Genomic DNA, 55,050 nt, shown 5'->3' with positions numbered 1-55,050 from the left:
TATTTGATATTTTTTATTCTATTTTATATTATTAATCATTATTTTTATCAAAGATTATTTTAATTTCAAGTGATCGGATGTTATGCTTTGTGAACATGGATACACATAGTCTCATGTGTCTTAGAAGATTAGGAGAGAAAAAGTTATGCTAAAAGGGCTATAGAAATTATAACGTACATAATAATAATATATCTGATAATTTAATTATATTTTTTAAAATATTCAAAAATAAATAAAATCAGACAAGTCGGTAGGGCACGAACCGCTACGTACAGTGCGATATGGGTCGGTACAAGTCGGCAAGGCATCAGTATGATATGGTGCTTTTACCAACCGCTCGGTGCGATGCGGTTTGGATCGGTATAAGTCAGTACAGTACTGGTACTGATCGGTATGGGGATGATACGGATTAGTTTTTTGATCGGTACTGATCGGTACGGAGATGACACTGATCGGTGTGATGTAGTTTAGATTAGTACATTTCCACTTGGTGCTTCGTGTTTTTTCTCTTCCTTAAAGTATTTTTCACGTAAAAGTTTATTGTTCCTATTCTCTTAGTTGTTTGATTTTTTATATTTATTGGGTTGTTGTTTGCCATTGTACATTGTGCTTGTGAAATATTATCAATACCTTACCTAAGAGGGGAAGAAAGCACTCACTCCTTCCCAATAAGTAGTATCAGAGCTATAGTTGGTGCGTATAAGGTATTTTATAAAATTCCTAAGTTAGTAATGGAGGTAAATATAAATAGAATGGTGAGCCTAAATGGTGATAATTGGAGACATGAAAGGGCAAGATGTTAGACTTACTTTATTGTAAGGAGATGCATGCTCCCTTAGAAGATGATGATGCCAAGCCTAAAGATACGACCAATGAGAAGTAAAAATTTTTGCACCGATAATGTGTTGGCTTTATTCGATAATGGTTGGATGACAATATTTACCATCATGTAGACAATGAAATATTTGCTATTATACTTTGGAGGAAGCTTAAAGATTTGTACGAGAGAAAAACCACTAATAATAAAATTTATATGTTTAAAAAGCTTGTTAATATTATTATAATATAATATAATATAATATTATATTGATATATTATTATATTATAATATATTATATTATTTTATTAAATATATTATATTATATTAATATTTTATTTTAATATAATATATATTTTATAATATGATTATATATTAATATAATATATTATATTATATTAGTATATATTATTATATATAAAATCTTATATTATTATATTATTATAGTATTATACAAATATTATGATATAATTATATTGTTATATATTATTATAATAATATATTATATTATATTAATATCTTATATTTTATAATAAAATATATATTATATTATTATTATTATTATATTTTAATATCTTATAATAATTTTTTATAATATTATAATATAATATTCTTTTTTATTTTATAATATATAATATTAAAATATAGTATAGTAATTATATTATATTATAATATACTATATTAAAATATAATATAGTACATTATATTGTAATAATGTATTATAATATCTAATATAAATATTATTATATATTATATTATATTATTATTATGATATATTATATTATACTTTATATATTATTATATTATATTATTATTAAATGATGACTTTAATTTTTAATTTTTTATTTTTTTTGTGGTGGTCGCCCCAGGTATATTTTTTTGTTATTTTTTTAGATATTTAATAAATAAAAATACTAAAAGAAATTATATTTTTGAATGACGTTTTCAAAGACGCAATTTTTTATAGCATTTTTTTTTGAGATCTTTTTTTTGAGATATTTTTTATTAAGAAAAATTAAAAATATCGTTCCAAATGGTATTTTCATCGTATGAATTTTTTTTTTATATCTGTGATAGGTGATGTGACATTATAAAATACCATTTGAAATAATGTTTTACATATTTACATTAGTTTGATAAATAAATTAGATAATATATTAATTTTGTAAGTAAATTTTTTTTTTATATTATTTAGATAATAAATTTTTGAATTGGATGACGCACCATACTTCTCATTTACTCCAACCATAAAACGCCACTACACCATCGACACGTGACCCAACTCATAAAAAATACACGGAAAAGCAGATGGACGGTCTCGCGTGCCACTGCGGCATTTGCTTGGAGATAAAGGAAGGCTCATCCGATGTCCTCACATGTCACCGCGTTAACAGAGCGCATCGCCTCCAAACAATCTCCTCCTATATATAAACATCCACGGGAGAAAGGCGCTCCCCGTTGTGATCTCTGTCGCTTTCGTCTTCATCGTTCCGGAATCGTGAACGATTAATCTCCGAGAAACGGTGTGGTTTTTGCGCCTCTATATTGTGTGTATTTCCCCTTATATTGATCTGTTGGTTTATTTGGATTTTTGGGACCGATTGCATGATGAATCCAATCGTTACTTTGTTGTTTTCCATGTATTTGAGCATCATGTGGCGATTCTTTAATAGGAAAAATGTGAATCATCTGAAATTTTGTGTATTGTCGTTCTATTTGGTTCTAGTATGTTGGAGTTTGTTGTCGATGAGGAAAAAATTGGGATTTTTGTTTTGGATAGGGTATTAGAAATTCTGAATAATTTCTAATCAAAGACCTATATCAAAAAAATTAAAAGTAAAAGAGTTACCTCGTAACGAGGTGATGGTTGCAGTGTTCTTTTATTTTGTTGATCCAATATTAATTTAAAATAAAAAAAAATGATTGAGATTAGTCGTTATATTTCGATATTTGCTTTGCATTAGGTGAATCGGGCCTCAAAATTATTGAGTAGAGGAATCTTGACGTTTTTCAAAATTATTTGGGTTGTATCGGGGTGAAGTATGTTTATAAATGCTGATGGGCTGATTATTCTTGGATTTGGTGTGCTGATGATATAGACATGGTTTCTTGAATCGGCGATGGTAGTGGTGAGTACAAGTTATTCGTCACTTGTTGGATTTGGAGAAATGCTCTCCCTTTTCTTGTGTTTGAGGGGGTTAGAGTGAGTGTAAGAGGACCCCATTGTCAGAAACTTGGTTAAGACTTTTTTTTTTTTTTTTTTCCTTTTTAGGGAACTTGGTTAAGACTTGAGAAAGTGTTATCTAAATGAAAACAAGCGTCGCAGAGTCAGCATCCCATGATGTACACTAAAGTGATATTATATGGGCTTGGTTATGACTTCAGCATTCTGCACCTTTGATGCCGAGGCAGCTAAGATGCATGACTCCTAATCATGCATGCATGGACATACTCCTGCATTCATTCTTGCACACTCCCCCCCCCCCCCACCAGATTGCCCGCTTCAACAACCTCCAAAGTATCATGACCCTCCTCTCCTTCCTTCTTCTCCCCCTCTTAGATCTTCGTCTCTTGATCTCCTCCTCGTATGCTCTTAAATATTTTTTTTAAAATAATTTAAAATTTAAGTATTACTCTTCCGAGAAGCTTCCGTTTATATATATATATATTAGATTACTTCTATATTTGATAGAAAAGTAAATCTTCGGCTGTAAATCAAGAAGAATACATGCAGTGAGCTATTTCTGCATAAATTAATATGTAAATAAAATATTAAAGAATTAGAAAGAAATCAAAAAATATTAAATAACTAATAAATAAAAATCTATTATCCTGAATGCAAAGGCCCCATAGAAAAATAAGGTGGGATAGGATGGTGTTGGATAGACGAAGGGAATGAGCCTATGTGAGTTAAACATAGATAATAATGGAAGAATGATGCAACCACTCATAGGTGAAGATGAAGTTAATAAAAATGCTATTTATTTGTTCTTATTTAAATATTGTATAACTGATAAATTTCAAAATTTTTATTTTTTTGTGCTAAGTTAGGAAGCCTTTTAAATGCCAATTGCACTTCATATAGCAGATGTTTGAAAAATGCATATAGATGCTTGGTTTAATCTTAAATTACTAACAGACTAAATGGCAAACTTTGTATCAATTTGTGAAAGTTAACGAATTCATATGCCCATGAGAAAAAATATTATGGATTGTTGATCGAATCTAAAATAGCTTGTATATCCACGAGGCACAAGCATATATAGAATTTTTTTTTATTTTTTTTTTAGTCAAATATGAATCCTTTAGTTACTTGTAGTTCCTTGGTGAGATTACGTGAAAGAAAGTGGCGGGGGAAATGGCTTGAAGTGAGAAACGGTTCGTTTGCTTTGGGTTGTAGGCTCGTAGCCCATCCATATTAGCCGCCGCACTCTTGCGTTCTTGTCGCTCGAAGGGTTCAATACAAACCCTCTACCTTGCTAGCCGTGGTGACAGACGATGGTCCTCTTCTTCGATCTCAGCGTCCCCTATCTCGAGAGGGAGGACGCCGCCGCACCGAAGAACAAGGCCCGACGGGACGCGCGGCTGAAGGCGGTGGTGAAGCCCATGGAGCTTGGCTACACCGCCGTCGCCTACGACCGCCCCTTCCGCGATGTCATGTCCGACGCCGACCACTGTAAGATCCCCCCTTTCCCCTCTCCTCTCTCCTCGGCGCTGCGCCCGCCCTTGCCTCCACCGTCGCCTTCCACCGCGACATCCTCGGCGTCCCCCTCTCCGCCCCCTTCCGCCAGTACTCCCGCCTCACCGTCTCCATTAGCGCCAAGTCCGCCGCCGCGGCCCTCCACCCCGGGAACCCTGTGCTTAGGACCTATGACATCACAGCCGTCCGGCCTTTCAACCAGGTGGCCTTCGACGAGGCCTGCAAGTTCTCTGAGATACAATGCTTATTGCTTGTTTATATTCCTTTACTTTCGCATATAGTACTAGATTATCTTAAAACGCAATTGCTTGGTGGTTTCCTTCTTTCATTCTTCTTTGTAATGCACTGATACTAAGTCCTAAGGATACGTTTTAGTTACCACCATTTTTCAATATGAATTTTCCGGACACGACAGTTATGATATTGAAAAAATGATTAAAGTGTAAATATACATCAAAATCGAATCTTAGTAACGTGCTTTAGTCCTGATATTATGACTTTCACGAGATGGAACAAGAAGGGTCGATGGTCATTGAGATATCTGTACCGACTAGCTTCCTTCCTCTATCAAATCAGCATCTTACCTTCTCTTGGGGTGGGGCACTTGTTTTCATTGATACTTGAAAGAGTAGATTCGCCTAAAGCCCTTAGGCAAGAGTTCGAAAGTTTTCTTTTCGACTTAAGCTTTTTATTTTTTTTTTTATTTTTATTTTTTTGAGTATGCGCAATCCATAATATTAGACCAAAAAATGTACCCAACAAACCCCTCCTCTATTCTTCCTGACATTTACTAACCCAATCAGTTTCTCGCTGTTTTACTTGACCCGTCATTTTATTCGCCATCCATGAAGACCCCAATCTTCCTCAATCAATGGTTTCCTAAATTATTTTTTCTAATTTTATTAAATCACAACACCTAATAACAGGTTCTTCAAAAAAAAAAAAAAAAAAATGCTGTGCTCTTGTCTTGTCCTGATGTTATTTTCTTTCTGTATTAAGAACAATGCGTTTGAGACTCTACTTTATTCATGAGCACACATATAAACATATTTAATGGAGCATACATGCCAAATTATGTGTTGATCAAGGCTTTTATCTTTTCTTGTATCAGTCCGTTTTTGAGAATTCATCATGTATTAGCTTGAAATCTTGCAGCCATATGATCATCAAAGACCAACAAGTAAAAGAAAACAGTAATAAAGCTCTAGTTGCTGATGTATCAACAGATGTGCACCAATTACTTGGAATCAATGGAACATCTGTGGTAACTTGTAGTAGTGATGAGAAAGCAAAATCCTACAAGTGATGACAGAGCAAAATCCCATAAAAAAGCTGACTTACGACCTTTTCCTAGAGGAGGGAAAAAAGTCAAAGGACATACAGAATTACTTTAAATCATCTCAGGAACGAGCCATCTAACTAAACATTCTAGGAAGAACCAAAAGAGCATGCTATCACCAATAACAGATAACCACAAAAATTGGGGCAAAATACGTCAATGTTAAACAGGTTCTGTATTCTCATCACTATATGAACTCCATCTACAATCATCTGAAAAGGAAAATAACATTCCATACCCTCTTACTTTGCTTTATGGTTTTAAATTCCAATTGCGTTCCCACATTAGATGGAATATTAAATAGAACTCGCGCTTTCTAATACTCAATGGACATGTCTGTCTATAGGTGATAGAAAAATGAATAATGAATATGAGACCAAGATTAATAAATTATTTATGCTGTGCTTATTTGTGTGTGCTTTGTGCTATGTGTGCAAGAATGCATGCAGGAGTATGTCCATGCATGCATGATTAGGAGTCATGCATCTTAGCTGCCTCGGCATCAAAGGTGCAGAATGCTGAAGTCATAACCAAGCCCATATAATATCACTTTAGTGTACATCATGGGATGCTGACTCTGCGACGCTTGTTTTCATTTAGATAACACTTTCGAATGCAAGGTTACTCATTCTGCCCTCTGACAGCCCTTTTCATGGTAATTTTACTTGAACACTTTCTCAAGTCTTAACCAAGTTTCTAACAATGGGGTCCTCTTACACTCACTCTCACCCCCTCAAACACAAGAAAAGGGAGAGCATTTCTCCAAATCCAACAAGTGATGAATAACTTGTACTCACCACTACCATCGCCGATTCAAGAAACCATGTCTATATCATCAGCACACCAAATCCAAGAATAATCAGCCCATCTGCATTTATAAACATGATACTATTATTTTTATTTGCTCTATGGTTTCTTGAATAATTTGCTCTATGGTTTGATCAGAGTTCTCCTCAATCTCCATCTGAGACTGACCGTACTCAACTTTAAGTGCCTTCAGCATCTGCTTGGCATCCTTAATTCTTTCCGACTCTATTCTTGCCTCCTCTGTCGATTTCTTTTGCTGCTTGTGCAAGTTCACTAAGGTATCCTCGCAGGACTTAATGGCTTTTGCTGCGATCAAAGCTCGGGCGTCATCATCTTCAATGACTGCACTGGTATTGAAAGTATCTTGTAATGAAGAAACTTCCTCTTGCAACTCGGTCATCTGCCTTTCTATGTCCCAATATTTTTTCAGCCCACTCTCATAAGAGCTCTTGACAAATTCCTTCTCAGTTTGTAGTACTAAGATTTCCTTCTGAAGCCTGTCTATCTCTTCCTGTGCCTTCTCTTTACTAATTTGAGAGCTAATCCTCTTATGGTTTGTCTTCTTCAAGACGGGCTGGTTTTCCTTGTGTATTCTTCTCAAACTAAATGGTGGGATTTCTGCAGGTGGCTTGGGAAGTTTAATGTTATCGACAGAAGGGATTTGCTTTGTAGAGCTATCATCATCATCATCATCCACATCAAACTGGACTTGATCAGGGAAAGCAGTTGCAATTGTGTGGTTGGCCTTGTGCAATTCTCCTGATATTCGATCATACCTATCGGCCAATGCTTTGTATGCTTTGTAGGTTTCATCAACAAAGTTCAAGAGCTCTGGTCTCCTTCTAAAGTACAGCTCTGCCTTCTTAGCAAAGGAATCAGCATCCGCCTCTATGAGCTTGATCATGGATTTTACCTTCTCCTCCATCTCTGCAGACCAAAAAGTCCTGAACTTTACATTATCAACTACAAAAACACAAATATGTAGCATTCTCTTGGGTGGGGGAGGACATAGTGAGTATATACAATATCAAATGCAACTTTGTTAAATATTATTTTGATCATTTGCAATTAGTTAAGCAACAATGCAACTTATAATCCCTTTTCTCAAAAAGATATAGGAGATCACAAAAAAAAAAAAAAAAAAAAAAAAAAAAAACGTCAAAGCTGTGGGGGTGGGGGGTGGAGAGAGAGAGAGTATCAGAAGGGTTGTTCACTCTGTGCAAAGGACAAGAAGATAAAAGTACAGACTTCCTCGTTCCTAGTTTCATAAAACTCATGAAAAGTATTGTTTACCTTCCTTCTCAAAAGGTCATTTTGAGTGACAGATAAGATATCAGTTAATTTTGGAATTGAGCCTACCGATAGACACATATACTACAACAATGACGATATCATTTAAGAGAATGGCTTACCTTGATTAAGGGGATACAAATTCTGAAATATTTTGCCGAATGATTTGTAGCCTTCAATAGAATAGATATATATATTCATACATTACTTAATAAGTTCAACACATTGTCAAGATTAAAGTGTCAAACAATTGCTATAGTAGAATGAATCAAATAAAGAAATTATGTTGTCATTTTTTTATCAAAAATAAATGAATATAGATGCCATAGAAAAAATAATCTACTCCACTATGTATTCTAATATAAAAGCCAAACTTTCAGAATGTTGAGTCTATAGGACGTGGTGTTCTCTATCTCTATGTGCTAAACCAAGTCTAATTATAAGTTACCAACCCCATGGTGTTCAGTTTTGAGGCAAAGGAACAAGAAAAGTGCATCTTAGAAAGTTGGAAGCATATTTATCAAAATACATAAAAAATATAAAATAATTTTCAGATTGCAGGATCATAACTATTCATAGCATCTGATGTGTACATTTTGAGGTCTCTCAACACTATAATTTCTCTAATATCACATAACCATACTTTGCTTGTTTTACCTATTGCTTTGATCACTTTGGAGATATCTAATAAGAATTTACTTATTGCTATGAATGGGAGAAACAAAAAGATGCACCTCCTAAAATTCATCAAACTATACAGGTAATGAAAAGATGTCAATGAGCAACCTTCTGTACTACCTCTTGAATTCATGGGGTTATATGCCAGTCTTTAATGAAGAAATGAGCCAAAATAATTGCTTGGTGAAATTACAGAAACTCACTTCTGTTGGAATGGATATTGTTGGAAAATTATGATGAAGTCCAAATTGTAAAAAAAATTAGGGGAAGAGAGAGAAAGAGGGTTCTCTTTTTTTATTCAGTCAGACAATTTTTTGTCCCCTCAATTATCCTTCCAAAGATCCTTTCCTATGTTCAAGCAGACCAAATAACATGAAAATACTTTCACATGAAAATACTATTTATGAATCCAACATAAAGAAAACAATGGAGATCTCCTTCTTACATATATATTTTCATCAAAATATTTCACTGATCTCACATGTGGTATATGAAAATGTTCTTCAAAGGGGGAAAAAACTAATCACTGTATGAAAATGTTCTCAATGTTATTTTTATAAAGCAGCTAGATAAATAAAGTTATTTTCGAGATGGAGTCCAAATCCTCCGTATAGACCATGCAACAAAGTGATCAATTACTACTATACCATAGGCAATGCATTAAGCAAGCTCATTGGAGAACTATCCATCAATTTTGTTCCATATGAATCAATACCATTCATTCAATCATGGGTGTAGTGCACCCACTAATTCATGATTAATTTTTAGTTGGATCAAATCTATTACCGTGATAGTGGAATAGTTGACCATAAAAGCAACATGCATAAACACCATGTATTGCACCCTTTCCTGTTTTCTCAGTCTCTCTGCATGCTGCTTCGTAGCTGGACTCGTCCATTGGACCTGCCAACAATAATTACTCCTAATCCACCCTCTAATAAAAACGTACCAAAAAATAAAAATAACAATTTTTCATCCTAATTACTCACCTACGCATACAGCTTTCAGCATGTGCAAGAGCTACACACAAGAAACGCAGGCAGTAGTTGATCCGGTCAAGACCGTCTGAGCCGGCCGTTCAAATACCTGGTCCTATAATACTTATCGCGAAGTCCCTTCCGGCCTGCCTGCGAGGCGTCCTCTCGAGCGGCTCGGGTTTTCCGTTCTCGCAGACATCTCTCAGGTGCGGTTCTCTTCTCGATTCGGGATTCCAGGGTTTCTTGTCCAAATTTTCGTTCTAATCTATTGTTTCGTCGTTCGATTGGTTCGAAATTACGTCTCGCTTCTACCCTCAAGGAAGATTTTTGTGGATTTGAGATGTTTCTCCCACTCTTTGATCCTGTTAGATCTGATCTGGTTTCCTGCAGTGATCACGCACGAATGGTCTTTGTTTTTGTCTTTACAAAAGCAACACTTTTTCCTTTGTTTTGATCGAATAGGTATTAGTATTGAAATCAAATAGTATCGATGTCTGCTATATTATTTTTATGTGAGCGAGCTGTAATAGACTAGGGTTTGGAGAGATATAAAAGGGGGGAGGGATGGAGCGTTATATGTGGTCTGAAGTTTCTGATTTTTTTCAGCGTTTCCGCATTTCTTTGCCGCTTGTTATTTCCCAACCTTCTAGCTTAATTCTTGAGTCTAGTTGTTACTTTAGATAAATCTAGAGATCTGCTGAGCATTGGGGCGATCCATTCTTTTCCGCATGACTCGAGCTTTTGACATGCTCTTGGTATCAGTCTTTGATCTAAGGTTTTCTCCTAATGAAAAATTTAGCCAAGATCGGTAAGATATCGGGGTTGAGATGAGCGTCCACACGCCTAGGGTTGAAGGTTGTGCTCGGAGTCTTTCAAAGTTATGATTCTTTTCTTTTCTTTTTTTTTAAAAAAATTCAAGATTGTATGTTTGGTTTTTGAAAAGGAGATTTTTTTTTTTTATATTTTTTTATTTTTTTTGAGGAGGTTTTTGGTTGTTGAAAAGAAAACAGGGATGGTGAGGAAAGCAAGAATGTAATCACATAATTATACTCAAAAAGTTGAAATTTCCAATTTCCAATGGTTTTAGTGCTTTTGAGAAATTCGATGCAACAAGAAACACACCTAAAATGTGCACTTCTTATTGTGCCTCCAAAAAAGCAGTCCCGAACTATATTTTCTACTACCTTGATACTGTTAGTAACAAAGCTGTAACGAAAAGAACATTGCATATAGAAGTAAGCCTGACAGACAAATATGTTACATATATTTAATATCACTAGTTAGGTTTAGAAAAGGGCTGGGCTGGGTCAGGCCACACCCCTATCTGAGTCCAGCCTAAAATAATTTTTTGAACTTTGGGTTGGACTTAGGATCGAAAATATTTTAACATTTAAGGCTCGAGCCTGAGTCTGGCCCAAACCTAATCGGGTTGGCCCGAGCTCGAGCCTGAGCCTTGACCCAAACCCCCTCCCTCGCCTTCTGTTTCTCTCCTTCTTTTCTCTCTCTCTCTCGAAACTTCCACACCTCTAAGTGACTTCCTGCTTCAGCGCGAGTGCTCCCACTCCCTCTCCCTTTCGTGTAGCTGTCGTGGTTGGTGATGGCGTCGGCCACCTCCTGCTTGGGCTTCTGCTTCATGTTTCCTCGGCTAAGCTCCAAGTATCGCTTCCCTCACATGTCAATCAGGGTCAAGGTGATGCCTTCCCTCAAGTAGTCTTTGCTGCCGCCGCCAAAGCATCTCTAGATGGGGAGGGCCAGGATTAGGGTGTTCTGGGGAGGGGTGGCAAATATCGAAATATAACGACTAATCTCAATCATTTTTTTTTTCTTTAGTTTTAAATTAATATTGGATCAACAAAATAAAAGAACACCGCAACCATCACCTCGTTACGAGGAAACTCTTTTACTTTTAATTTTTTTGATATAGGTCTTTGATTAGAAATTATTCAGAATTTCTAATACCCTATCCAAAACAAAAATCCCAGCTTTTTCCTCACCGACAACAAACTCCAACATACTAGAATCAAATGGAAGGATAATACACAAAATTTCAGATGATTCACGTTTTTCCTATTAAAGAATCGCCACATGATGCTCAAATACATGGAAAACAACAAAGTAACGATTGGATTCATCATGCAATCGGTCTAAAAAATCCAAATAAACCAACAGATCAATATAAGGGGAAAAACACACAATATAGAGGCGCAAAAATCGCATCGTTTCTCGGAGATCAATCATTCACGATTCTGGAACGACGAAGACGAAAGCGACAGAGATCACAACGGGGAGCGCCTTTCTCCCGTGGATGTTAATATATAGAAGGGGATTGTTTGGAGGCGACGCGCTGTGTTAACGCGATGACGTATGAGGAGATCGGATGAGCCTTCCTTTATCTCCAAGCAAACGCCGTATTTTTTTTTTTCTGAATTGGGACGACGGGCGGGATAAACGTGAACGAACGATAAAACTAAAAGCTTGGTGGGAAGTGGGCGGGGTCCTAATCGGGGGGCGGGGGCGGGGGGGGTGGGGGGGGCGGGATCCGACAAGAACTCACGGAGGCGAATGGCCTGATCGTGGCGGTCGTCCTTGAGGAGCTTTTGGAGGAGCTCGAACGTGATGAGCAGATACTTCTCCTCCAGCAGGAAATTCACCATCCAGTTGCACAGCGACGAGCGAGGGTGCGGAGAGGCGGTCGAAACCGTGGTTGGGGCAGTTAGCGACGGTGAGGAACTCGAGGTGGGAGTAGCAGAGGTGGGGGGGAGAGGAGAGGGCAGCGACGACGATGGCGGAGACGATGGCCTGGTCGCGAATGGTGGCGACGTCAGAAGAGGGGGGTTGGAGGAGGGCATCAAGGACTGGGGCGAGGGCGGCGGCGGGTGATGGGAGGGAGGAGGGATGGTGGTGGTCGTGGGCTAACTGGGGCGGAGAAGAAGGCCGAGGAGGAGAGTAGCTGGCGATGGGAGACGGAGGGGTGGTGGTGGTTGTGGGTGTGGGGCGGGGAACAATGCCAGGCTAAATTCAGGCCTAACATGAACAGGGAAGCGTAGACAATAGCTGGGGTTTTGTGTTGCGTGTTTTTTTTTTTTAATGTTAAAAATTTTGCATTAATTGAGCTGAGGAGAGGGGTACCAACTGGCGAACCCAATTCCCAATAACAAACTTCTAGGAAAACTAGTTTGAGTCAGCAGTAGAACATGAGGCCACTATAAAATGAGGTGACAATAGTAGAATCAGAAAACAATAACCTTATTAACACACATACCAAATTATTCATCCTTTTTTTCTCTAAGCATTCAAGAGAAGGCATATTCCAATTATAATTCAGAATAAGCTTACAACAGTCATGATTATTCAGCAAAGGTGCTCCCCTGGGACCAACCATATATACCTTTGTTTGTTGCAAATTAAATTGACCAAAGGAAAACAATATATATAGCTATGAAGTAATTCTCACACACAAGCACAGTTAATTATGGCTAACCACTAACAGATAGGAGAATGATTGTTGTTTATGCATTTGGTACTAACTTGATTTATCTAAGGTTATTCACACTACACCAAGAGGACATAGTAATTGTGGATGATAAATAAAAAAACATAGCATAATTATGAAACATTGACGAATTCAGAGTAATCTACATAATGGAAGAATTGCAGACCTGCCAAGATTCTTTGCCCTTGAAAGTATAGAGGAAGTGTTTTTCCTTCACATCTGGCAGGATTATCTTGTTCTCTCCTTTACAATAAAAATAAATGGTTGGTTTTCGAGCCAGAAATTCATGCGTTTTAAAAATCTGGATTGACCCAAGTGTAACAGTCTCTGTTGAGAAACTTCCTGCAAAGAAAGTCTTCAAAACCTCCACCACATAATGATAGAAACCAATACAAATACATAATTGACAACTTGATAGCATTTTCCAGCAAGGCATCATATCACACCAATCATCATGCTTCATTGTGTTTATGAATTTTAATCTTTTCAATAAATCAATATACACGTATGCAAAGAAAACCATATCTTCTTTTCAGTTTGCACTGAAATATTGTCTATTCTATCAACTGCTGCAAACTCCACTATAGCTCAATTTCCAAATTTTCCTATTCTTCCTAAACACCTTTAGGCTTGGATGTATATTCCATATCTTTCATGGTAGATATAGTAAGCCACAAATTTATATGGGCAAAGGCTACACATGCAACAATCAAGCACTGTATGTCAACCTGCACCCTCAAGCTCATATTAAGTATTTTTGGGGAAAAAGGGAAAAAAATTAATGAACAATGAAGAATCTGATGAACAATAATAATTTCACACCTACCCTAAACAAAACTTGTATTTTCACCATGTGATGCTTAAATAAATTAATCTCCAAACTCACTGCCAACTCTTGGTTTCGTCATTTTACTTGTAAATCCCAAAAATCATATCTAAAATTTAAGTAGAATTTAGCATCAGTTCAAACTTTATTCTTTATCTTCCTCTTTCTCACCACGTGAATGGGAAGCCTATGAAATCTCCCAACATTTCCCAGAAAATTCTAATAACAACGTATGCAGACAATCAATTTTCTCTCTTTTCCCTTTTCAAATAAGAGGGAAATCCACACAAAGTTTCTGCAAATACATACATATACATACATACATATACATACATACATATATATATATATATATATATATATATATATATATATATATATATATATCAAGAAAAAGGTAGAGAAATTGATTTCTTTACCGGGAACAGAGCTCGAAATGATGTAAAAAATGAGCAGGAGACGAGAAAATGGGGTCTGGGGAAGAAGAATACATCTGGGCCTCTTCATATAGATCGAATGTTGGACCAACGAGAGAAAGGGGAGGAGGCAGGAGGGAGGAGACGCCAGAGAGCAGAGAGGTCTCGAGGAGGAGGAGAGTGGAGAGAAGGGCGGGAATTGGGTTCTCCTCCAATGCCTAAGAAGGCGTCGCGGGAGAATGGCAACGGCCACAAAGGGCAGGGATTTTGCTACGCATGGGAATGGAAAGGGAAACGAGTTCAATTCGCGAAAATGACAAAAATACACTTTGATCCTTCACATTTTCATGAATAGTACTTGGGTCCAAAATTAAAAAAATTTTAAGTAGCACTATCAAATTAATTTATCACAGCGATGTGGTCCGATTGCTGCCTAAATTTGTAAGGCAAAGTTTATCATAAATTATCATGTGATCGTTATATGATAACTAATAGATGATGTTGTTCCTCGAGTATCTCTTTCTTTTAATTAGACTATGAGAGAGTAATCTAAGAAATCCTATCACAGTTGGTGGAGAGGTTTGGAGTTCTTGTGGCAAAGAGGAATCTAATCCTCCACCATGCCAACCACGAAAGATAGCTCCCAATCCTCCTTATCCACTCCCTCCATTCTTTTTGTCAACGTTGATGAGACTCTCTCTCTCCTCTCTATACCTAACAGCTTTCAAGCATGAAGATAATGCCCACATGGAGGGTTGATCAAGCAGCTTAGAGGTTGCATAGAGGAGCCTACATTCATTTTGAGGTGGAAGCCCTTTTACTTCAATAATTAAGAGTCTAGCTCTAGCAACTTAGGCTCTAAGAGCTCTAAGATTAGGACTTGTTCGAACTAAGTCTTCACCCACTTCATGATATCCTCCTTGCTTGTGAACATTCTCGGTTGTGGCCTACTCAGTGACTCTGGCAACACTATCCTAAATCAATACACACCTCCTTCCCTCATCATGCACTATGCTATCATGGTTTCTGATGCTGCATATCTCAATAACTCCACTGGCATCAATGACATCAACACCATTACTGGCTCCTTTGCCATTATTGCTATCACCACCGGTTGCTCTAGCTAAAAGTTTGATAGATGTATCTCGAAATCTATATCGATTAGTATGCTAAGGGACTTGATGTCCTTATGGATGATATTGCTAAGAAAACTAGATCACCGACCATATTGAACACAATGAGGTGGTGCATGGGTGACTTAAGGACGTGGCCATCCTAGCAAGATGCTTAACGATGTTATCAGCTTATTGCTAGACATATAATTATCAATTAACAATAAAAAATCTAGCTATGGACTGGTATAGTATCTTGTGTATCCCCTTAACACCATGAAGTTCGGATACTTCACCTTACTCAATGATGTTATCACTTTCAAAATGTCACCCTCTTGATCATGATCGCCTCGTTGGCCAATATCAGTGACAATGATGAGGCCTAGCGTGAACTAGTCCAGGTGTTGGAGGCAGCAATGCTAGTTGGGAAATGTGGGTATTTGTATAGATGAGAGGATTGCGTGGCCTTCGCAAGGATGGACTAAAGGAAAGGATAGACAACGACCATGATCTTGTCGCATCTCTATAATAAAGAAGATAAAAAAGAATAGATAAAATAGATAAGAAGAATTATCGAGCTTGAATTCTAAATTTTAAGATTCATAATTTTTGATAAGAATTTGGAGAAATTTTCTTTAAAATTACTTGATTTCCACTTCTATTTAGATCAAGTAATACAAAAAATGATTTTTTGTTTAATTCATCAAGAATTCAATTTTCTTGAAGGAATCTTTTAGAATTTTAGTTTAGAGGGATATAAGAAGAAATAAATTTGGGTATAAATAAAGAAAAAAATCTCATGAATCTTGTTTTGCCGCTATGAAGTAGAGGACTTTGACCATCTTGTTGATTCCCATAAGCATGAAGAAGTTTTGTAAGTTTAGAAGAGATATTAGAGGGGAGAGTTTGGGCTCTGAGATGGGAAAGAGATCTCAACTAAGGCCATGGTGGGGTCAATGAGAAAAGAGGTGAGAGGAACATGGAGATAAAGGATGAAAACTTCATTTTGGCTTCGATCTTGGGATAAAGAGCCCTTCCAACATTGGCCCTTTCTCAGGGAGATGGGATTAGAAGGAAAGTTAAAGCTTGAAAAAGTGTGGAACTATTGCACCTATAATAGTATCCAATTTAGTCTTGAAGATTTCTTCTTGGTATTATTGATAAGTAATTTAGTCTTTTGAACTTATTTGTTAATGGTGTTGGGGGTAGATAATAGGGTGGATCACATTATGATAATAAATTAATTAGGCGGTGTTTATTGTTACTTTTAAAATTTTGGAGTCTATGTATCTTTGTGAAAATTTGGAGGGCTTAAAGTGTCTTTCCTCCTTTTTAAGAAGGTAATTGCTTTTATAATTTTCTTGATTCATCCCATATATAATTGCATATTAGTTAAGGATTTTCTCTCCATCTTTATTAAAAGAATAATATAGATCATCTGTTAGAATTATATACTAGCTTAGAACTCCGTGCGATGCACGGCATGTATTTTTTTTTAAATAACATTTTTGTAAATTAAAAATTTAATATAATATAAAAGATATCATGGATGATATCAAATGTTTTAAATAAAAATATAAATATTTAAAAAATATTTTATTTTATTTTATTTTATTATATATATATATTTTAAATCTATATCAATTGAGATATAAAAAAGTTATGTTTTTTAAGGTTATATTTCGTAAGTCATCTGCCCTGACTTTCATTAGGGTACTTTCATCTTCACCAGAAAGACAAGGTATGTGACAAAATATTTTTATTAGTTATAGTGATTTTTTGGATCGAAAACGGGACGTTCTTCTTATAGCATTCTAACTAAAATCAATTTATCTCATCACCACATCTCATAAAAATTTTTTAATGCATAGGCCATCCAATCCAAATAAATTTACAGCATATCAATTTAATTCAAATAAATTATAATAAATATTCTTAGCAAAATTTTTAATACAAACTTAAAAAGAAGAAGAAGAAGAAGAAGAAGAAGAAGAAAGGAAATACGCAATGCAAAACCTCAGCTATTGTCTACGCTTCCCTGTTCATGTTAGGCCTGGATTTGGCCTGGCCTTGTTCCCCGCCCCACGCCCTCAACCACCACCACCCCTCCGTCTCCCATGGCCACCTGCTCTCCTCCTCGGCTTTCTTCTCTGCACCAGTTAGCCCACGACCACCACCATCCCTCCTCCCTCCCGTCACCCGCCGCCGCCCTCACACCATTCCTTGATGCCCTTCGTGCCCTCCTCCAACCCTCCTATTCTGACCCCGCCACCGTTTGCGATCAGGTCATCCTCTCCGCCATCGCCATCGCTGCCCTCCCCTCTTCCCCCCACCTCCACTGCTCCCATCTCGAGTCCCTCATCGTCGCTAACTGCCCCAACCATGGTTCCGATCACCTCTCCGCACCCTCGCTCGTCGCTGTGCAATGGGTGGTGAATTTTTCGCTGGAGGAGAAGTATCTGCTCACCGTGTTTGAGCTCCTCCAAGAACTCCTCGAGGACAGCCGCCACGATCAGGCCATCCGCCTCCGTGAGTTCTTCTCAGATCTTGCCCACTTCCCCCCGATCAGGACCCCGCCCACTTTCCCCCGATCAGATTGTCCGCTTCAACACCCTCCGAGGTATCATGACCCCCCTCCCCTTCCTCTTTCTTCCCCTCCTAGATCTCCGTCTCTTGGTCTCCTCCCCGTATGCCTTTGAATAATTAAAAAAAAATAATTTAAAATTTAAGTATTACTCCTTCCCGAGGCTTCCGTTTATATATATATATATTAGATTATTTTTTTATTTGATAGAAAAGTAAATCTTCGGCTGTAAATAAAAAAAAAATACATGCAATGAACTATTTCAGTATAAATTAATATGCAAATAAAATATTAAAGAATTAGAAAGAAATCAAAAGATATTAAATGATTAATAAATGAAAATCTATTATCCTGAATGCAACGGCCCCGTAGAAGAATAAGGTGGGATAAGATGGTGTTGGATAGATGAAGGGAATGGGCCTACAGGAGTTAAACATAGATAATAATGGAAGAATGATGCAACCACTCATAGGCGAAGATGAAGTTAATAAAAATGCTATTTATTTGTTTTTATTTAAATATTGTATAACTGATAAATTTCAAGATTTTTCTTTTTTTGTGTTAAGTTAGGAAGCCTTTTAAATGCCAATTGCACTTCATATAGCAGATGCTTGAAAATGCATATAGATGCTTGGTTTAATCTTAAAATACTAACAGACTAAATGGCAAACTTTGTATCAATTTGTGAAAGTTAACGAATTCATATGCCCATGAGAAAAAATATTATGGATTGTTGATCGAATCTAAAATAGCTTGTATATCCACGAGGCACAAGCATATATAGAAATTTTTTTTTTTTTTTTTTTTTGAGTCAAATATTGATCCTTTAGTTACTTGTAGTTCCTTGGTGAGATTACGTGACAGAAAGAGGAGAAAGTAAGTGGCGGGGGAAACGGCTTGAAGTGAGAAACGGTTTGTTTGCTTTGGGTTGTAGGCTCGTAGCCCATCTATATTAGCCGCCGCACTCTTGCGTTCTCGCCGCTCGAAGGGTTCAATACAAACCCTCTACCTTGCTAGCCGTGGTGACAGATGATGGTCCTCTTCTTCGATCTCAGCATCTCCTATCTCGAGAGGGAGGACGCCGCCGCACCGGAGAACAAGGCCCGACGGGACGCGCGGCTGAAGGCGGTGGTGAAGGCCATGGAGCTCGGCTACACCGCCGTCGCCTACGACCGCCCCTTCCGCGGTGTCATGTCCGACGCTGACCGTTGTAAGATCCCCCCCTTTCCCCTCTCCTCTCTCCTCGGCGCCGCCCCCGCCCTTGCCTCCACCGTCGCCTTCCACCGCGACATCCTCGGCGTCGCCCTCTCCGCCCCCTTCCGTCAGTACTCCCGCCTCACCGTCTCCATTAGCGCCAAGTCCGCCGCCGCGGCCCTCCACCCCGGGAACCCTGTTCTTAGGACCTACGACATCGCCGCCGTCCGGCCTTTCAACCAGGTGGCCTTCGACGAGGCCTGCAAGTTCTCTGAGGTACTATGCTTGTTGCTTGTTTATATTCCTTTACTTTCGCATATACTACTAGATCATCTTAAAACGCAATTGCTTGGTGGTTTCCTTCTTTCATTCTTCTTTGTAATGCACTGATACTAAATCCTAAGGATACGTTTTAGTTACCACTATTTTTCAATATGAATTTTCTGGACACGGCAATTATGATATTGAAAAAGTGAATAAAGTGTAAATATACATCAAAAACGAATCCTAGTAACGTGCTTTAGTCCTGATATTATGACTTTCACGAGATGGAACAGGAAGGGTCGATGGTCATTGAGGTATCTGTACTGGCTAGCTTCCTTCCTCTATCAAATCAGCATCTTACCTTCCCTTGGGGTGGGGCACTTGCTTTCATTGATGCTTGAAAGATTAGATTCACCTAAAGCCCTTAGGCAAGAGTTCGAAGGTTTCCTTTCCGACTTAAGCTTTTTCCTTCAACCATGCTACATTCACCGAATTGGTAATAAAGCTATCCGCTTTTGGGCTTTACGTATCTTTCCATCCTCCACTGGGGAACAGGTGTTAGGGATTTATTTTATGACTGTCCGTCTTTTGATTTGATTTATGTCCCTTAAACGATAATGAGGTATGATAAGGCTTACAGGAAAGATAGCTGACTTGAGGATATGAATTGGTATGAGAAAGTGAAGTTGGATTTAGCCAATTTTTCAAATATGAAAGGTAATAAGAAACAAACACTCCAACAATCTTGTTGAAGAAATTATGGAGTTACCCACTTTTCAGGGTAAGTGCTGAAGCAAAAAATGGAGATAAGTTTTGTAGTTTAATAAGAAACATAGGCATAGAGTTACATAAAGTTTCCAACACTCCAATAACCTTCTTGAAGTCATTCCTTTCTATGTGAACATAGCTCCACAGCTCATAAGGAATGGTCTTGTAGCTGTTCTTCCAATTGCAGTGGAGTATATGGTGTTTCCCAGCCTAAAGCCAATCTCAGTTGGCTATGGGATGGTGCAAGGAATGCAAATGTCATCTGAACTTTTCATCAGATAATAGATGAGATGCAAATTTCTCCTCAAGTCTATGAAGAAGAATTATATCAATGCTCTCTAAAAGAAAGTTGCTGATTTGGACTTCAGCAAAAGAAACTGCAGATTGCTTTGGATATCTTTAGGTTAAACTGAACCAAATGCCCTGGACCTAAATCAGTCCTGACCCCCCACCTGTACCAAATAAAAAATCCAATTGTTATTACTCTTTCTTATTCTACCGGTTCCAAAAAATCATTGATGCAGTGGGATTAGACCTAGAACCTCAATCACGGGTGCAATCAGTACTCTGGAAGTCAGGGTCAATTCGATGCTTGTTGATTTGTTTTTATTCATCTTCTTCTTAAGCAAGTGAGAAGATGAGTTTCAATCTGTTATATGTGTGATGTTAGTAATTTTATCTGTCTGTAGTTGTAATTAAGATGAAAAAGATAATGTGTAATGAGTAGAAGAGAGGGTAATTGTATTGTATGACCGAATGGATAGTGGACTTCAAGTGTGGAAGTGATGCTGGTTTATGATGCACCTGCTTATAGTCAACTGTTATATGTATTTTGATGGTGTATTTTCTTTTCTTCTAGATAATGGACATGAACTGTGATAAAGCAAGTTTAATAGAAAAAAAGGATTGTTTCCCCTGAACAATCATGTTTTTTTAGCCAGAAAAAAAAGAAGAAAAAAATAAAACATAGTTTATGGTCATTGATATAGTGTATTTGTTTATGTCTTAAAACCAAGATCGAAATCTTCCGTAAACTGATAATTGTCAAACATTATGCCAGCTTTTGTGATAAACCATATGGATCTTCTGTTGCTGACTACTCCTATAAAGGGTGGATGGGTCCATTGCAACAAAGTTTCGGCCTCCTTGATGTGTCATTGTAGTGTGATCTACCATGTATTGTAGAATTGTTATATGTTTATATTTTTCAGGTTTTGTTTGTTATAGCATTCCTTGATTTTTATTTACCTTTAAATTCAAATTTATGGTTTGTTGACTATTCTCAACAAGAGATATTTTTCTACAGGTTGATATAATTTCGATAGACTTCTCTCAGAGACTTCCTTTCCGTTTAAAGCTTCCAATGGTAGAAGTTGCAATTAAGGTGCTGTATGAGTTTGCTCTTTAATTTTCTTAATGAAGTTATGCTCTGTGATTGCATTAATATAATAAATGAAAATTGTGACATAATTTCCTGTGGACTTAATCTATACCTGATTTCATTGCAGCGTGGGTTATATTTTGAGATAACCTACTCTCACCTTATTGCTGATGTTCATGTCAGGAGACAAATGCTATCAGATGCCAAGGTAAATAGTCACTCATTACAATTAATAAATTTGCTTCACCATCTTACTTTAGTTAATAAATTAAGTTAAACCATTTTTAGCATATAGCTGCCTCATTCCAAAGATTGTGAGCATTTGATAAGGGCCATGATTCATGGTGCTTGTATATTGAAGCCAAAGTCATATTCCTGAAATCAACCCAATAAATTTTATTGTAGGTTTGGACTATTTAGTTGCTTGCTTTCTCCCCCCTTGTTGCAATCTTATAGTTTTAACTATAATAGAGGCAGGACATCTATGCCACAACTAGTCTTTGACAGGAATAAGTCATTTTTATGTTAAGAGTCTATCTTGACAGGAATATGTCACTTCTATGTTAAGGGTCCGTCTTGTCTCCACTCATTAATTGCAAGCCAGAAAGTCGTTACAGTTCATAGGAGGGTTGATGAAATGTTGATTATGAAAATAATAGCCTTTAAATTTTAAAGCTACACTCTAGTTTGTCCTATTTCAGGAAAAAGTTTGGTTCTTGTTGGTTTATTTCTTTTGGAAAATGATTGTTAGTTCTGTTTGCAATAATAATTGCATTTGGCTATAAGTTGATAAGATGGGCCCATTCTGTAGGATATAATTTTCTGCCATTTTGGATTTGTGCTTATTTTCTTCCTTTGTGTCATTTTAAGCATGTAAGTACAATATATACACATGCACACAAAGGAGGGAGTTGACTAGAACTTCTCTTTTTGGAGCACTTAAAATAAGGAAATGTCGCCTAACCAGTTAAAGGTTTTCCTTTATCGCGTGATGTGTAAAGGGTTTGTAATGGGGATTAGGGAAGGAGGCTTTGTATAGGGAAAGAACAATATTAGCTTTCAAAAATAGAACAAATGGGTCTGCATTTCAGCATTTGAGGTGAACCATAGCCAACTTAGATCCAATTTGAAGCAAAATACTATATATTTATGCTTGATCTTACACCAGGCTGTCTACTCAGGTTTTATCTAGGGTGGCAAATCTGGATTCACCTTGATTCTATCTGCATAGTTACACTTAATTCTACTATAAACGGTATAATACTTAACCTCTGGGCCTAAATACTAGTATGGGATTTATACAGATACCCCCCCCCAAAAAAAAAATCTTCAGAAAATACCCGTAGTGCTTTTGTTTTGCTATTATTGGAAGGCTCATAATGCTTTGAGGTTATAGTTGTTATCTACTTTTGGTGACAACACTGGAGCCATACCCTGTTCGTATAATATTTGCTTGACATCTCATTTAACTGCCATGTCTAACAGGTCTCCAGACAATCTAGCCCCACCCATATTGAGTTTGTGGGGGGATAAGGTTGGTCATATTGGGTTAGTGAGCTTGGCCACATTTTACCACACCACTTTCACTCTTTATTAATCCGATAGACCTTCCAAGCTAATTCTCACTTCACCTATCAATCCGTTTGCAATTAGTGAGGTAAGCATCATGCCTAGACAATTCATGTATAAGCTTGAGCAACAACTCAATGTACTGTAGATTTTGGTTGGAATTTCAGGTCAGTGAGAAACTATGACTGCTAAGAGTGGTTGCTTTGTCCAAGAAGATATTGCTGGAGGATCATTCAACAATGCTTAAATAGAACTTATCAAGGCTTGTTTTTTTCCTTTTCGTGGATTGTTGGTAGATAACTTGAGAGATTATACAAAACTAAAGATCAAGGAAATACAGGGAGCAATCCTATGCTTGTGTATGAGTATTTTGTGATACTCTTTTCTCAATCAACAGAACTGGGCTTCTTTTTATTACCTGAGTCTGAGTGTTCACAACATCAGTCTTTCCTGTACTGCATGTTTCAGATGCCTTATCATGCCAGCTAGCTATTAGTTAATGGTTAGATATGAACTCACTCATCTAAATATTCACTTCTTCAACTGACAGCTACTAGTGGATTGGACACGAGGGAAGAATCTCATCATCTCAAGTGCTGCTTCCACTGCAAATGAAATTAGAGGACCATGTGATGTTGCAAATTTATCTGCATTTTTGCTTGGCCTCTCCATTGAGAGAGCAAAAGCAAATATTTCCGAGAACTGCAGGTTTTGTATATTTTGTTCTTCTAATATTACTGCAATCAATCTTATGCATTTTTTTTATTTTCCCTTTTTTAAGTCTGAGAATTCATATTAGCTTGTTTCATTGGTATGCAGATCACTGGTAGCTAATGCCTTAAAAAAGAAGCATTGCTATAAGGAAGCTATCAGAATTGAAAGAATTTTGCCTGAGGAACAATTGGATTCTGAAAGGGTTTGGTTTGGTGACTGTAACAATTGGGATCCTATCTCTAGTGGCCAAGGTGATTTGCCATCATTGGATGATATGACAAAGTTTTTCTCTTGTGCCAGCAAACAGTCTAAAAGTTCAAATGCAATTGATTTCACATCAATAGCTGATGGAATGCCATTCTCATTCAGTCAGCATCAAACACAGGTCTCCTCTCCTAAGATAGTGGGGTCATCTGCTGCTGTAGATGGCACCCCTCTTGCTGCAACCAGTGATGTCACCCAGCAAGAGGTGTCTAATGAGCTTCTAGTTGAGAATCGGATGCTGATGGATACAACACCATCAGAACAGCAAAAGACTGTCATGTCATTCTCATTTGGTCAACATCAAACACATATCTCCTCTCCTAAGAAACTAGGGTCATCTGCTGCTGCAGAAGGCACCCCTCTTGCTGCAACTGGTGATGTCACACAGCAAGAGATGTCTAATGAGCTTCCGGTTGAGAATAGAACACCAATGGATACAACACCATTAGAATGGCAAGAGTCTGTCACAAGTGTTTTGGCTTCGTCATTTGACATGGAAACATCATTTGCTAATGCTGAAGAACCTGACCCAGATGTTGTGGTGGATAACGACCTCAAAAGTTCCAATAGACATACTATGATTTCTGATGCAGCTGATGTGCCTATATGTAGTGCAGTGTTGGAGGATTGTAAGTTCACAGGTGAGGAAAATCTTTTGCCATCTAATGCTAATCCAGTTTGTTCGACTCTTTTTGAGGTCTGTGGGCCATCCGATAGATGTTTGGAGGATCATACAAGTCCAGACCAGTCTGATAATGTTCCAGTTGCAATTCAGACTCCTACTGATGTCTCGGAAGATATGTACTCCATCAATGTTGCAAGCAGTCAGATCTCATCAAGGGATAATGAGTCATTTTTCACCATTTCCATTGAGAAAGATATGCCAAAAGAGAAAGAAACAGAGAAAAATGTTGAGGAAGGGCTGAAGGATGAAAATATTAATGCCTGTGGCTTATATTTGCAAAGCGATATTGATAAGCCTTCAGAAAGTGATGAAAGAGAGGATCTGAGCTCATTGGCAGATGACATACCTTTAGAGGACACTCTCATGGACAGAAAAGAACAAGGGCTAGGAGAAATTGTTTTGACTGAAAGTGATGAAGTATTGAAGGAGTTTACATCTGGCAAAAATGAACAAATAGAAAATAGTTCAGCAGCTGCTAACAGGGGCACATCCTGCAAGATTAAGTCAGGTAGCACATTCATTGAACTTGAAGCTTATTTTAGAACTAGTTGTATCTTCATGATGTTTCCAAAAGAGCTTCTAATAATACTATTTTTGCCTTTTATTCTTGATTGTTTACATTACTCTTTGATATATCCAGTGAAACGAGGAAGCAGGCAAAGGCCGGTCTATCCAGCTTTCCCATTGCCTTTCAAGGGTTTGTTTAAGCCAATGCTTTTCAAGAAGAAAATATGTCAGTTCCAAAGACCAAGAAAACATTTGTAAGGATGACTAGTGATTATTGACTTTTAACAAACATTTTTTTTTAAAGAACATCCTTTCCAACCATTTTCATTAATATCATTACTTCTTCCCATTTCTGCAGTTCTGCTTTATCACTTGGTACTTGTTGTCAGTAAGTCTCATTTAAGAAAAAAAAAGAAAAGAAAAAGAAAGAAAGATCAATTGCATGAGCATTTTTGCAAGAATGATTCCTTGCTGCTAGCTGCAGTAAATGTTTTGTTTTAATTTAATATATTATTTATAAATTTTATACACATATATATAGATGCATAGAGGTAGGAAGAATGCCGACTTTTCTATAGTCCATTATCATTGTTATTATCAAGTTATATAATAGATGGCTACTGTTGTCCTTGGTATGATCTAGCCAGTGACTTGAAAAATTGCTGGCTGGATTATTAACCAAACCTTTTATGCATAAATAAAGGGATTCTGCAACTGTTCGATCTTGGAAAAGTTTGCACTGGATTTTAATTGCATAATGTCATTGTTGTATTTCTTAGTTTTTAATTATCATCACAGTTATTATTTTGATATTATCTAGAGATGAAGGAGTTTATTTAGATTACTATGAAGAATTGTCACCATAAGAATATTGTGGTAATGATACCATTTTTTGTTTACTGTAGTATACAGACATAACCGGACTAGCTCTCTTGACTTCGTGTTCTCAGGAAGCTCATGCAATTAGGTTGACTAAATGAAGATAAAGTATGTTGATTACACCCTTACTGACATTTAACAATATTGGAAAACTCACGTCATTTAAGCATCTTCCTGAGATGTTTTATACTCTTTTTCATAAGCATTTATCAAGGTAAAAGAGGGAATCTTGGAAGTTGAGGTTGGAAGAAAGGACCTTTTGCTGTAGCTTGTAAATTCTATCAAAACAATGAAGATTTTGAATTTTAAAATGATATTAACTAACATACTTACAAAACAAAAATTGTTAGCCTACCAAAACTTAACAAGTAAACTAATTAGAATTACCATAATCTCTCCAGTCCTTGTGGAAGCTCGGTAGGTGGAGCCATCAACGTAGGGTGACAAACTTGCTTTAGAAACTCCCTAGAATTTCGAACATGCGCCTGCTTCCTGAGTCATTCCTTATTATAACTTCTCAAATGCTTGCTTTCCTGAAGCGGCACCCATGCCTTGCTCCTAATTCTGGCAACCAAGAGTTGAACTCTAGGGTAGCAATTTATGACCTAGCCCACCAATCTGACCCTCAACCAACCTGAGATAAGCGGATAATGGTTTTGCATGAATAATTCCAGTCATATATGGATTCACCCAACTTAATCCATTTATTAAATATGGTGGGTCTGGGTTTAGAGTTCTGACCTGTTTAACCTACTTCAACCCATTTATTAAATGGGTTGGGTCAGCATGGTTACGGCACCACCCATTAAACCATTTGGTACCATCTAACATGTTATCACAATCTTAACCTGATCTCACCTTTTTATTGAATAGGTAAGGCGGGTTGGTTCAGGTTCCTTGTTTCGTAAAACATTATGTTTGGTTTTGGATTTATGACTTGTTAATAAACGGATAATGTTCAGGTTGACAGTTTTTCCTTAATACCTATGTGGCTATGTCTCAACCTGACCTGATCCAATCCAGACTAATTGCCACCCTATTGAGCTCAAACTTAGCCAATGATAAGAAATTAAGAATAGGACTCTAGAAAATTTTAGTTAAAAAGGACTCCTCAAAGGCCAAACTCTAGAAAATATTAGTAAAGAGTGAGGACTGAGAAACAAGGGAAATAATTTCAACAAAATCCCATACTTTTACACCATTTGCTGAAATTTCATGAATATCTCCCCCCCTCAGCCATTGTTGTGCAACCTTCATCATTCATTACCCGAGTATTTTTGCAATTCATTGGCTTAAATTCTTGAAATATGCCATCTTTGGCAAACTGCCACTTCCAGTCATCTTCCAGACGGTATCCTGAAAATAAGTCAACTTTGTGAGGCTCATTAACAGCCCATCAACAGTGGAGCCAAATAAACTGTACTAAGCCACCATATATGGGAAAACTTCTATCAGTGGAGATCTATCCTTGTTGTTTTACCATGCAATTAGTAAGTTTTCACCAGTTATGCTTATGACTTTATTCTGTCCTGCACTAGATTTTAAAGCAACTTTTTTTTATGAATGCAGAGTTTTGTGAGCTGGGTTAACTAATTCTGAATTGTTAGAGCCTTGATGAGTGTAATAAATTTGGAGAATTACACTAAGCCAGGCCTGATAGTCATCCCTTGATGTGGTCATCAATTATATTATTGGAGTTATGAGTTGTAGTGGCATATTTTATTTTGCTGTTTGGGTGTCAAAAAATTTTTTGCTGATGGAAGTGATACTCTCTTGCCACCTTAAGAATGTCATTTTAACCTTTTATATTACATGTCAACAGTATATTTTTAGTAAAGAACAATATCTTTCATTCTGACCTATATGCTGCTTCCCACTGGCTTGCATAAATTTTCTATTTTAAGATCGCATTCAACCAAGCATTTTTGCACCAACTATTGTAAACCCAATTATGATCGTAGAGATAAAACATTATTTTTCTTGTTAATCTATTAACAACCTCTTGAAAACTGAGCCCTGCTTATCTTGTGTGCCTGAAGGTAAGATGTATATTTGAGAAAGGGGAAAACCATGCTTCTTGGGATGCACAGGGCGGTAGTGAATACTATTCTTCTTCTTATGCGTCCTTTAACAATAGCCTTCATAGTCATATGCGTTCAATCCCTTGTGTAAACATTGCAATGCCAAGAAGCAGCATGAGGTAGTATGCCTGTTCTGAATGCCAAAACCAATACTCTGAGATGATGGACACTGTTGGTTGCATGAACTTCATCATTTTGTGCTATAGCCAGCTGAAGTTAATCTTATGTTTGTGTGGTACCTAGGCATTTCAGCTGGGGTTATGGACTGGGGCTTATATTGTCTTCTGGCAAGCTTTTTCCTGAGCAAATAATTGGTGATTGAAACAACATTTCTTGCCAACAAACAACTGAGTTTCTAACAAATTAAGGATCAGAAATATTTTGATTGCTTTGTACCTTTTGTTGCAGTTAAGGAAAATCATGCTGCCACTCAAGCTCTTAGATAACCACATATATGATCATTGACTTTTTTACTTCATATTACTTGGATTTAAGCACACCTTGATACCTTGGTTATCTAAATCTTCTATCTTGGACTGAAGCATCCAAATATATTGGTGATAAGTGGTTTCCGATATGAGGTTGCTGGAAAGTGGGTATTGTCTATGCAAAGAATCGACCAATGTCATGGGAATGCTAGCCAAAATGCTTTCCACCTTGCCGGATTGCTTGTTACTTGGCCACGGAATAAAGTTGCCTATGATGTCCAATAACCTTTTCATCGTGACATCCAAACCAGAATAAATTATACATCAATAATTTAATCAAAGGTTTTTATGATACTAGGTTACAAGTTTATAATTTCTATATCTTTATATCATCAAGATGAAAGGCTAAAGTAGCCTCAAATTTCCTGTTTTACCTTGACACTCATGTACAACTCCTAGAATCTGTGTATGGTACATATCTAAATCCAATACACATTAGACACTTAGATACTTATAAAAAGATTTAAATGCAACCTTGTTCATTTTAAATATTGGTCAAGAATGTAAATTTAAGATAACTTGGAAAGTGTCACTTTTCAGAAATTGCTGAGCTAGTTGGGAAATTTTAAATGAGAAATATGCATATTGGAAAAACCTTAACATATAATTGTTTTAATATTTTCTTTGATGAAATACCTAAATATATAATATTTAATCAAAATTATTTTTTCCATGTATTCCCATATCTCCTTTCTTTACTCTTTCCAAGTCACACACTTGGATACTTGTCTGAATTAGATTCTTGCATCCGCATCCATGCAACACTGCAGATCTTCCATAATCATATCTCTAGGTCTAACAACTAATTTGAAGCAAATGCTACCTTATCATATGTCTTTCTTTTTTCCCTTTTATTTGCTTATATTTCGATTTTGAGAAATACAGTCGTATTGTGCCATCGCTTGGGTTTGAACCTTGGACCCAAGTTCTGTTGACTACCTTATCATATGTCTCTCATTTTTCATATACACCTTTAGCTTAGCAAACCTTTACTGATCATATTTATCTTTTGAATTGAAATCAACCTCATCAATATCTTGCATCAGTTAACGCAATGATCAATTGTGTCTTCTGACTTGACCCAAATATCCAATGTGCTCCTCTGCATTCTCTTTGCCACTGATCCAGTCCATCTTAGTCATTCATCCTCTTATTGGGTCCTTCAGGCCAAAAATCATTCTGACAAAATTTGTCAAGATAGCTTTGTGTTGTCTGCTTTGCGATTATCTTACTCCATTCACATATTTTTTATGTTTGATCGGAACCATGCAACTATGTTGCTATGACGTTTTATTATGATCATTGGAGTAACCTAGTGGTCAATGTTCCATCTCGTGCATGGACTGACATCGTGAGTTCTCTGGGAGTCAACATTTTTCTAGGATTTTTCATGTGCTAACCGGTTATGAGGTTTAACCTTCCAGTGATAGAACATCTTCTCTATGTTTGATGCTTTTGTATACCTTGGGGTGAGCATGCATCTATACTTGGACAACTGTATGAGGTGCTAAACAAAAATGAGGAACGTCTAGCCATGATGAAATTTAATATACAAAAGAAAAAATCATGCCTATAGATTGAGTGATTCAGAGTTTTGTTGCTAGCCATGATGTCGAATGGCAAGAAATTCATGGACATGCAACAAAAAATGCTAAGCCTTTGAAGATGGTTACAAAAATTTAATAGATAATTGAGGTTCTGAAGGTAAACTGCTGCTCTGTTAACTTGGTTAAAGAATGCTCTGCTGGTTCAATTGGCTTCCATACTTGGCCTATCTCAAGCCAATTTTATTTTACTTTCAGGGCCAGATGTCACTTTATAGTCATGTTTATGATGCTGTGCAGGAAAATTTTGTAGATTCCCTTTTCTCCTATATAGTCTCCAGGAGCAATTGAAGTTGTCAGTAACATAACTGCATTTTTTTCATCAGTTAACCAACATATGCTTCTTAGTTGAAGCTGACCAAGTTTCCTGGGCATTCTATGAATCCTAGTTTTGGATTTTTGAAATCCCTGTGTTTCTGGCTTTCACCATAGGGGATTCATGTGCTGGGAGAGAATCTTGATGGATACACTAATTTTTGGAGCATGGGAAGGGTCAGAAACCACACGCCTATATCAACTTTTGTGGTATACATGGGCATGGCAAGTGAATTCATGCATTTTCTCATTTAGCATTTTTTGTAGTCAGTTTTAAGATGGCTCAGAAGCATGGGATACTAGGGGAAAAAGTTGCCTTCTTCTCGAGGGAAGGAAACAGTATCTTTCATAGGGTGCAGCAAATCCTTGGATCTCTTCCTATCTCTTTGGTGGTGGCATGTTACCAGTGTTTGTGCCACTAGAAGAGAAATGGTCTACTTCAAACTTTTTTGATGTGGCATTTGTAGCTTTATATCTCTGGCCACCTCTAAGAGACTGGCCACATCCCATTTCCACCCATTCACATCACATGTCAACACATTGTCTCTTCCATGCCCAAACATAGGTGGCTATAGGCCATTGAGTTCTTAGCTCTTATGGTAATCTTAGTTGCATAGGCTGTTACATTGAAGATGGTCTTCTACAAAGTCCTTGATGCCCATCAACTGACCAATTATTGCCTTCCCACTTACAGGTATAGTGGTGTGACTATTTTGCTTGTTGACCTACTACAAGAAAAACCTAAAACTATAATATTGCACCATATCCTGATCTTCCCACTTGTTTTCCCTATGTTACCATCCATGAAACAAAGCATAGATGAGCAGGAAATATGAATGAAAACTGTATATGATACAATAGTTTTTCATGATTCATGCACGGTATGAACCTTTTATTTCACTTATCTGCTCAATTCCTCTCCATTTGCCATTGTAGTTTTGGTGCATGATTCAAGTATGGTCATCCTTAAAGTATTTTTTTAACCATAACATCATGGTCCTGCAGATTTTCATGAAAGGTACTTAAGCTAATCTGTTCTAAATCTAACTAGCTAGCTACCATGTGGGGCTTAGGTAATGTCCCTTGGAGTCCAAGATTCGGCCAGTCTTCATGAACTCTGCAGCACTCACGCTCCAAGTGGGATCTCTAGTTTGTTGCATGTAAAGAGTCAACATCTCTCTGCAGGCGATGATATCGGTGGGTGCTCGTGGACTTTATCATGTCGGTTTGGCCATGCCACCAAGTTGGTGATCTTACACTGTCATGTTATGTCAATGGGATATGAAACCCTGGAGGTGGAGCTGCAGGTGGGGTTCATGGAGTATGTGGAGGAATAGGAGATGATTGGTCTACCATTGGCTTGGATCACTTTCTGTTTGCTTACCAACCAATCGGCGACCGAAACAGCATTGCTTGCCAATTAATCAGCGACTGAAGCAACACACTTGCCAGCCAATAGATGCCTGAAACAACATCAGTGTCCTGATGGCTTTATCTAGTACCTTTGCAGGCAGACATCTTTCAAAGCAGAAATCATTCCCCCACCCAGGCCTCTTGTAGGATGTTCTTTCGGAGCTTGATCAGAGTCTGGTGGACCAAAGACAGAGCAATTTCTAATCGTTGTAGCTAACTCCAGAAATTCTCTCCTTTTTGTCAACATATTATTTTGAAGTCTCATTTCATTGAAGGGAATAGGACATCATAAAGTTTGCTGGTTTTTTCAAGTATCAAATCGAGGACATGTGTCGGCTGTCGATAGATGGTGGTTGTTGTTCATATTTTTCTCGAGCACTTGAAAAAGATGTTTTCAGCTACTAATCTTTGAGTTACGGATATGATTGCACATTTATGCCTTTCAGTTTGCTGAAGTCTGCCTGCTAAGTCTCTCTTTCTTGAGTTATTTCGCTGGGAGTTATTCTCTTTTGCTTCATGAGGTAAGTGGTGGGGCCTCTTTTTTTATATGTGGTCAAATGAAAGTTGATCATGGATACCTGTTGGCACATTATTTTTAAGATATTGCTGGAAAGTGAGAAGCCCACCTCACCTATGGTGTCTGACCGAATAATCACCACTATGTTAAGAGATTGCATCCCATCGCCTCGTATACTTTTTACTCATCGATGGTCATCTGCCCATATTGGAAGAGGACCCTTGGGATTGGACATCGGAGAAGAATCGCACCAGTTGGTGCTTGTCTCATGCGTCCTTTTAGATGGAGTGTTAAATTGCTAGACGGAAATTTAGTGCCTTAGTGGGAGTTGCTGGCCGGTTTTTCATGGGATGGAAGGTGTCCTTCATGCATTGGACCAACTTATCAATTGTTCCTCACCTAGTGGTCTCTTCAAGCTATAATGTTTTACCAGGAAAGAAATTACTAAAACTCTCTCTCTCTCTCTTCCGGAGAAACTGAAGGGCTCTCTGTGACTGAGTTCTAATATATTCCTTTAGGATAGGATTCCATCTTTTCTGGGCTAAAAGTTATATCTTATTCCATCGAAAGCACGCCGTGAAGTATGACTTGCACTCTATTAAAAAAAAGAAAAAAAGCCGAGTGTAAAAGCTGCACTCTTTTATCAAAAAATAAAAAGGTTAGAACTTGCACTCCAGAGAGAGGACAAGGGAAAGAAGGAGACCCTACGAGCGTAGTGCCTGGTACCCTGCTAGTGGTCATGAGCCAAAGAGTCAAAAGGATGGTCTTGGTCGGTGGCTTCTCAACGGGGGGGCCGGGGGCCGGTTCTCACCATGTTGCTGTTGGATTGGAGCCTTTTGTTCTCAATGTGATGGTCTAAATTTTTCTTCTTCCTCTTTGCTTTCTGAACAGCCCATCATCTTCTATTGCAGTGAAATAACAGAACAAATGAAGCATAATGCACGTTGGTTGTAATTAACGTTCTGCTAAAATTTGGTTGGATCTACCATGTTTTCTGTAGGCCAAATGACTAGCGTAAATTGGCTTGCAAACTTTACTACTCGACATGAATTCATTGTAGGAAGAAATAAATTTGATAGAAATTATGATGACGGCAACAGTGAAAAGTGCATTTTTAATAGAAGTCATCATTGTCATCATCGTCATCATCATCAATGAAGTGCTTCAAGTGGGAATCTCATTTTACAAGTCAAGTCTATAACTAGTCTTTAAAAATATGCTAGATGTACTTTATCTTTCGCATCATAATCTCTCAAAATTTGAAGAGAGAAAGGTTCCACAATTTTTTTTTTTTTAAAAGAGAAGAAAAAGGTGTATCTCCCTCTATCAATGCAGTCCCTATCTTATTTTCTAACCCAAAGAAGGGCATCTGATTTTACTTTGCTTTTCATATGTAAATAATAAATAATTCTTTTTGGTGGACTCATTCAATAATTAGTAAACTTGGTAAGACTGAACGTGAGGGACATTATTAGACCATAAGGAGCATTGCTGCGTAGGAGTGAGGTCTGAGGCTGGTCTTTTCATCTCTCTCTTTTCCACCCAACCACCCCATTTGAGTCTGTCTCCCTCTAATCAATGTCTAGATAGACAGGCAAAGAGGATAGATTAGGGTGGCGGTGCTCATGATAAGTAAAACATCAACAAAGATTATTTAAGTGCCTTGCATGGTTAACACTTTGGGAATTAACTCATTGGCTAGAAATCTAGGACCATTCTAAGTTTGATAGCAAGAAATTAAGAAGGAAGAGAACGGTTATGCATTTGAGCCACCTTAGGACTTCCATCTGAATTGACTAAAACAGGCATGTCAAATCTAAATCGGGGAGTTGACCTTCTGTTGACCAAACTCGAACTGTTATCCTTGAGTTGATTGAGATATGCCCACTTTTGGTTGCTTTCTAGAGAGAGAGAGATGGCGATCGGCGATGACCAGGTACATGGGGCATTCACCATTCCGAAAACCCGACAGCCCAACACAATGGTGGGGTTTGACTCAGAGTTTTGGGGAGAGATGGCCATGGCTATGTTCTTGAGACACACCTAGAATGTTTTTTTGTCGTGCTCCACAGGGAACGCTATGATGTGGCCAACCTGTGAGTCTATGTCCTAAAAACAAATTGTGGATTTGTTGGTTGCATGGTTAGTTATTCGTTTCCTAGTTTAGATGGAGGCTGACTCGAAATTATAATAAAATTGGAGGAATCCTATGCTTCCAACTCATCTCGAAGCTTTTCTTAAGACCTTAATGATTTAGGAAAGGAGTAACACTGCTGGATAAGTGGAGATGGACTGACAACCATCTCCAACCTGACATGTAAGAAATTTTTCTTTAAACCGTGATATATGGCAAAGTAGTTTCATGGCTCATACAGCTTATCTGAATAGTTGGTTTTAAATGAGAAAAATCGACACACTTTTGTGGCCTAGTGGAATATGCCATGCTTAGGGTCAAAGAAAAGTTATGAAAAAAAAAAAAAAAATTATAATGACCACAGCATAGGATGCTGTTTTACAAACCATAAGAGTTTACATTTATCTTCACTAGGTTTCTTAAATAGCATCTTCTTTATTTTTATATTATTTTCATAACTATTTCATTCTTATTATGACTAAAATTTGCCAAAACATATTGGTTGTCTCTTCAGTGTATGTTTTGGATTCCATACTCGGATCTAGAGAGCTAGAAATCATTACATTTCTTGATATAAATATATGTATGCGTAAACTTTTACATACATATATATGTTCATGTACACACATATATGCATGCATGCGTAGGAATGTTGAAATATGATTAAAATTTACTAGAATTGCATTCAGGTAAATAGACATGCTATTTTTTTAAAAAAAATATTTAACACAATTACAAGCAAAAATAGACTTGCGATACAAAAAATATATTGTCATCTTAAGAGTGCTTATTTTTGCATGCGTGTGGATATCTTATGATTTATGGATATCTCCTTACAATCCTTGGACATAAATTTCGAATGATATAGCAGGAGGCAGAGTGAATCACTATCGACTTGCCTCTAAATCCGGTCCAATATACTTTACTTATCATGTACTAGATTCACAGAGCTTTGGAATTTATGACCACTCATTTGTCTTCAGCTAGTTTGGAAATATTCTCCAAAGTGTGGCACGGTGTATTTATGGAAGAAAAGTCACTAATCAAACCATCTTAAAGTTTAAAGGAAAAGGTGGGGACACTGCACCATGCATGACACTTAAAGAAGGAATAGAGCAACCCTTTTCTTTGTCTTTTTTTTTTTTTTTTCTTTTCTTCCGTACTCGTTTGGAATCTGCTTGGTCGTAGTCCCAAACACAATCTCCAAAGTACGCACACGAATGCATCACCCAAAGTCTGGCAAGGAATAAAGCCTTGTTGAAGCTTCAGGAAAGCTGAATTCCAGTCTCTCATCGATATTCTAAAAGAATAATTAAAGGATAGAGATCACTTATTTAAGACTACAATATTATGGCACCGAGAGTGCAACATGGAGATATTTATGAAGCCATTAGATCGCTTGGTTGGATTTGCAATAGCTTGGGTGATCAGCCATGAAGTTTTCCAAGTCCGGACAGATATGGATCTAATAATATGATATTTTGGGAAGAATTACAACCTCACGTACGTTAGCTCAAGTTTACCAAAGTTTGCACTGCCCAGATATTCCATTAAAGAAATTGAAGTATAATAAAGATGGAGAATGAAGATACAGTACTCAAGTCTCTTTCATCTAGAAACAAGATCCCTAGTTCTCACCAATGAATGCCGACTGAGTAAGTTTTTTTATTTCAGTCTTGCAGTTAGTCACTAGATTTACAGCCCGTACTTCATATCTTTAGGTTTGCATGTCTATCCTCAACAGATATTTCTTATCATAAAAACTAGATTGGCAAAATGAACACGAGCTGGCTCCCTATTAGGTGAGTAAAAAATGGGGAAACAAAAGGGCATTGGATTTGGCCCAAAATTTTAATTTAATTTTCCTTTCCCTGGATCTTGATTACGGTGGGTTTCAAGTCTACCTTTTGTACATTGATGTTTGCTATATTTAAAATGAAAGCCTAAGTGAAGCTATTGCTCAATCATCTTTTGCATTGAGCTTGAAAGTACAGATAAAAGAGGATTACTATCATTGTTAATGCCATTCTAGCACATAGCTTTGCTTGCTAATATGATTATACATGTTTCATGAGATTGGCATAGTTCACTTGGCACATTAATTCTCTCTATATATGTAGCCGCATTCTTGTATAAAAATATCATGTGTGACAATATGTTTTTTTCAACAACAAAAATCTAGTAAAAGAATAGTTTTAGATTAAAGAGGAGGAAAATCTTCGATAGGGAAAGCAATTATGTGCATCATTAGTTTTTTCAAAAAATTTGTCCTTTTATAGCTTAGGCGATAAAAATAAAAAGTTTTGAATCTTGTCCAATCTTTGATTTATATATATTTATGAAATATATCGTATTATATCCAACCATATATGCTTAAGTTCGAGTATTTTTTAAGAACATTCATATCGAAGGCAGCTAAATATCAAAAATCTATAAAATATTAATCTAAAATAATATTAGATTATTAGTTAGTTATAAGTTTTAAAAAATGATCATATATAATAGCAGTCTAAATTATACATCAATAAAACATGGAAGTAGATCTAAGCTTGTCTTGAATCTAGTGTGGATCCAATCAACCGATCAGAGAGCTCTCTTCATGGATTATATTTATATTTTTTGAAAAATTATTTTTTACATTATGTGCTCCATATGGTTGTGCACATTGCCGATCATAATCATCCATTCCCATTTATGAAGTACAAATCTCGACGCAACGCTACATGAACAAGCCGTTGTGGTTGGTGGCACGATACGAATAATTGCTCCACGGCCTCGCCCTCTTCCAGGGAATCGAGAGATCCTTGTTGGGCCCCACATTTGGTCAACTCTTCTCATAATCCAACGTCATCATGCATGTCATCCCCCATCCCCCCATCATGCATGTCATCCCTGTCCCCTCCCCCACCACCAATGCCATAAATAGCGCCTCCCACCCCCACGCACCCAACACTCCCATCTCTTCCATCTCACCCAACACTCCATCTAACCAAAACAACGCCATGTTCCACCCCTCCTCCTCCTCCCCCTCCTACGCCGACCCCACCCTCCTCCCCGCGGTCTGCTACTCCGCCGCCGCCCCTCAACCCTTTTACGATTCCGGCGGCTCCCTGCACCCTCCTCTCTTCACCTCTTCTTCTCCACCCTATTCGTCTTCTTTTCCTCATTATCTCCACAAGAGCAGCAGCACCCACTCCCTCTCTCTCCCCCACGGCATTCCCGACCAGCCACCCTTCCTCCCCTCCCCATATCACCACCACCTCCCCCAGCCGCAGCAGCCCTCCTCTTCCCCCTCCTCCTCCTCTGGTGACTATTTCGACTTCAACGCCGGCCACGTCAGGCGGGTCTTCAGCACCGGCGACCTCCAGGTACCCACAAGCGCCACCATTTTTCCTTTTCTTTTCCCTTCTCATCCCTCAAAATCTCATCTTGGTTCATCCATCGCTGACAAAATTGGATTTTTCCTTGTGCGTGCGAAATTAATGGAACAGGGGATGAGTGTTATGCAAGCGCCTGGAGAGAATTACAACCAGAAAGTCTCGACCATCCCCGGAAAGAATGGGTGTTGCAACCCCGAGGAGCGCAAGGAGAAGCTCGAGCGGTATCGAAGCAAGCGTAACCGGAGGAATTTCCACAAGAAGATCACTGTATGAATCCCCTGTTTGTTCCTCTTCTTCTCGAATTCATCGCTTTCATTATTCTCTATAATTATCTTCAACAATTAATTCCACTCTGGGCAATAATATTGTTTCGGTTCCAGTATGCATGCAGGAAGACTCTGGCCGATAGCCGGCCGAGAGTCCGTGGCCGGTTTGCAAGGAACGGCGAGACCGAGACCGAAACAGAGCCGGAAGCTGAAATAGAGGTCGCGGAGAACAGCTATGAGTGTCATAGCGGCTACAACAACTACGAGCAAGCAATGAGTGGCGGCAGCGGCAACGGAGACTGGTGGTGGGAAATGCAGGCGGCGCCGGCGGCTGATGAGGAAGAGGAGTGCTGCTATGACGAGGACGTCTGGGCCAACTTATCCTACGACTTCTCCATGAACCTTCCCTCCTAAAAAGTCATCCAAAGTGGAGAGATAAAGAGAGAGAAGTGGCGGGGTCATTAAGAGCCGCAGCAGCAGTAGTACTAGTAGAAGAAGCAGGAGTAATAGTAGTTCTTGTCTGCTAGCCTGTAATCATAAACAAGTGGCGGCAGGGGGACAGCTTGGCTCAAGAGTCGAGTGTCGTCGCCGAGCTTCCTTTCTCTTCTTCCGCGTTCCTTCCATAAAGCTCCAAAAGTCGTCAAAATCTAAATTTAATTCCATATTGACTCTTTTTCTTCAAGTCGGCTGGTGATCGAATGAATCCAAATCTTTTGTTATATATATATATATATATATTATTTTGACCAACTACTAACCAAAATAACCGACGATGGAAGTCGGAAAGGAGCTAAAGAAGGGGAGCAGGGGGTTCATCAGAAGCCTGTCCTTTTCTTTGCTTTAGCACGCTATGGAGCTCGTGTGCTGCTTTTTGGGGAAAGGTGGCATTTTTATTGATTTAGCTGTGGCCAGGTTCCGGCGAGTCCCTCGTGAAAGGGCCATCCACCACCCTCCGGAAAAGAGGCTGATGGTTTCGTCCGGCTCATGAAGGGTCAATTTGCCGAGGGTGGCAATCAGGCCAGATTGAATCGGATGCACGAAAGATAAAAAATTTATCCATTCGAATCTGATTTTATTTATGAAATTGGATCAAATTTTTTGTTTTTGAAAAAAATATTCAGATTGAAATCTAAGTATTTTATTAAACTGATAATCTAGCTCAATCTACAATGGAATAAAATAAGTGAAATGTCCCCTCTAACTTTGGACTTTGGAGATGGAAAACTTCTCATCGGCTCTCTCGCTTTGTCTTATGGGTTCTATTTTTCTGGATTAGAGAGTAGAAACGAAAACTATGAGCACCACAATCTAGTCTACAAATCACACCACTGCAATGGTTGCTCAAGTTTCATAGACAACTTTACCTTGGTATCTCAAAGAAAAAGACCATAGCAACATAGGTGCGAGGCGGAATAAAAACACATAATTGGTCAAGATGTGACGTTATGGAAAGAAAGCCTTCGTGAGAAGATGATAATGTAATTTATGTTGGTGGTGTTTTATGTGATAATTCACTTCCTTAGTGAACTAACGCAGGCTGCAATAATTATGCTGGAAGGATCCTCCAACACTTCCAAGCGCTATTGGAGAACCTTGCGGCTTAGAAAAGGAAAGTGCAGTCTAATTTTCGAATAATTTATAAGTTTCGTGTATTGCTTTTCTATTTTAATAGAATGGGAAGTGGGATGCGTGTGACATGTAATACCAGCATATAAGTGGTCTTGGTGATAGATTATTTCATTCAGACTTCATCAAATTCTAAAATAATTTGGTACTAGGTAATGATGGTATTATAGTTGTTAAGTATATATATAAACAATAGTATATTAGTCCAGATGGTGGGGCAAATGGCATTTATAAAATTAAGTAGATGAATGTTAATACAAACATAATTCAATCTGAGCGGCTTTAAAGAGGTGCAATATTTTAAGTCAATTTGAAGAAGGGTCATAAATGGCTTAGCCTCACTAGTAGCCTGTACCAACCTACCATGCGAGGTTCTTTCAAAATTTAAAACCAGACCACCAGGCAACCATGTTTGACTTGGAAAGAGTTGGACTAGTGCAAATACTAAGTTGATTGCACTAGCTTGTTGAAAAAAAATTTATTTATTTTTTTTTGATGGAAATTCTGAAGTTAGCTTAAATTGGTATATTAGACATGTTTTCGTTTGGTTTAATTGATTCAAACCCAAAATATAGCACTCACTTCCAGCTATAACAAATTGGCTAACTAGGACAAGATGGCTAACCTAACTCATTTTTAAATTGTCTTTTCAAACTTCAGATTATGGTGTACACAGAATTGTACGATATACAAAATATACATGTATATTGTATCCACCACATTATTGCACCAACTCTTGAGCATTGCTTGCCTAAGCCAGAGGTTGAATCGTTGGTTCCCTCATCACAAATAAAGTTGCAAGCATTATCTCAGTTGCAGACAACATGATCAAGAATTTGCAAAGGCGAGATTTAGGAAGTGAAAGTAAAGACATCTTTCAGTAAAGCAAGTTAAAAACTCGTAAGACTGGCCTCTATTTCTTCTACATTTCCTTTTTCTGTGGTGAAGCATCTACTTCTTAAACAAACCATAATCAAAATCCATACCTCTCGTTGATTTCATACAACATAAACATGTTACATGTAAGACTTCAAAATGCAACCAAACGATAAAAGGAAAAGTATTTGAGATTCTTATTCGATTTGAGACATCGCTCCGGCATTTGGATATCAAAATCATATATTATAGCTCAGGATTGGTGTCCATTCAAGACAAGATCTAGGTAGGTAGGAAGTTGGCTTGGAAAGCGCAGGAGAGAAGCTTCTTCCCCTATAGTTAATGTAATTAAACTGTCTTATGCTTGCCGCATTACCAGGTGATATTTAAAGAAAGCTCTTCATCGTCCACTATCGGTCCTATATATTATATTATGTTAATCCCTACACAAAGACAGGAAGCCCTTTCGACATGCAGCTAGCCCAATCCCTAATGCTTTCCAAGTACGATGGCTTCAGAAGGGGTTTTTCCATGCATTTATAGGAATCGAGAACAAAAAGGCAGCAACGGCACCCAACAAAAGACTGCTTTCCTATCTAGACCGAGAGAGAAATAGAAGAAAAGCCAAATTTCACTCACTTGGGAATCTCAAACTTTACACATTGGCTATGTGGTCCTCAATGGAGCAGTAGAGGTGGGGAGTGTAGCTCCTGGATTCCTGTCGGCCTGTAATGGAGGTTAACCTCTCCACTAAGCTAGACCGTCCTTTAATATAATATAGTTATATATATATATATCTTGATTACCGGTATACAAGTGCTCATGTGAATAAACTTCACCATGCATATTGCCATGGCTTTTCAAAGGTCATGCATGAATGGCACAACTCGTAATCACTACGTTTCCATTTGCATGGAATCCAGACCGTGGCAGCCAAGACACAACCGATATGAAGCTTCGCATAGGCTCAAGCGCTAATGTGGACATGCCACAGGTAGCTAGGTTCTTTTGTAGCAGCATTAAAAAAATAAAGTTTTGATGAGTAGTATTGAAGCCTAGGCAAAAGAAGAGTATTCAATTGTGCAAACAAAGGATTCAATAGCCTTGCGAAGGTGCCCACCAATAAGCGAGGTCAGTTGGTGGAAGGAGGAATAATGTGAGGTGGCCAGTTTAGTGGATTGCTCGAAGAAGAAAATGCGACTTCAAACTGTCTGCTGGAGTTTTTTAAACTTGGATCATGAGTAAAACACATGCTAGGAAAGCTACTCTTTGGATTCTCATTGACCGGAGAGAGACAGAAAATGATACTAAATACCCACGACCAAGTTGTCGCTAATTTAAGCACTGGAGTAGTAACAAAGGATCTTTGCGCTTGCGCGACAAAGTATCCCACTTTTTAAGTTTGATTGGACTTAAATTTAATGATGACTTGAGGAGATGGCTAGGTTGGACCAGGAATTTCAATGAGTGAATAGGGCCTTTGATTGGAATCAAGCCACCAAATCCATTCAAATCTAATCATAAAGGAAAGCAGCATCAGAAAGTCATTCGAAAAAAAAAAAATGATGCTCTCCATCTTTAATTTCCATCGGCAACAATGGACTTTTGCTCTCTCAATTTGACAAACCGCTTGATAACAGTGGAGTTATTTTGGTTGAGCAGTGGCATATTGTTCTAGTGCCTTTTTGAGGTGTCCTGGAGAAAGGATGATGGAAATAGAGCAAGGTTATGTGGCATTTAAACATGCAGACCGTCAGAAAAAAATAAAAATAAGGCAAGAGTGTGAATTATTTTTAAAGCTATAAATGATGTACTGGTGTTTGGTCCCAAGGGATTCGTTGTGGAAATAAAATTGAGTCATTTGATGGTCAGTAATGTAATATCTTGTGGATGTAACATTTGGGCAAATTGATGCTTGGTAATGACTATTTTGATATTGTTAATGTCGGCCTGGGCTATTATTCCCTACCTTTCGCGGAGGTATCGCAGCACCCAGACCATTGGCTTGGAGACATGCTGGATAAAAAGTAATCATGTTTTCTAGTCGTCAGTAGCTTCTTTTTTTTTCTTTTTTTGAGGGGATGGAGCATGGTTTATTCAATGCGATTTGTGTTAAATAAGATAAATATGTATTTTAATCTCATACTTTTGCATTATGGAAACAGAAAACCAAATTTTAGGGCCTCTTTGCATTTTTTTACTTTCACTTTTGCTTTCAGTTCTAAAACTATATTGAATTGGTGCTGACACAATACGTTTCTGTTTTCCAAAAATTATCTTTATGATAGAAAAAAAGCATGAGAAAGCCTCTTTATTTTTAGACCCGGACATACTTTCTGCATTTCAAAAAACACAAGACAAGAAAAAAAAAATGCACCCCGACAAACTCCCAAGTTTTTTGGTGTGGACGCTCATTAAAATATCAATCATCTCGTGTCCTTGTCGGATGGCTCTCAATATCAGATAGCTCTTTTTTTTTTTTAAAAAAAATTCTTACTCCTATTGTTGTTATTATTATTATTATTATTTTGTTTTTATTCCATCCTCCACATCATTTAGACCTGCAAAAAAATTAAGAGAAAAGCCAATGGTAGAAACAAAATGATGGAAAATATTTATCCCTAAAAAAGAAGAATTATGATGTGAATCGACATGGCTGGGACATCCCACATTATTTTTGCATACGTTATGATATAATCCATACAAGCCTAATCAGGTTGCGCAATGTAAACTCTCATGTGACAAATAAAGTATAGCGTCGTAGCCGCAACAGAACAAAAATATGAGCAAGTATTGAACTGATATAGCAAACAAAAATCATAATTGTATATCATGCAACAATTTAGAGGATCAGCAAAATGAGGTGATTTATTATAGTTTACAGATATGTTCTATAAAAGAAGGGTTTACAGAAGCAGCAGACAAATCTAGACGGTCACAGTAAACTATGCTGCAGAGTTTGTATCCACGAAAAGAAGACCTGTTCGCGGCTTGAAATGCTCGGTAAGTGAGATGATAGAAGTCAAACATATTTGATCTCCAAAAATAACCACCACATTCATGGTGCTTTTTCTAGTGCGGTATACATTATTTGTTCAATATGTACACCAGCATTCATCAATGGCTATTGGCTAGTCTTCATCTTTCTGCTTTGGCTTCTTGTAAGTTTCCTCAATGTGCTTTGCCACAAACAGCCATGTATTCACCAGCTTTTTGATATCTGGAACATTGTAATTCTGGGCAATGTAGACACCACAGCCAGTTCCCAGCAAAAAAGAGAAACTGCTCCTGATTATCCCCATCTTCAAATGCTCTGTAGTTGAAAAGAAAATAAATCGTTTTGTTTGTTTCACTTACAAATCTTGGCAACAGAGATCATACCATTTTAGGGGGATATGTTAAACTCTAACATCAGTGCAGTAGTGAAAATCTAGAAGCAGATTTGCGGCCCAAGACATCTTAATGAATACCTAGATCTGGCAACTTGAACAGTTTTATGATCAGGTGGTTTAGTGGACAGTCCTATGCTCCTGTTAATGTATTAGCATTGGGTCTGTAAACTTCAGTGTACTGCCATAAAAAAAACAGTGGCTCTGTCTGCATGCTGTTAAAAGAAATAAAAGTGAAATATAACAAAGGTTTAAATCTGGGCCATATAGGCAGAACTATTTATTAATCAGGCATAATCAGATCATTTCTTTTACTTGACCAAACGTCAAACAGAAAATTCAAGATGATATAACACCACAACTACGTGTGTGAGTATTTTTAATAAAATAAGTTTAAAAAACCCTGTTCGTGATCCACTCAACAACTTGCACAGGTTCACAGCTTAGTACTAGTCCAAGCTGCACCTCAAACAATTCCATGATTGCATAGTTCTGCTAGGACAAGAATTTCAAAATCCCATTTCACAATTTTATTCTAGCATCTGTTGAGTCAGGAATTTTTTTTTTTCAAAAAAGAAGACTTTAAGTAACATTTCGTAAATTTAAATAAAAGCCACTTTCCAATGCACCGGTTGCTGGATTCATGCATGATGTTGCTACCGCTCCAATACTTGCTCATCAAGACTCAGATCCAGAAATACTCTTTTCAACAGATTATGATAAATTTTTCTCTACATAATAATTGGTCGCTGACCATTTCCAAAACCAGTTAGGAAAAATAAACAAAAGCATGACCAAGCTATGTTCAATAATGCAAAACTTCAATGGTCAACATAGTTCTGGGAAAACACCCTTGAATGGGTCACGGAGAGAGATTGTGAGCTTCACAATGATGCGATTTTCTTGGACACTATTTATTCTCCTTAGCCTAAAGCTTATATGTCAGAATTCCCATTGCCTTTGTTTACTTATTTGGAATCTATTAGCAACTGCTTGTGATTCTCGGTTTATTTATAACAAATTAACTTCATTTTTAATATCATTGCTTAGTTCTAGAAGTAAATACTACATCAATTTAACCTTTTTGAGAAGAGCGGCGCGGGGGGGGTGCACCGGCTGTTGGAATGGGAGAACACAACAATGATCAAAGGTAGAGAATGGCATGTGAGGAAGGGCGAAGTAGTGCTTGGAGGCAAAGGCAGGCATCACGACAGCAATAAGCAGAAGAGCCAGGACAGAGATGGGGGTGCAGTGAGATGGGTGGCAGAGCAAGGTAGGAGGGGGCACAATCTGAGTGAGACAACGATCCATGACAAAGAAAGGTATCCAACAATATCAAAAGGCAGAAGGTGGAAGGAGAGGCAAAACAACCTTAGGTGTCCAAGCAAGCAAACAATGAGTACATATGGATAGCACAGTTGAAGATGTGAGTCACACTCATGTTTAAAACTCCATAGTGTTAGCAAATGATGCTATACAATAAATAGTGTTGAAGCATAAAGTTGGCAGGAAGATAGGATCTCATGCATTTGACAGGACTCTAATTTAGAGAAATTAGGTTTTAGAAGAATCAGAAGGGGTATTTACAGTTTGCAAGTGGTGATTTCACATCATGACTGTAAGAAGTCACACAAAAGAACAATAAAGGAGACTAAAAAGCTTAATGAGAACTACCAGTTATTGGAAGAAAAAAGAACTCAATGACTCTTCCCTGTGGTTTATGGAAGGGGGAGGGTGTGGTCTTGATCAGAATTAAGTTGAGAGGGCATGATCTGAACATGAATCAAATCAAATCAGATCGGAGTCAATGGGTCTAGTGGGTTATCCTAAGATAGGATGACATCATTGTGGCTTAGAGATCAATTATCCACTACTAGGAACGAGTGAATAAAAGTTGAAGTGTTGAACTATGCTGGAATAACTGAAATAATGTTGATGGGCACTAGTTACCAACTAGAAAAGGAGGCTTCAAATATGATTCATCATTGCATGAAGAACTAAACGTGGGGGGTGGGTTGGTTAGGTTGAAAGGCTCCCCATAAAACTTTTACACCTACCATCTACCTCCAAGGTCAATTCTGTCAGCCCCCTCTGCCTTCCTTCCTCTCTCTCCATCTCTCTATCATGGCACCAAACCCTGCTGTTAGCCTTACTTTAGTCTTGAGGCCAATGTGTGGATTCATGGAGATGCCACAGGGGTTAGGGTTACGAATCAGATTGAGACTGGACTAGATAAAGAAGATAAGCTGTTGACAAGCATCCTATTGCAAGTGTCCCTTGGATATCTGTTATCAAATATTGGTATTGATGCTAGGAAATGCAAAAGGGTGAAACCTATCTGTCCCATCCCCAATGCTCACCACCTCACTCCTCCAACCCATACCCACATGGAGCTATACCTTGACTAAAACCTTCACCTTAAATTCAAAAGTTGGATTGCATTAAAAGAGAACCGGAATGGTGGAACCTAAGCTTAAAGTAAAGTTGGGTTGGGTCTAAACCTTAATAATTGATCAGGTCAGGTAAAAGATGCCTTTTGACTGACTCATCAGGTTGGGTTGGTCATTTAACTTTCTGGATGGCCCAAACCCAATTCAACCTATTTGTGATCCTAATCCAAGAAACTTAAGTTCAATATGTTGCAATATTTTTAATTAAAAAGGGATTAAAAAAGTGAAAAAAATATGAAGATTCTTGGGCTAACACAAGGATTCAATTCCATGGTTAGACTGACAGAAGAAAATCCCACTTTTTGATAGGAAGTCATTGAAGTTTTGGGGCGAGCATGAAAAGAAATCCTAAAGCATGTGCTAGTATGAATCCTCCATTCAGAAGTGCATCAACCCAAATATATTACATGGACTCAAGCCAGGATGTCAACATACAAAACGTGTATCTTAACAACATATATTACATCTGTAGAGTACCACATCAGATAAGCATAAAAATACAGCAGAAAGCCAGAAACAATATTCTATGTTTTATAACATTCAATAATGTAACTCCTAAATTGTCCTATCATAGCCCTTGACCTCAAAAACAAATTTAACAATGATTAATATCCTTGCATGAAAAGAAATTCTAAATCTTAAGTAAGCAATTTATGATGAATGGAATGAGCAGCCGATACAATCTTTGTTTACTAAAAGGTGAAGCATAACTGGAAAGATGGTCACTGAGTCCACTTTTGTTTTTCCCCCTTCTCCTTTAGGCCCCATTTATCCAGTACAGTGAGTCTTTCTCATGTCCAGACAATAGAATCATGAATAAAATCCCATGCTAAGCATAAAATGGTGCAGCTACATGGACAAATGGATTTAATTATCTTAGTATAGACTCAATTTATTTTACATGATTTCCTTATCTTCTCCCCCCACCTCTTGTTGCTTATTTCCTTGTACACAAACAAATTACAAATATTTCATGTCTATTTCTATCTTTCCACTATAACTTTCAGTTTTTTTCCAGCTGCAAGACTCATTAGTTGATTAGCATCAAATTATGCAATAATTAAACTTGCTCCCCATCACCCTAAATCCAATTTACTAATTGAATATGTCATCATACGTTAATTAACTAGGAAATTAACCTGCTATAAGTACTAACTTTCCTATGACATAGAGTTGTAAACCTGCCTGTAGTTATATTAGGGAAGATGCCTAGCATAAGAATGAGGATAATTATATTAGTAAAACTGATTGTTGATAATGTATACATTCTGGAGAGCAAGCAAGAGTCAAAGACAAATGACATGATGATGCTTGACTCCCTATTTCCAGCCTCTTCCCTCAGAAGATAGTTAATTCCCTTGTGCAAGTATAAAGGAGTCTGCAAGAATGTGAGCACTATGCCAGCTCTTACCTTATCAATTTGAGAACAGCTTTTAGAAGCCAATGGCTTGTATCTTTTCCTCCACAGCCAAGTCCTCTGTGAAAGGAATCTTCATGGAGATCATCTCTTAATATTTCTTTCCAAATTTTCTTTGTAACTCCCTTCACTTCATTTTTTGAGCTCTCCCCTTCCTCAAGTTGTCTGTGGCCTACAATACATATGTTCAAGCGCTGTAAACTGGCCTTCCTTCTCAGCATCCGCTATTAGTGTTGCTGCTAAACCTTCCCTAGTTTGCTTGCTTCTGACTCTAGCCTTCCTAGTTTTATAACATCCTCATTTATGTTATGTTTATGACTATGTTTCATCACACAGCATTCTCCTCCCTATAATATAGTCAGTCTTATATTTGCCTTATATATTCCTCCATAGATACCATAGAGATTTGACAATCTGGTAAATCGTGGAGGTGGAAATCCACTTTACCCTCTTTGCTTTTGTCCTATTTGAGACATCATCACATCCCTATTAATCCTTATGCATGACAAATCAAGATTATCAAATTAACATGCCTTTTCAAGTTTGTTTATCTCAATCATCTCAATCCTAAATGCATCCACCACTATACTCATAACCCCACGCATTTTCTACAACATGATTTTTTAATGAAAAAGTTCATTAATTTCTAAATAAAAACTCCTGCAGATCCTATTTTCCAAGTTTAATGCCTATCCCTTGGCAGTGTCTTACTGATAAGCAAAAAGGTTAGACTTTAATATTCATCTTTGCTGAAGAACTACTACCACCAAGAAATTCCTAAAAGTTAAGATCTTCATAAATTATTGGTACCTCGTCATAGTTTGTTCTCTTCACAAGCCTCTAGAAATCCAATTATTGTATCCTTTTTGCTTTAAATTCTCCAGCCGTTTCCTGGGAAACTTGCTTAATTGTTGGCATTTTCAATGTAAATATATATTTCGGTTTGTTGAGAACACCTGTAGCATGTCTTGATTTCTGCCTAATTATCGTCTCATGTAATTCTCAAATATGTCTTCTGATTCTGAGCCACGAAAACCACGCAATTTAATGCACGTTCTTCTTATAAGATGATAGCATTGGTTCTTCCTTGATTCCTACAACATTCTTGCAGACTTCAATACCTGATGAAAAAAGATTCGTAAACAAAATCAGCCCAATATATTCCATAATTCCATCTCCAATCCAATTAAACTTCTGCAATTCTAAAGTATTAGATAGTACCTAGGGCTTGCTATAGGGGTTATTCATTGATCTTGGTTATATCTCCATTTTCCCCAAAGATGGATTATGGACTTCTCCGTTTCCACAACCGACCAATCCTTAAATTTTCAAAATTTTCCCATCATTTCTACCGTTAAGATACAGATCACAAAACCACAAACAAAGAGTTGCATCAAACAAAATAGCATACAGAATGATCGCAAGAATCAAGAGATACAAGTAAATAAACAGACTGACGCACAGATTCAAAGTTTAGAAAGAAAAGGGAGAAATCTAGATGGAGAAGCGAAGCGCATACCAAATGTTTGTGCTTTCGACGGAACGAATGGATTAGGGCAGAAGTGAAGCGGAGACGAGAAATGGGGAGAGCGCGCGCCGGAAACCCCACAGTAAATGCTTATTTCGAAGTTGACTTGGGTTTCAAGGCGCACGTCCTTCGGCATTCACCGTTTAAACTAACGGCCGTTTTTCGGCCCTCTCCATTACTTTCCCCTGTACCTCTTTTTCTTAATAATTTTTTTAATTAATATTTTGTATTAGATTCTTTCCGGAGCAGATTATACAGCCTAGAAAAATAAGATCATTTTATTAAAGAAATCTAATTGGAGCCGCCAAAATGAATTATGACTCGCAGATCGACTCATTTAGATCTTTAAAATAATAAAATTAGATTAATATATTGATAATTTATTTAATAAAAAAAAATTTTAGTCCAATTCATTTATAGTCCAACTCATAAAGGGTTGGCCCGTCTAGCCTACAGACCAATCCATTTACTTTAAAAGAAAGTGATATAATTACATAAATTATTAAATATTAAAAAAATTAAATATTAAAATTAATATTAAATATTAAAAAAATAAATTATATTTATTTTTGATGTTTTAAAATTTGACGTAGGAACTAATTTTATTTATTTATTTGATAAAGTATTACGTTTGAGAATTTTTTAATTATATATATATTTTAATTATTTTAATTTTTTAGTGAGTTATAAGGATCGATCTGTTTAGGTTCTTCATTTATAAGGACTGGATCTGGACTACTTATTTGATGGCCTATTTATCAAAAAAAATTTTTTTGACCTGCTCCTAATGGGCGTAGCATATGAAGGGCTGGCCCTCTACAAGTCAGGCCGTTCCATTTTGATGGCTTCAAAACAAGTCAGGCCGTTCCATTTTGATGGCTTCAAAATCAATCTTGACGATCAAGTCTTGAATAATATTATTTTTATACTGTTGTCTCAATTATGGATCGGAGCTTATTTTAGATAAAAGGTTGATCCAATTTAATTCAAATTGTATGCGCTAAAATTTAGAATTCTCTTAAAAAAAAAAAAGAAAAAAGAGAGACATTGAAATAATAGTACCATTGTTGTATTCATTATTTTAACAAACATTTGTAAAAATGTACTGTAAGCTACATATTAGCTATTGTAGCTATTACAATGTTCTATAGTGGATTTGGTGTAGGTCTATCGTAATAGAATAAGGATGATACGGATGTTTTGGGGGAAAAGGCAGGAAGATTCCCTCTCCGAGCCCATGATGCAAAGAACCAATAATGTTAGCAAAAGTAAATAATTTAGTTTTAAGAAACTTAAGCATTGCAAGTTACCAGAGCTAAGACTGTAATCACCATTTTTTCCGAGAGATCAGCTGCCTGATTTCCTTCATGGTAAAAATTGATATGGATTTAATATGTTATAAGATTTTTTACATATTGCATCCAACAATTTATCAATTCGTGTACTAAGCATCCCCTATTCTCTATTTGCAAATAGATTCAGATAATATCATATTTAATTTGCAAAAGATCCTTCCATTAGGCTTCCATCTACCATACTAACCATGGTTCCTGGTTAAGTTAACCAAGGATAGCAAATGACTAGTTTTTCCCCTAAACCAATGTCCTCTGTCCCCTTTCCCTCCTCTGTCACTCCTTGATATCTTTCTCATTCACTTCCTGCATCTCCCACAGGAATCCACAACAACCCTTCCACTAGAGAATATTCTCCTGCCAGGGCTCCAGCACATTCACTATTTTCTCATGAGGACAAATTAATCTCTCCATATTCCTCTCTAATATCCCCACCATGGCCAAACATTTGCCCTCAAGGGGTTCCTCCCTTCTTATCTCACCTGCCTGAATGGCAATATATTTTTTGGTCCAGATTTAACTGCATTATTGATTTTTTCCTCAGTCTCTCTGAAGTTTAGTATAATTGAACAAAACGGTCAGTTTTCCTAAATTCTAGCCACTATTGTGGAGCTCTGCCTCTCTTAAATTCTCGTCACCGTTTTTCTTAGAAATGAATTCTAGTCGTTAATTCGATCCCACACTATGAAAAAAGAATGTATGAAAAAAGTATGAAAAAAGAAAAGTAGTAATCTCATCACCAAACTATGAAAAAAGAAAAAAAAAAAAAAATTCAAGGATGGTAACCAACAGGCCGGAGAGGGAAGGACTCGTGCTCATCCCACACTTGCTATAGGATCGGTTAAAAAAAATATTTTTATGTTTTTAGAAGTAATTAAAAAATATAAAAATAAATATTTGTATTTTATATAATATTAAGTAAAATAAGAATTGAAGGCATAGAGCATAACAAACCAAATATTCAATAAAAATAAAATATATCAAAAATATTATTTTTAAAAACTCAAGTATCGCTGAAACAAAAGATGCAATTAACTAAAAAAAATGAAAAAACTAAGCAGCATGCTATGCAACCTCTCACATATCCGATCTTTCTCACGAGTGAAGTAATTGGGAGGAAAGATGAAGATGGGATTTATGAATAGTTGTGTACATCCAGATTAGCTTTTGGGTGGATTTTACTATTATCCACATCCATCTTAGATCCACTATGGATCAAGTAAAACTCATTCCGTTGGAGTCGGGTTAGCTCAGAAACCCGATGGGATAAGATAATGTGTTACCACTAAAAAAAAAACCCACCATCTACTCATCCATTATAGAATTAAGCTAATCTTATGGCCGTCTAAATATCATTATTTGGATTGATTTGCAAATAAGAATAATGGAAGGCTTCATATGCAATGTTGGTAAAAATAGTAGCTACCACAAAAAAAATCCTCTGTATATGAACAGTAGCTTGCTTTTTTGTTCAGAATCCAATATGTTAAGGGTGCACTATAAATAAATTGTGCACGATCGGATGATAGGGATTATATCTTTCACACGAAGGAAGATGAACCATTGGATCGCACAATAATCACCTTGAGATCTATGCAGATAGATGAATGAAGGAGTTTGGAATGCTTTAAGATTTGTATAGTATGCAATCCAACAGTTGATGTTGTTAAAGAAAATCAATTGTTCTTTCACTACAAGAAAAGAATATTTTTACAATAAAATTATTTGCGATGCAAATATTCTCATCGTCAATAATAGCATTTACGACGATAAATGAAATTGATCGTAAATAATAAAATATTTACGATGAAAGTAACTTTTCATCGCAAATAGTTGAATATTAGCGATAGAAAAATTATTTTGTCATAAATACGAATTATTTATGATGAATATTTTCATCGTATATAATACATTATTTATTTTAATTTTAAACTTTTAAATATTCATGATGAAAATATTTTCATCGTTAATAATTTAAAAATTTATGATGAAAAATATTTTTTCATCGATAATAATGTTATTCTCAAACAAAAATATTTTCGTCGTCAATATTTAAAAAAATAAAAAATTTAAAATTACAGATTATGTACGACGAAAATTTTACATCGTAAATAATTGAGTATTTACGATAAAAAAATTTTTCATCATAAATACTCTTTATTTACGACGAAAATATTTTTATCGTCAATAGTTAAAAAAATTAAAAATTTAAAAAAATTAAAAATTACTAATTATTTGTGATAAAAATTTTTCATGATAAATAATTACTTTCTACGATGATAAAAAAAATTTTCATCGTAAATACTTGATTATTTACGATGAACGTATTTTCATCGTAAATAGTTAAAAAATTAAAAATTTAAAAAAATAAAAAATTACTAATTATTTATGATAAAATTTTTTCATCATAAATAAAAGTTTTTTATGATGAAATTTTTTTTGTCATAAATACTTTATTATTTTTGATGAAAAATATTCATCGCCAGTAGTTAAAAAAATTAAAAATTAAAAAAAAATCAAAAATTGATTATTATTTATGACAAAAAATTTTATCGTAAATAAAATATTTTTATGATGAAAAAAAATTTCATCATAAATACTAGATTATTCATGATGAAATTATTTTCATCATAAATATTTTAAAAAAATAGTACTTTAAAAAAAAATCAAAAGTTGCTTATTATTTGTGATGAAATATTTTTATTTTCATCATAAATATATTTATTTACGATGAAAATATTTTGATCGTCAATATTTAAAAAAATTAAAATTTTTAAAAATTAAAAAATTTAAATTCTTGATTTTGTGTAAGACAACTGCATCTATTTTTTGTAGCAGCTGCATACATCTTTTGTCCTTTTATATAGTAAAAAAGCAAATGTGAGTTATGATCTAAACCAAATTTTTTGTATGAAAAAATGATATGAAAGTGGGTGATATTCAAGGATTAGAATCAATTGATCTTTTTGAATGAAATGAGCTATATATTTATTTATGACGTAAAATTCATCTGTTCATCGCTATCACTGTTGCTAGTGATATCAATGAATCTTTTTGATGGAGTGTCTGTCTTAAGCTGTATAAAAAAGCCTCCTTTCATGCAGAAACTATATAGTTAAGCAGCGCATTCTAATATGACTTCTACGATCTCAAAAGGTACTGTACTTCCTGCATCGATTGATGCTTAAATATATCTCTGTAGGAGTTTCAATCATGAGAAGACAAATAATACGAGCACTCATCTTTCTAGCAATGCAAAGTATAAATATGAGCTTGTACTTTATAACACAAGTTGCACTACCGCAAGTTTGCTTTGATTCTGATCAATTGCTAGATCTTTGATACTCACACAATTCCTAACAAATTTTTCAAGCTCGATTCTTACATGTATGCAATATACGAGTTTCTGAACCTCTAACTTTCTATCTCTACCCTATCCTCCAAATCTCAATCTTGATGGATTTCTCTCGTGATCTCAGAATCGACATGATATTCTCATACTCTGACTTTCGGAATGAAGACTCCAAGAAGAAGACGAGCTTCTTGGAGATCGAAGACCTCAAAGCTATCGATTTTTCATAATATCCATTCCATTGCGGAAGTCGAAGAGCTGTTCTTATAACAATTATTAACGACGTAAATTAAACTTTTCATCGAAATTATATTTTTTATGTAAATAATTTTTTTTTAAAAAAAAAATTTTTTTGAAGAAAAATCATAAATTAACTATTTATATAATTTTTTTTTATTAATAGAATATTAATTTTTTGATGAAATTATATTAAAAAAAAATTTTAGATAAAAAATTTTTTAGATTAAAGAAAATTAATTTTATTTTTCACCATAAATATTTTTTTAATATCATTTTTTATTGTTAATTTTTTTGGATGAAAATTTTTTTTGGTGAAAAAAATTCAAGATTCATTTTTTATGAAATTATTATTGGAAAG

At 36.7% G+C, this 55,050-nt stretch overlaps 3 protein-coding genes across 20 annotated transcripts; 2 read left to right on the top strand and 1 right to left on the bottom strand.

The window, feature by feature from the left end:
* Window positions 1-9,661: 9,661 nt before the first annotated feature.
* On the top strand, window positions 9,662-32,610 carry LOC105046161 (uncharacterized). Of its 11 annotated transcripts, none has more exons than XR_012141687.1 (9): window positions 9,662-9,814; window positions 18,880-19,509; window positions 21,572-21,649; window positions 21,774-21,854; window positions 23,766-23,923; window positions 24,035-25,386; window positions 25,519-25,611; window positions 28,304-28,464; window positions 31,758-32,610. XR_012141687.1 is itself a non-coding variant. In XM_029264818.2 (8 exons), the coding sequence occupies exons 2-8, from the start codon at window positions 19,069-19,071 to the stop codon at window positions 31,864-31,866; spliced, it is 2,244 nt and encodes a 747-aa protein (XP_029120651.1). In that variant the 5' UTR covers window positions 9,662-9,814; window positions 18,880-19,068; the 3' UTR covers window positions 31,867-32,610. The 11 variants fall into 11 exon arrangements, 8 of the variants coding, with proteins under 8 accessions (XP_029120651.1, XP_073114627.1, XP_019706309.1 ...); XR_012141686.1 differs by having other exon boundaries at window positions 25,519-25,639; window positions 31,826-32,610; XR_002164820.3 differs by having other exon boundaries at window positions 25,519-25,639.
* A 5,208-nt stretch (window positions 32,611-37,818) lies between these two features.
* LOC109505893 (uncharacterized) lies at window positions 37,819-39,144 on the top strand. The gene is made up of 3 exons (XM_019850751.3): window positions 37,819-38,184; window positions 38,308-38,463; window positions 38,577-39,144. Exons 1-3 carry the CDS (start codon window positions 37,819-37,821, stop codon window positions 38,874-38,876), a joined length of 822 nt encoding a protein of 273 aa, XP_019706310.1. The 3' UTR covers window positions 38,877-39,144.
* Window positions 39,145-43,747: 4,603 nt separating this feature from the next.
* On the bottom strand, window positions 43,748-49,899 carry LOC105045765 (uncharacterized). 8 transcript variants are annotated; one of them, XM_073258522.1, is made up of 5 exons: window positions 49,740-49,865; window positions 49,442-49,539; window positions 49,031-49,341; window positions 44,346-44,568; window positions 43,748-44,277 (listed from the first exon to the last, which is right to left on the bottom strand). In XM_073258522.1, the coding sequence occupies exon 5, from the start codon at window positions 44,264-44,266 to the stop codon at window positions 44,096-44,098; it is 171 nt and encodes a 56-aa protein (XP_073114623.1). In that variant the 5' UTR covers window positions 44,267-44,277; window positions 44,346-44,568; window positions 49,031-49,341; window positions 49,442-49,539; window positions 49,740-49,865; the 3' UTR covers window positions 43,748-44,095. The 8 variants fall into 8 exon arrangements, 7 of the variants coding, with proteins under 7 accessions (XP_073114623.1, XP_073114622.1, XP_019705979.1 ...); XM_073258521.1 differs by having other exon boundaries at window positions 44,435-44,568; XR_003800981.2 differs by having other exon boundaries at window positions 44,265-44,277; window positions 44,435-44,568; window positions 49,177-49,341.
* Window positions 49,900-55,050: the final 5,151 nt, after the last annotated feature.

This window comes from Elaeis guineensis, chromosome 5 (genome assembly GCF_000442705.2).
Source record: "Elaeis guineensis isolate ETL-2024a chromosome 5, EG11, whole genome shotgun sequence".
NCBI lineage: Eukaryota > Viridiplantae > Streptophyta > Magnoliopsida > Arecales > Arecaceae > Elaeis > Elaeis guineensis.
This window is presented reverse-complemented; position numbering and strand designations above follow the sequence as displayed.

What these genes read in the sequence shown, in the direction of transcription:
- LOC105045765 (XM_019850419.3), bottom strand. Translation starts at nt 49,884, where the DNA reads ATGCCGAAGGACGTGCGCCTTGAAACCCAAGTCAACTTCGAAATAAGC. An exon ending in GTCGAAAGCACAAACATTTG is followed by an intron (nt 44,278 to 49,739) that starts GTATGCGCTTCG and finishes TTTCAACTACAG; the next exon opens with AGCATTTGAAGATGGGGATA.
- LOC105046161 (XM_029264818.2), top strand. Translation starts at nt 19,069, where the DNA reads ATGATGGTCCTCTTCTTCGATCTCAGCATCTCCTATCTCGAGAGGGAG. An exon ending in AGGCCTGCAAGTTCTCTGAG is followed by an intron (nt 19,510 to 21,571) that starts GTACTATGCTTG and finishes ATTTTTCTACAG; the next exon opens with GTTGATATAATTTCGATAGA. An exon ending in AAATGCTATCAGATGCCAAG is followed by an intron (nt 21,855 to 23,765) that starts GTAAATAGTCAC and finishes TTCAACTGACAG; the next exon opens with CTACTAGTGGATTGGACACG.
- LOC109505893 (XM_019850751.3), top strand. Translation starts at nt 37,819, where the DNA reads ATGTTCCACCCCTCCTCCTCCTCCCCCTCCTACGCCGACCCCACCCTC. An exon ending in TCAGCACCGGCGACCTCCAG is followed by an intron (nt 38,185 to 38,307) that starts GTACCCACAAGC and finishes TTAATGGAACAG; the next exon opens with GGGATGAGTGTTATGCAAGC. An exon ending in ATTTCCACAAGAAGATCACT is followed by an intron (nt 38,464 to 38,576) that starts GTATGAATCCCC and finishes TTTCGGTTCCAG; the next exon opens with TATGCATGCAGGAAGACTCT.